Raw genomic sequence first — 72,089 nt, 5'->3', positions numbered from 1 at the left:
TTTATCAAGCTTTAGGCAAGTCTCCATGGATGAAACCCTTTATGGTGATTGTTTTGGCATTTTGAGGCCTAGATGCCATGCATGAACGTAAAGCTTGTAGCTTTATGTGATAAGTGAGCCTTAGAAGGCTAGATCCAAAGTATAAGACATTATATCTACCTAAAAATGTCCGAATGAGGATATGGACTGAAGGGACTCGATGATTCGGTGAGCTGACTCGATGAGTCGATTAGGATTTTCCCCGACGAGTCTAGACATGTGTAACTGGGGGAGTTGATGAGACAACTCAATGAGTTAAGTTGGATTTTCATGACATTTCTAAGGAACGAGGGAACTCGACGAGTCACATAGATGCACTTGACGAGTAGGGTCAATAGGGACTGTTGACTAGAGTGATGACTTATGTTGACTTTTAGGGTTTGGTTAAGAAATGGATTGAAGATCATGGAAGGGTAAATGGTCATTTACCCATCCGATGAGTCATAGAAAGAGGTTAGCTTAACTTACTTAGGTTGAGGTGATAAGTGTTAACTAGAGATGATTATGACGTGTAGGCGAGGATTAGACCGTTCGAGGGTTACGAGGATTACTTGCTTACTTACGAGGTAAGTCTTCTTACTATACTTACCATGATTGGTATCATCATGTGACTGATGGGTCTTGTATGATTATATTGAGAATTGGGGTATCATGCATTATGTGTTTGTGATTTATCTTGTGTATTATTTCAAGCTGTATTGAGTTAGGACCGGAAGGTCCAACCCGAGTTGTGGGACCGTAGGGTTCCCACTGAGACACATTGACTGAAGGGTCTTTATAGAGATATAGCCATGAGAAACTAATGTGATGCATTTGATATTTTGAGGAACTAGCTAAGCTTTGTGCTTACCGTGTTATGTGATATGTGTTTCGGGTAGTTCTCAAGATCACGGGAAGGCACTTACTTAATTGTACACAGGAGATGGAATTTATGTTTTGAGGATCCTGGATTTTATCAAACAATTTATGAATTTGTATTTGTGACAATTGAAACAATTGTAGTTTTGAAATGTGATATTGAGAATTATGTTGTTTTGAAAATGAAAATTTTGTTTGAAATTTTACAGTGTTACAAGTTGGTATCAGAGCCTTGGTTTAAGGGATTCAGATGTACTCTCGGGTATGTCTGGACTCAAAATGGGGAATACAGAAAATTTTTATAAAGAGAAATAATTTTTCTAAAATAGCTAAGAGTTTTAAAGAGAAAAGAAGAATAAGCAGTGTGTACAATCAGCCAGAGCCCAAACGGTGATTTTCCAAAATACCATTATTTGTTTATATAAGAGATATTTATGAGATATTAGAATGGCATGCTAGAGGATAGGCTAGGTACTTCAGAAATTAGGGCTAGAGTTTCCTGATTCATGATGCCTTAGTTAAGGGTATGCTATTGATTGATGTTATCTGTTATTTTCCATGAGTATGTGTTGAGTGGGAGTACCCATCAGGAATTTCTTAGAAAGAGTTTTGCAAGGGATTTTTGTATACGTGTTCATGCCCAGATCACCTGAGAGTTCGGTTTGCGTTGAACCAGTGTCGCTTGGCAGCGAAGGACTAGTGGAAGTTCGTGACTACTAGTTTTACTCCTGCAGACCAAGCTACAATAACATGGGAGAGGTTTACATAGTTGTTCAGAGATGAGTATGTTCCCCCAATAGAGAGGTAACGGTTAGCCCATGGGTTTCTGCCTCTCAAGCAGAAGACGGAAATTATGACCGATATCACAAGGATGTTCCATGAGAGGGTGTTGTTTTGCCATGAGCATAAGTCTACTGTGTAGGAATGTGTGAAATGATATATGAGAATACTAAGGAGGGATATAAGAGAGTTCGTGGAGAACTCGTGATACCGGACATTGATTGAGCTTCAGACCAATGCCAGGAGGAGGGAGATTGAGTTAGAGTTGCAGACTAAAGAGGAGGAGGGGTCTCGGGGTAGATACAGGAGACCAGTACTGTCGCAGCCGGCGACGCAACGGGCAATGCCCAATGATACGAGAGCGGGGGGGGGGGGGGGGGGAGGAAGGGATGAACTTGTTGCAAGTGCAGCAAGAGTCATGAGAGATCATGTCGGCAGGTATTTGCTACAACTGTCGCAAAGAGGGGCATATGGCGAAGGACTGTCCTAAGGGATTTGTAGTTTTCTTTCACTGCAACCAGACCGGCCATCGAAAGGCCGAGTTCCCTCATCTCACCCATGGATCAACCCAGACTTCCACTCCTACTGCCTTGCGCGCTACCAATAGTCGGCCGGTGAAGGCCGATGCTCCAAGGACTCGTGGGAGGCGCTTTCTAGTTAACCGCGAAGGAGGTCTGCACAACACCTGATGCCATGATTCGTACACAGTTTCTTATTCATGTTATTATGAGATTTTTTATGCTTATACCTGGTTGTATATAGTTACTTTTCTTGTGAGTTATGTGCCTACTTTGGTGTGATTTGACTCGGGTGCGAGTCGATCTTCTGTGTCCATATCCTTTAGCAATCACATTAGTATCAAACGTGAGGCGTTAAGTTAACCACTAAGGGTTCTTATAGCTAACGATCATGCGGTATTTTCCACTGAGGTATTCCGGGGGTGAGTATTAGAGATTTTTGGTGTCTAGTTCCCGATAGATCTGGTACCGATAACGATAGGTGCTGCCTGTGTCACAGTGAGCATGTACTGGTTGAGCCGATTTGGAGCTTTGATTGTCTATGAGCGTCAGATGGTGACCATACGTGATCCTAGTGGGGGAGTGATTATTATGTATGGCGAGGGGAACAGATCAGGATTATCTTTCTGTTCTGCCGCTAGAGCATGATAGAGTTTACAAAAGGGATGTTTGGGTTATCTAGCATATATGATGGATGTGAGGGTTTCCACTGAGATGCAGAGTTCTATCTCTGATGTTCCGATCGTGTGTCAGTTCCCAGATGTTTTCCCTGAGGAGTTACGCGGTGTGCCTCCCGAGAGGCAAGGGGGAATTCCACGTGGATTTTGTTTCGGGTGTAGTGCTTATTGCCAAGGAACCTTATCGCCTTTCGCAACCCGAGATGCAGTAGTTATCCTCGTAGCTCCAGGAGCTGTTGGGGAAGGGTTTTATTAGACTGAGTAGCTCACCATGGGGAGCGTTGTTCCTTTTTGTCAGAAAGAAGGATGGTTTACACTGGATGTGCATTGACTATCAGGAGTAGAACAAACGGACGATCAAGAACCGTTATCTACTACCAAGGATCAACAATTTATTCGATCAGTTGCAGAGGTGTCACGGTTTTCCAAGATTGATTTGAGATCTGGATATCATGATATTAGAGTTTGCGAGGAGAATATCCAAAAGAGAGCCTTTAAGACTCGTTATGGGACTACCAGTTTGTGGTGATGCCTTTCGGACTCACCGACGCACCGGCAGCGTTCATGGATCTTATACACCCATGTTGGATCAGTCGGTGATTGTGTCCATTGATGACATTCTGGTGTACTCGAGGTCTAGAGAGTAGCATGGGGAACATCTTACGAAGAATCTTGGAGTATTGAGGACGGAGACGCTTTACGCCAAATTCTCCGAGTTTGATTTCTTCTTACGAGTGGTCCAATTCCTACGACATGTCGTTAATTAGAATGGGATTTTGGTCAACTCGGCCAAGATTGAGGCAGTTATGCGATGGGAGGTATCGGAGTCCCCATCCAAGATCAGGAGTTTTGTTGGTCTGGATGGCTACTAACGGAGATTTATTAGAGTGTTCTCCAAGATTTTTGTCCCACTTACCAGATTGACCAGGAAGGGTGTTACTTTTTCCTAGGGGCCCGAGCAGCATGTAACGCCCGTAGATCCGGGCTAGTCAATTTAGAGGCAATAGGGGTCGAAAACGACTTTTCGACAAAATATTATTTAGAATAAATAATCTTAACCAAGTTGTAGAATATTTCACAAGGTTTCCGTACGTATAAAGAACGCCGAAATCCGAGTTATAACGAAGAAGTTATGGCCCGTCGAAGTTTTACGGAAAAACCGGCACGGCACCGGGAAGCGTAAATAGTGAATTTACGATGGAGGACTTTTTAGCCTTAGTGATCTAAATGAAATTCGTAGAATATGTTAAACTAAGAGAGTCGATAAAAATAACGCCCAAATCTGACTTCGTATGAGGAAGTTATGATTTTTCTAAGATTCGACTTAGCAGTGTACAGCCCGAAACTTGAATTTTAGTTCGAGCGGTTTTTGGATTATGCGACCTAAATGAGAGTAAAATATCTCATTAATAGGAACTCAACGGTAAAAAGACAGACGAAAACGGAGTCTGTATGAAGGAGTTATGAATTCTCCGCGGTCATTTAACAGTCTAAACGCCTCCTACTATTAAATTTGAGATCGGTCGAGAATTAGCCGACAGAGTCTAAATGAAAGTTGTAGATCTTGATTTTACCTACGCGTGGATATAAAGAACGTCGAAAACGGAGCTCGTATGCAAAAGTTATGATTTTTCTAAGTTTGAAGGCTGATACGCGATAGGGGGTGACGTGGCACAACCAGAATTGGACACGTGGCACCACCAGAAGGCCACCACATGGACCAACTCAGCGAGTAGGTCCCCCCTACTCGGCGAGTCCATCAGATTTTTGCACTATAAATAGAGGTTCCGGGTCTAGCCTCTTCTTCACACCTCCCAAACCTTCTTTCTCTCTCTAAACTCTCTCTCTAAGCCTCCCTAACCCTCTAAAGCCTAGGGTAACTTCCTAGCACGAGGCGGAAGCCCCAGAGCGCCCGACGGCTTCGAGAAAAGAGCCTTTTGGCTCAGGAAAAGCTGCTCCAGCGAAGCCCGGTTTTGCGAAAAACCCGATGTAAGTGAGCTACGCCTACGCTAGTTTTAATATAGCTTCTAATTAGTTATAGTAACATTATTAGGACCTGAAAATAATTATTTGGGCTATTATTATGAGTTATATTGAGTGTTATTTAACGCTAATATAATAATAATAATAGCTAGACTATTAATTAGTCACGATTATCGTTAGACTAAACCCTAGTGGAATTGGTACTAGGTTTTATCGAAGGAATTTGCTTTGAGAGTATCGAAGTGATGTCCGAGTGTTGAGTCACCGCCTATCAGGTGAGTGCATAGTCCCTTTCATCTTACATATAGATATGAAGTATTTTATATAAACTACGTGCTATGTGTGCATATTATCTGAATACTTGCTGTCTATGCTGGATGAACGTTTTATACATGTTTTAAAGGATTTAAACTGTATATGTATTTTATATATACGAATATGTTGGGTATGATGATGGGTAGATGAATGATGAGAGATAGAAGATGACGTGAGTATACATTGGCAGCTATAGACTTAGTACCTATGGGACAAACACCGGTAGCTATGGGCTTAGTACCTGTTAGACGTTGGTAGCTATGGATTTAGTACCTGTTGGGAATTGGTAGCTATGGACTTAGTACCTATTAGTTAGACGCTGGTAGCTTAGGATTTAGTACCTGTAGGAATTGGTAGCTATGGACTTAGTACCTGTTGAACATTGGTAGCTATGGACTTAGTACCTGTTGAACACTGGTAGCTATGGATTTAGTACCCGATGAATAGACTATAGCAGCTATGGAATTAGTGTTTTATGAACGAACATCAGCAGCTATGGATTTAGTGCCAGTCCTATAACCCTAGAAGTAAGGGACTTTGGAATAAACGAGTGCAGGATAGATGACTCTTAGGAGTAAAGAAGATAACGGGGATGGATAATTGGGTTAATTGTTTGATGATTGAACATAACAATTATATTATTGTGGGTTGAAAACCCTATGTACTCACCAGGTTTCCCAACCTGACCCACTCAGTTTATTTACATCACAGGTGGCGATATGAAGTGACATTACATTGAGAGATTTAAAGAGATGTAGATCACTAGTGTAAATAATTGTAAGTTCTGTTTATGCTTATGTTTCTGTATTAACGATGACATCCCAAACGTTTTAAGATGAATAAAAATACGTTTCTTCGAAAATGTTTTAATAACGTATTTATCGTGTTTTTCTGGGAACAAATTCCGCAACCTTTTTATAAAATGAAGTACTCTGATTTTTATAAAGCATAAACAAAATCGGTCTTTTCTGGCCGTGATTTTGGGGATGTCACAGTTGGTATCAGAGCATTAGTTTAAGTGAACTAGGAATATGTATTTATTTCTAGACTTAAACTTAGAATGCTAAGTGATGATTGTGAGGAGTGTGTCAAATAGATTTAGGTAATGCACCTGAATAGACACAAGCACTAGCTTAATTTAGGAATGATGCCTAAATTGCTTTTATGTGCTAAATGATTTGTTATGCTACAATTTGATCGGATCTATGGTCTGTTGCCGAACGGATCTGGAAACCTTATGTGTTTAGGATTCTAAACATACGAATACGATATTAGAACTAGCATATAAACGTTTCGGAGTGATAAGGATGATTTAAACGTCAATCCTAAGTAATGGTCTAGATTCACCTTATTCAGTGTAGAGATCAAGATGGCAAGAACCCGTAGCGGAAACGTCAATGCGAATGGGAACCGAAACCAACCCCCAGTGGTTCAGCAAATACCTGTTGTTGAAGAAGTTGCGCCTGAGCCAGTCACCATAGCTGGAGTTCAAGCCATGATTCGTGCTTTGTTAGCTGAACAAAGGGAAGAAATGAGACAGATGTTGAATAGGGAGGAACCTACCATACATGTTGAACCGACGGAGCCAGTTCCCGAGCAATCTGAGGAAGGGAACTACAGCCGCCAAGTGAGTCAAGTAGGGACTCAAGGTGAGCAAAGGGATGGCCCAGAAGGGAGAAACAACAAGGATGGGCGGATGTACAAGAATTTCTTGGGTGCGAAACCACCAAGCCTCTCAGGAAGCCCGAAGCCGGTTGAGATTATGGATTGGATCTCTGAAATGGAGATGGTATTTGAGAGCTACAGCTGTAATGAGAAACAGAAGACTGTCTTCGCAGTAAGACAGCTTAAAACTGGAGTCTTGAGTTGGTGGAAGCTATTGGCAGATATGATGCCACGAGGAGAAGCCTTAAGGATGTCATTGGAAGAGTTTTTGGAACAGTTGAAAATGCAATACTGCTCGGAGATAGATCTGATAGACCTAAACAACGAGTTTCAGAACCTGAAGAAAGGGAAGATGAGTGTTGATGAGTATGCCACCGCATTCACCGAAAGGATGAATCTATTCCCCTACTTGGTGCCTACTGAACTCTCTAAGATTGATAGGTTTGATAACGGACTGCCCACTGACTTTGGGCCAATGGTCAAAATGGCAACTACTTTGAAAGCAGCTGTTAGGGCAGCTAAGAACGTAGAGGCCCAGATAAGAGAAAAGGGTCTAGAAAAAGATAAGGTAGGAGAGAAGCGAAAGTTTGAAGGATCTTCGAGGCCGAACAAGGAAAGAAAATTCTCAAAGCTTGGAGGAGCAGATGGAGGTGAAGCAAGATGGTGTGATAGATGCAAGAAGAAGCATGGTGGAAAGTGCAACGAAGAAGTGACTTGTTACAAGTGTGGGAGGACTGGTCACTATTCCAAAGACTGCACGCATAATGACAAAGTATGCTATGGATGTAGAGGCAAGGGGCACATGTCCAGAGACTGCCCAAGGAAAAATAAAGCAGCAAGACAGAAACGCCACCAAGGCCGAGGGCATTTCACATGATCCTTGACGAGGCAGAGAACCATGCAAGGAATCAAGAATGAGGACTTCTTACCTGAAGATCGGATTATGCAGTAGCCATAGTTTCGTATGATGTAGCCTAGTAGAGGCATAGTCTAGGGTGAACTTGAACACCTATGTATTAGTTTCGAGAAATAATAAAATCTTCGTTTTGTTATCTGGTGTGTGAAATTGTTGTGTGATTTGCTGCATGGTGACTTGGGAAACTGCGAGACGATACTTGGGACGAGTATGAGTAGGTGTGAATGGTAGTAGAGGCCTATACTACCGGAAGCACAGGACTCACACTTGGATCAAGGAAAGTCACAAGGTTACCAAGAAGCCAGTAATTGATTTCTTTTTATTCAAGTATGTCGTTACCATTGTTTCGGTAATGACTGAAAAGATTGTTGTTATCCCGACCCTAGTGGTCATATCACATTGAGTCCGACTATGATGAGTAGGTTACGTGGTTCAGAGAACCAAGTTTGATGTAGCGTCCAACTTAAACCAAACAATTGAAATCAAAGTGATCAATAGAAGTATCACGCTCATTGTTAAAGAAGTTGGTAGCTAGAAATGCTACATGTTAAGGTGTGATTATATCACATTAGAACATGAAGGAAGGCATAGTCTGTTTTAGAATTTAACTCTAAAAGAAAAACCTGAGTCTAAAATTGCGACACATGATGATAGATCATAATTTGAAGTCTAACCTGACGTAGAGAACAGGTGCACGATCAAGTACTGCTTACAGTCAATAAGTCTAAGAGATAGACTTGAAGGAATAAAGAAGTTATAATTATTACCCAGGATGAAGAGATGACGTATGGAGTCATTATACGGGCCCTTTTTCGTTGATGATTCCGGGACGTAATCATCCTAAGGGGGAGATAATTGTAACGCCCGTAGATCTGGGCTAGTCAATTTAGAGGCAATAGGGGTTGAAAACGAATTTTCAACAAAAGATTATTTAGAATCAATAATCTTAACCAAGTTGTAGAATATGTCACAAGGTTTCCGTATACATAAAGAACGCCGAAATCCGAGTTATAACGAAGAAGTTATGGCCCATCGAAGTTTTACGGCAAAACCGGCACGGCACCGGGAAGCGTAAATAGTGAATTTATGATGGAGGACTTTTTAGCCTTAGTGATCTAAATGAAATTCGTAGAATATGTTAAACTAAGAGCGTCGATAAAAAGAACGCCCAAATCTGACTTCGTATGAGGAAGTTATGATTTTTCTAAGATTCGGCTTAGCAGTGTACAACCCGAAACTCGAATTTTAGTTCGAGCAGTTTTTGGCTTACGTGACCTAAATGAGAGTTAAAGATCTCATTAATAGGAACTCAACGGTAAAAAGACAGACGAAAACGGAGTCCGTATGAAGGAGTTATGAATTCTTCGCGGTCATTTAACAGTCTAAACGCCTCCTACTGTTAAATTTGAGATCGGTCAAGAATTAGCCGATGGAGTCTAAATGAAAGTTGTAGATCTTGATTTTACCTATGCGTGGATATAAAGAACGTCGAAAACAGAGCTCGTATGCGAAAGTTATGATTTTTCTAAGTTTGAAGGCTGATACGCGATAGGGGGTGATGTGGCACCACCAGAATTGGACACGTGGCACCACCAGAAGGCCACCACATGGACCAACTCAGCGAGTAGGTCCCCCTACTCGGCAAGTCCATCAGATTTTTGCACTATAAATAGAGGTGTCGGGTCTAGCCTCTTCTTCACACCTCCCAAACCTTCTTTCTCTCTCTAAACTCTCTCTCTAAGCCTCCCTAACCCCCTAAAGCCTAGGGTAACTCCCTAGCACAAGGCGGAAGCCGCGGAGCGCCCGATGGCTCCGAGAAAAGAGCCTTTCGGCTTGGGAAGCGCTGCTCCAGCGAAGCCCGGTTTTGCGAAAAGCCCGCTGTAAGTGAGCTACGCCTACGCTAGTTTTAATATAGCTTTTAATTAATTATAGCAACATTATTAGGACCTGAAAATAATTATTTGGACTATTATTATAAGTTATATTGAGTGCTATTTAACGCTTATATAAATATAATAATAGTTAGACTATTAATTAATCACGATTATCGTTAGACTAAACCCTAGTGGTATTGGTACTAGGTTTTATCGAAGGAATTTGCTTTGAGAGTATCGAAGTGCTGTCCGAGTGTTGAGTCACCGCCTATCAGGTGAGTGCATAGTCCCTTTCATCTTACACATAGATATGAAGTATTTTATATAAACTACGTGCTATGTGTGCATATTATCTAAATACTTGATGTTTATGCTGGCTGAACGTTTTATACATGTTTTAAAGGATTTAAACTGTATACGTATTTTATATATACGAATATGTTGGGTATGATGATGGGTAGATGAATGATGAGAGATAGAAGATGACGTGAGTATACATTGGCAGCTATAGACTTAGTACATATGGGACAAACACCGGTAGCTATGGACTTAGTACCTGTTAGACGTTGGTAGCTATGAATTTAGTACATGTTGGGAATTGGTAGCTATGGACTTAGTACCTATTAGTTAGATGCTGGTAGCTAAGGATTTAGTACCTATAGGAATTGGTAGCTATGGACTTAGTACCTATTGAACATTGGTAGCTATGCACTTAGTACCTATTAGATAAAGATTGGTAGCTATGGATTTAGTACCCGATGAATAGACTATAGCAGCTATGGAATTAGTGCTTTATGAACGAACATCGGCAGCTGTGGATTTAGTGCAAGTCCTATAACCCTGGAAGTAAGGCACTTTGGAATAAACGAATGCAGGATAGATGACTCTTAGGAGTAAAGAAGATAACGGGGATGGGTAATTGGGTTAATTGTTTGATGATTGAACATAACAATTATATTATTGTGGGTTGAAAACCCTATGTACTCACCAGGTTTCCCAACCTGACCCACTCAGTTTATTTACATCACAGGTGGCGATATGAAGTGACATTACACTGAGAGATTTAAAGAGATGTAGATCACTAGTGTAAATAATTGTAAGTTCTGTTTATGCTTATGTATCTGTATTAACGATGACATCCCAAACGTTTTAAGATGAATAAAAATACGTTTCTTCGAAAATGTTTTAATAATTTATTTATTGTGTTTTTCTGTGAACAAATTCCGCAACCTTTTTATAAAATGAAGTACTCTGATTTTTATAAAGCATAAACAAAATCGGTCTTTTCTGGCCGTGATTTTGGGGATGTCACACAGCAGGCCTTATTCAAGACTCTTCACCAAAGATTGTGTGAAGCGCTAATGTTAGCCCTTCCCGAGGGAGTGGAGTTCTTCGTAGTTTACTATGATGCATCTATATCAGGGATGGGTGTGGTGTTGATGCAGAGGGCACATGTGATAGCCTATGCATCGAAGGAGTTGAAGTCTTATGAGACGAGGTATCCCACCCATGATTTGGAGTTGAGGGCGGTGGTCTTCCCCATCAAGATATGGCGCCACTATCTCTATGGTGTCCGATGTACCATGTATATGGACCATAAGAGCCTGAAGTAACTTATGGGTCAGCCCAACCAGAATATGAGAAAAAGGAGGTGGTTGCATGTAGTGAAAAACTATAACTGTGAGATCTTGTATCACCCTGGGAAGGCTAATGTGGTAGTCGATTCCTTGAGTCATAGAGTGGTGAGTGATCCGATCTAAGAAGTACACATGAGGATAACGATGATGAATCCAGTCTTAGATACTATCCAAGAGGCCTAGGTTGTGGCAGTGAGACTATAAAATCGTAAGAGAGAGTGGGTGATCGAGAAGATTTTTGAGTTTGGGACAGATAGTCGGGGCTTATGACTTTCCATGGGTGGATTTAGGTGCCTTATGCAGGCGGAGCTCGATGTATTTTGATGGGGCAGGCTTATCGGTCGAGATTCTCGATTCATCTCGGGGCTACCAATATGTATTTGGATTTGAAGAGGGATTACCGGTGGCCCTGCATGAAGAGAGATGTGGGGTGGGTAGTTGAGAGGTGCTTCAACTGTCGTCAAGTTAAGGCGGAGCATCAACGTCTACATGGTCTGTTTTAGCCTCTAGATATTCCCTCGTGGAAGTTGGAACATATTTCTATGGATTTTTTGACAAAATTACCAAGGACTGTGCGAGGTGTTGACACGATATGGGTGATTGTGGACCGGTTGATGAAGAGTGCTCACTTTTTGGCTATTAGTGAGAGCTCTTATTTCGAGAAATTGGTTGACATCTATGTGACAGAGGTGGTGGCATGACATAGGATGCCGACATCGATAGTGTCAGATTGAGAAGTGTGCTTTACTTCCAGGTTCTAGAGGAAGTTTCATGAGGAGTTGGGTACCCGGTTATACTTCAGTCCCGGATATCACCCACAGACAGATAAGAAGAGCGAGCGGGCGACTCAGATGCTTGAGAACATGCTACGTACATGTGTTATGGACTTTGGCAGGAGCTGGGAAACTTATTTTCCCTTGCATGACTTTTCATACAACAACATGAATCAATCCAGTATTGGCATGCCTCCCTTTAGGGTCTTATATGGGAGGAGGTTCCGAACTCCCATCTGTTGGGGAGAGCTAGGGAAGAGAGTGGCGAGGGGGGGGGGGCACTGAGATAGTACTCAAGAAGACATAGCAAATCTAACTGCTTCTAAATAGGTTACCGACAACCCAGAATCATCAGAAGAGTTACACCGACACGCACTGTTCAGAGCTGGAGTTTTAGGTCGGAGATTTTGTCCACATAAAGGTATCGCCATGGAAGGGGGTGATTCGATTAGGGAAATAGGTCAAGCTGGGCCCTAGATACATTGATCCTTTCAGAGTGATTGCCCAGGTAAGTAAGATAGCTTATCGGTTGGAGCTACCTGCAAAGTTGAGTTATATTCATAACACCTTCCACGTGTCCTCGCTGAAGAAGTGTGTAGCCGATAAGATGTAAGTGATCCCTTTAGAGGACATTCAGGTAGATCCGAGCCTGAACTACATTGAGACGCCGATAGCAATCTTGGATAGGAAGGTGAAGGTCTTGACGAATAAAGAGGTGCCCTTGATTCAGGTTCAGTAACAACATTGGAAAGGATCTGAGTGGACTTGGGAGCCATAGTCCGAGATGTGTGAGCAGTAGCTTGAGTCATTTCTAGAAAATAACTTTAACGACAAAGTCTGATTCTAGTGTGGGAGAATTGTAACATCCCAATCCCCATGTATATTATTTAATTAATATGCATTCATTTTAGCAGGGTAACTCGACGAGTTGCGGGCACCAACTCGCCGACTAGAGAGTGTAATGGCTGCGGGATTTTAAAGTCTACTTGACGAGTCCGAGGACCCTGACTCCACGAGTAGGAATTGGGTGAGAAAACCCTAATTTTTTGGGTTTGTGTAAAATTTAATGGACCTCAAGTCCTTATTTCCGCCTCCCTTATCCTTCTAACCCTCTGTGAGAAACCCTAAATCGTGTGTATCCATTTGTGTGTGAGAGAAAGAGAGAGAGAGAGAGAGAGAGAGGAGTTAACTATTGGTGTTTTAGTGCATAATTGGAAGAAGAGTGAAGAGCATCAAGCTTTGGAACGAGAAGAGACTTGTGGATTAGGTGGTTCTTTGTGCTAGCTTCAGTTTGGAGGTAAAAAGCTACCACCTTGAGCATTTCTTTTGATAGATCTCTTTCTGGTGGGTTTTATAGCTTCCCCCCCCCCCCCCTTATCTTGTGGTTCCTGAGTTGCTGGAGCTTGTCATGGAATTAAGACTCCATATCTGGACAAAAGGAGGTCCCATGAACCCAAAGATCCAAGCTTTATTAATAGTTGGGCAAGTGTCCATGCATGAAACCCTTTATGGTGCTTGTTTTGGCATTTCGAGCCCTCTATGTCATGCATGAATGTAAATCTTGCAGCTTTATGTCATCAGTGAGCCTTATAAGGCTTGATCCATAGTATGAGACATCATTTCTATCTAAAAACGGCTAAATGAGGAAAAGGTCTGAAGGGACTCAACGATTCGGTGAGCTGACTCGATTAGACGGTTAAGGTTTTCCCCAACGAGTCTGGACATGTGTAACTCAGCGAGTTGGTGAGATAACTCGATGAGTTAAGTTGGATTCTCACGATATTTATGAGAAACAAGGGAACTCGACGAGTCACATAGATGCACTCGAAGAGTTGGGTCAACAGGGATTGTTGACTAGAGTGTTGACTTCTGTTGACTTTTATGGTTTGGTTAAGACATGGATTGGAGACCATGGAGGGGTAAAATGGTCTTTTACCCTTCCCAAGCGTTAGAGAAAGTGGTTAGCTTAACTTACTTAGGTTGAGGTGGTAAGTGTTAATTAGAGATGATTATGACGTGTAGGCGAATCAAGAAAAGATCGATACTATTGTTAAGTTACCTCTTAACTTGCTTACTTAAGAGGTGAATCTTGTCACTATACTTACCATGATTGGTATCATTGTGTGACCGATGGGTCTTCTATGCTTATATTGAGAATTGAGATATCGTGCATTATGTCTTTTGTGATATATGTTGTGTATTATTTCAAGCTTTATTGAGTTAGGACCAGAGGGTCCAACCTGAGTTGTAGGACCGGAGGGTTCCCACTGAGACACATTGACCAGAGGGTCTTTATAGAGATACATCCATGAGATGCTAATGTGATGTGTTTCATATTTTAGGGAACTCACTAAGCTTTGTTCTTACCGTGTTATGTGATAAGTATTTTTGATACTTCTTAATATCACGGGAAGGCACCAACTTGAATGTACACATGAGACGGAAATTATGTTTTGAGGATCCTGGATTTGATCAAACAATTTATTAAATTTTATTTTTGATAATTTAAACAATTGTGTTTTTGAAATGTGATATTGAGAATTATGTTGTTTTGAAAAAGAAATTTTTGTTTGAAAATTTACGGTGTTACAGAAAATGATCGAGGCATTAGTCGATTTTTCTTTATAAACCTCAAAAGTTTCTAAGGACTCTTTAGAAAAATTGAAAGGCGCATCTTTTAAGAGAGTTTGAGGAAAATGTCTCATTATTTTAGAAAATTCTTTCATAAAAAGGCGGTAAAAACCGGCATGACCAAAAAAACTCCTAACGCCCTTCACATTAGTTGGTGGGGGTAACTTAACAATAGTATCGATCTTTTCTTGATTCACCTCAAACCACAATTTCAACACTTGATGACCTAAGACGATTCCTTCCTTCACCATGAAATGACTTTTTTGCCCAATTTAAAACTAAATTGTTCTTTTTACACCTAGCAAGCATCAAATGAAGGTTAGTAATATAATCATCAAAAGAAGAGCCAGAAACAGAAAAGTTGTCGATAAAGACTTCCATAAACTTTTCCACCATGTTATGAAATATAGCTGTCATGCATCATTAAAAACTAGCATGTGCATTGCGAAGCCCAAAAGGCACGTGTCCATATGCAAATGTTCCACTCAAACAAGTGAATGTCGTATTCTCTTCAACATTGGGTCGATGTGAATTTGGAAATAGCCTAAAAATCCATCAAGAAAACAGTAATAGCAATGACCAAACAATTTCTCAAGCATTTGATCTATAAAAGGAAGACTGAAATGCTCTTTGCAAGTGGCATCATTCAACTTTTCGTAATCGATGCACACTCGCCAACCGGTTACCATTCGTGAAGGTATAAGCTCATTCTTCTTGTTCATTATGAATGTCATCCTTTCTTTCTTTAGAACTACTTGAACTGGACTTTCCTATTATCTATCAAAGATGGTGTATATTATCCCGGCAACTAAAAGCTTGACAACCACCTTCTTGATCACCTCTTGCATGTTTGGGTTTAGTCGTCTCTGATCTTGCACTACCGCTTTCGTGTCTTCTTCTAGGTTGATCTTGTGCGAGCAATAGGAAGGAATAATGACCTTGATGTTAGTTATTTTCCAAGCAAGGGAGTTCTTCCAGAAGAGTAATAATCACCGGCTTGGTGTGAGAACATAATCAATAATCACCGGCTTTTGGTCATCCTCTTCTAGAAAAGCATATTCCAAGTGTTATGGCAAAGTTTTTTGGTCTAATTGTGCTTTTTGAACTCTAAACACGACATATGTATCAACAGACCACGTCATTTTTTACACATTTCCCCTGTCTAATCATGTTTTTTCAACCTGACACACTGTATTGAGTTCCTCAACATGTCTTGTTTGGTTTTCTGAATGCCTGGTGAGATTTTCAAATTCGCTTTCTTCGGGTAACCATTCTATCTTCTTTTCATCTTTTTCAACTTCAAAGCCGTCTTCTGAAAGGAATGAGAATACTCCTACCTTGTCTTCTTTCCATTATGCCAATTCTTTTTCGAACAGTTCTTCAAACATATCCACCGAGAAAACTGTGTCGTCACTAGACCTTGAATGTTTCATCTTCCGATCAACTCCAACAGTGACTGCATCATCTCCTACCCAAAGAGTAAGTTTTGATTCCCTCACGTCCACTAGATCAAAATCAGTGATTAGGAAAGGTTTTCCAAGAATGATAGGCACTTGATGGTCCACCTCAATATCTAGCACTATTAAGTCTGCGGGAAACATGAATTTGTCAACTTATTCCAAGAGATCCTCTCATATTCCTATCGGGAACATCACTATCTTCTTAGCTAGGTGGATTTCCATAAGGATGGGTCTTCGTTCCGGTGGTCAATTTCTTGAATAATGAATTGTTGGATTAGTGTCTAAGTCCATAACTATTTTAGTATGTACTTGACCCGATTGTGCATGGTCCTTTTGGGTTGCCTTCACCAAAGCAACTTGATAGGATGATTTATAGAGAAAGAGGATTAATTATGATTTATTAACATATTATATGAATAATATATTAAAAGAGAAATCATATTGTTTAATTAATAATAGTCAAGAATTAATAAGAATTAATTATGTGGCTAAAAGACATTAATTAAAGAAAGGGGACCAGAATTGTCAATTGTGTGATAGTTGAATATTAGGCTAATGGACTCCGTATTAGAGGGGTGGATGAATTTTATGGGAAATCTATTAGAATTCGTCTAAGGCCTCTAAGAAGGGAGTCCATGGGCTGCTTAGGACCTAAGCAGTCAAATTAGGGCTTCCTTGTTTGATAACCCTAATAGGCTCACTATTTAAGGACCCCTAGAGCACCAAAAACGTGGCCAAGAGTTTCCTTAGGGTTTCTAGACGTTTTTGGGTGCCTCTCCACTTCTCCTAAGTCATCCATCTTGCTCTTGGTGTTTATGAGCCATTAGTGGTACTACAGTTGTGGTACTTGCTTTCAAAGCTAAGGAGATTCAAGGAACTAGTTGTTATTACTATATAACAACAAAAGCTATGTATTCTATTCTTCTATGTGGATTTCGAAAATAGTAGTAGCATTCCAGGTTTCTTTTTGTGTTCATAAAGTTGTATAAAACCTATCATGAATAGGGCATAATATTCACACTAGCTCCTGAATCAGCCAATGCGTAACTTGTAGCCAAATTTTCGAATTGACATGGTAAATTTAAACTCCCTGGGTCTCCCATTTTCTTCGGTAGTTTATTTAATATCGCGGCTAAGCAATTCTCGTTTCCGACCACCTTCGATGCTTCCTCCATCATCTTTCTATTTTTGTGAAGGTCTTTCAAGAACTTGGCATACTTGGGCATCTGAGCTACCACCTCAATAAATGGAAGGTTGATTTGGAGGGCCTTTATATGTTCCAAAAACATCTTGTAATCCTCATTATGCTTATCTTGTCTAGCTTGGCTCAGGAATGGCAATGTAGGCTAATATGGCTTGATTGGAGTGTTTTTATTTTCTTTAAGGGGAAAACATGTTGTGTTCTTCTCCTGAACACGACATGTTGAGTCGTCAGTTTTTGATTCTCGGTTTTCTTTTCCTGCTTCTTGCACCACTTTTGGATCTTCATTCGGGATCAGGGCTAAAGAAGTGATTATCGTACCACTTCTTGTTGTGACAACATTTATGTGTGCCCCTCTTGGATTTTTCTTGGTGTTTCTTGGAAGTCCGTCAGGTGACCGCTTATTGAATTTATTTGCAAGTTTCCCGATTTTCTTCTTGATGTTAAGGATCAAAGCTTGCTAATTTCTCATCAATGCTTGTTGACTTTCATCATACTTTGTTGCTCACGTATCGTTGTGTCGGTTTCGTCATGTCTTTTTTAGGATGCGGATGTAAAACATGCAAGCATAGCCTCAAAATTCAACTTCTTTTCTTATATTGGTTCTTCTTTTTATACAATCCTCTCGCCTTTTGTTTACATTTATCCTTCTTTGGCTTCTTGTATTCTTCATAATGTAGCCATTCCCTATTAGGTTTCCTCTAATCTTCATCATAGCTATCCCCGCTTGAATAACACGTTTGAGCTTTTCGGTTTCCGTTCTCGTCTAATTCACAATCTTTCATTAGGTGAGGCCTACTACATTATTGCACCCCACACAGATGGCATGGATGGATTGGTCCATCTTTCTCATCCTACGATCAATGTTATCCAACATAGCCATCATTTCAGCCATACCATCTGAAACTATGTTCACCGTTCCTCTAGTTGAGTCGTTTCTTGGGTTATGATATTCTCTTGAGTGTTTAGAAAATTCTTCAATCAAACTTGTTATGTCAGTTGGTGCTTTCTTCATGAGTTGTCCTTAAGAGTAAGGAGCTACCTGGTTGTAACGTTCACTCCATGATAGAAGATGGAAACCTCTTGTTGCATATTTAGTTCATTTTCGGGACAATTTCTTAGTAAACCCTCATACCTATCCCATGCTTCATAAAGTGACTCTCCTTTTTGCCATTCGAAATTTGTGATTGCTTTCTTTAATTTTGAGACCTTTGAGGGAGGGTAGAACTGCTGAATGATATCTTTGCACATCATGGCCCATGTTGGTATGCATCCCAGCGGTAGTGCCTTTAACGAATTCTTTGTGGCTCCCTTGAACAAAACTAGTAGCATTCTAAGTAAAACAATCTCGCGGGTCATTGGGGATTTTTAGGTACTCGGATATGTCGTTAAGCTTGTCAATGTGCTTATAGGCATCTTTGTGACCCTTCCCATTGAATGGGACTTCCTTCAGTTGAGTGGGGATGTGACCCTTCAATTCAAAGTTTGCAGTCACTGGAATGGCGTGTTGAGTAAGACCTGGTCCAGTATCCTTACGCATCTTCTTCTTCTAATCCTCCATGATTATATCTGCAATATTCGCCATCTCTACTTCTGGTTTGGGTGACTTGGGGGCCTGAGGCCTGTGATCTAGTTTCTTTTCTTCTTTAGTTTTCTAGTAGCTTTCACAACCACTTGATTCTATAATTATTTTGCCTTCCTTTTTGTGTAAGATTGATTCTAGATCTTCCAATGGTGGTACAACTATAGAATTAGAGCCCCAGGTCATAAACTAACTAAAACAAAAACAGAAAAGTTACGTGTAAAACGAACAAAAAAAATAAAAATGAAACTAGAAATACGTCAAACACATCGTGTTCAGATTTGACCACGGCATGTTATATCATAAAAACAGAAAAATAGAAACGAAAATTAAAGCAGAAAAATTGTAACTTTATATGAGATAATCTCACACAAAGGATCGACAACACTAGAAAATAAAATTAACTATTTAGAATTGTTCCCTGGCAACGGTGCCAAAAACTTGATATGTATGGAATGTACTAGTTTTAATCCTAACTAACCTAAACAAAAACAAACACATGGTAGGCAGTGTACATATCAATTAGGAATTTAGTGAACGTAAGTAGGGTATTGTACACAGGGAACGTTAAACAATTAAATTTACTACTAATATTATCTAATTTTAACAATGAATTAAAAAGGGGTTTTTTCTTTAGTTTTACAAGACTAGAAACTTAATCAATTACTTAAACACATATCAAGAACAATTAACAACTAAAAAGAGGAACAAAAGACAACTAGATTCAATAATATTAAAGAAACATCCATTTAGATTCAATTCACTTACTCATATGGTTGATTTCATAGCAACTGTAATGGATTAATATATCATCAATTACCGATTTATAATGTGATTAGGTTCATGTTCACTATTATTAATCCTTTAGAAAACAAATCAATTCAAGCAATGATCAAGTGATTAAATTAAAGAGTTTACTAGTGCTCAATTCGAATCAAGCAAGACTTGTAATTAATAGTAGCTATTAAATTGGTTGGTTCAGTTAACTTATATATTGTTGGTCATCATATATAGCTCACACATTAACCTACTTATTTTCTAGTTAACCCTAGGTTATGTTGACAACACTAGGCTTATAATATTGTTTTCACAAAATCATATGTGGTTAGAAATCAAGAAAGATGTTCATGCAATCTCAATAACTCATTAATCAATATAAAATAATTGTCATTAACACATAAGGTTCTTATTACAAGCTTAACATGATAAATAATCAAATCAATATAATCCAAACCCACTAAATCAAACAATAATCATAAGATCCTCTACTCTAAATGAAAGTAGGGTGTTTAGCCCATGACTTTAGTAGAAACAAGCATAAAAATGAAATTCATCAATGCAAACATAATGTAAGCAAAGGAATTAAGTAAGTTACTAATGATTTTTGCCTTAGATCTCTTCAATTCAAATCCTCTAGTCGGATTCTCTAAACCACAACTCCTAGGGATGTCTTTGGCCTCCAAAAGTTGGTAAAAACTCCAAGCATTCGTTAGGGTTTTGAACAGAAATGATCCTCAAATAGATTCTGAATATAGGCACAACACATCGTGTTTTTGGACTTAATACGCCGTGTTGCTCGTTAAATTTGTGTGTATTGCAAAGCACTATTATGCCGGGATTTTTCATACCAACATGTCGTGTTTCTGAGGGTAACACGCTGTGTTCTTCTGTATTTTCATCTTCTTTCTTCAAAATCCAAATTCATAGCTTCCTATCGCCAATTCTACGATTATAGACATCAGAGAGGTACATTGCTCTTTTAAAACAATCAAAACATATAGGTTTCGAAGTTAAATTGCTTTCGGACCGATAATATGTTTACCTCCACATATGTTAAGCACTATTCCTTTTGACTCACCTGATCTCAAACACCATCTTGAGACCTCCGTTGTGTTCAACCCAACACAACCTGTCCCAGTCTCGGATGAAACAGCCACGAAAGAGAATAGACCAGCCACTTCTGAAGGAAGAGTGAAATAGATTGTCAAGAAAAAGGCATCCTTTTCTAAATTCAAAGCTAGAAAGAGAAGCAAATCTAGTGAATCCTCTCAGAAGGATTAAAAAATCAACACCCGACCTGACTCTGGGTCTCAGTCTGCCCCACCTAGCCACTCTTCAACAGTACCCTTCAGAGTTCTAAAATCACAAAATACACATACACATATACACGCATACACGGGGAGGCTACATATAATCTACCCCCATCTTCCTAAAAGGTGATGATGGTATTGAACAATGTCCCTTGGAGCCCCATAGGACACATTCATGAGTCAACTTGAAGTTTCCCTTTTGTTCTATAAAAGCATAATCAGTGGCCCATATTAATGATTCAAACCTTTCCAAAACAAGAGTAGTCCCTCATATTTCGAAAGCTGCAACCGGTATGATACCTAGTTTAAGTAGAGGACGATCGGGTATATTTGACAAAAATTAGCTAGATTTTGTTAAAGGGCTAACACACTGCATCCGGAGCTATGAAGAGAACAAGTGGAATATATGCTCATTTCAATGCGTCAATGAGAAATCAGTAGTTACTTCCCCTTTGTGTATCGATCTAACAAAGAAATTCACCGAGAGCTTCAACCTTCCATTAAAAAAGTCAAGGCCCTACAAAGTTTAGAAGTTCATGTAGATGGAAATACTGTAAATGACCCTCTTTAAAGTAGTGTTGATGACAAAGGAGATGTATGCGAGTCAAACAATAGCATGGATGATCCACCTCTAAAGTTTGTAAGTGTTGTAAATGTTTCTTCTCTAGTTTTTCATTATGAAATCTTAGAAGAAATACTCTTTGAAGATGATAGCATAGTTGTCATAGGAATTCTTGTTCCCACCTCATTCAATATTTTTTAGAAGCTTCCTCATCCTCAGAAGCTTTGTGTGAAAATGTTGAACTAGAGAAAGATGAATTTGTTCCTCCTCCTCCATAAAACATATGAAAAGGTCTTCAAGACTCTCCTACTCAAAAAGCTTCACATGATGAGGAAAAGCGTAAAGATGATGACGATCACAAGTCTAAAAGTTCCATTTTAGACACGAGATCCTCTAATGAGAATATTGTAGATCTGTTTGCCTTGTTGGAACTCTAAGACAACTTTTCTACAATTAACTCCATGGTTGACAGGGTCACTTAGCAAGTAGCAGGTCTTGAGTCAAAACTTGACCTGGTACTCAAATCTCTTTCCAATATCAAGGTTGTCGCTCCTTCCAAATTTGATTGTGCCAATCAATTAGACCATCTTATCTTATTTTTCTTGAGTCGTACTCTAGAAGATGTCGAAGATGTTACAAGGACAACACCAATCATCACATCACTACCATCAACACCATGCTCAATGTTCATGATGATATTCTCTCTACTACAACCACCCTAATCAAGCAAACTCACATTCGTCATGAGAAATAGGCTCACAAATTAGAGGAAGAGATTCATCACAAAGATGCCATGAATATGGGCATGAAAGAAGTACTTATCTAGTTCGTCCGTGCATCTAAACATCATATGGATGTTCCAAACTACAATTTTAATGAAATTCTTCTCATTCTCAAGAAAACCTTTGCTCACCTCAAAGCACAAGCTCCAACTATCGAAGCTTATGATTCCCTTTCCATGAAAATCAATATGAGCTTTCAACATGTTTTTGAACGTTTAAGCGTGCTCGAGTCCGATCCATTGCTTTCATCGAAGGTAGGTCCATCCCATGCAAGAGGGGGAGAACAATAGAGAGAACTACAATAGACTGGTCAATGGAGATCAATTTTGGAATTTGCTCTCCGAGTTGAAATTTTAGATAAAGAAATTATAGATTTAGATACCTCTGAAATGGATGATGATGATGATGATTTTACAGATGATTTAATTCTTAGACTTCAAGCTATCAAGGAGCCACCTACCAAAGTCCTTTCGGAAGTAGAGAAGATAAAATGGTCCTTAGTTTCTTGGCCATCGCCTATGTTCAAAGCATTACAAAGGAGTCGAGACATGGTAAAGGACAAAACCAAGCTGGAAATTGATGCCTTCCAAGCCACTCAACGAATGCCTCCTCCAATTCCTGCTCCAAGGATTTTTCAAATCAATGTAGGTTCTCCTATCAGGAAACCTAATGAAATCCCTGAAGAGCCCTTGCTTCCTCCTCCATCCAAGCTATTCATTACTCAATCAGGCCAACAAATTATCTCACCCATCTCCTCTTTAGCTAATCAATCAATAGACAAAGGCCAAAAAATGCCTACTAGTTTGGATAGCCCTGTGAATTCATTTCAAAAATTTTGAGGGCTGGTCAAAATAACAATTACAGCAAGCACTAGAAGAAAGCATACGGATTCAAGTACTCAAACACAATCCCAATCCAATGTTGAGCTTTCTACTCTCTTCCAACAAGATATTCTTCATGACATACACAATGTGCCCTTTATGTACTTTGATATTCCAACACACAATGATGATCGACTTTACTTATGCATCCCTCTTCACGCATGCTACTACATCAACTTAGTACCCCTGCATCCATATGATGATCCACAAATATTAGTTAAACTGAGCGTGAGAGATTGAGAAAATTCTATTCCACCAATGCACAACCTCAAAAGGAAGTGTGGTCTTAGAAGACAATTACCAAGATTATTGGAAATGCTAATAAATTTCAAACTAAGTTTGATCTTGACTATCTTCTATAAATATATTTTATATCTCCGAACTAGGAATCCACCATCAACATCACTGATGCAGACTTTCCCTCAATGAATCCAAACGACAATCCCACTATAGTTGCCCATCTCCAAGATCGTCCATCAAATGAATCAAGCATTAGAGCTTACAACACACAATCAGTTTTCTCAAGGACTACATTTTTGAATTCTCTTGACCTGACGTAGAACTTGCTCACCTTTTCAAAACTAAACTCCCTGTAGCTCAGATCTTAGAAAAAGGACCAATTTATGAACCATAACTTGGTTATGTCTACCTCAAGATTAAGATCAATGAAAAAGAATTTTTCGGAGTGCTTGATAAACACCTCACTCCCACAAAGATTCTTTTTAAGTTCATTTCAAATGCTTACAGGAGTGATTCCTCTGAGCACCTCTATAAGAAATTTATTCAGCATCTCCAATGATACATCAAAGTCCAAAGCTTGCACCAAAGTGCTTATTTTTTTGTGTTTGATGTAGCTAAGTGATAAATTAGATGATTTCTAATGTTACTTAGGTGGAGGTTTTTATAACATGAAAGGTGATCCTTAAGCAATCCAAGGTGAAGCAATGATTTTTGAAGTGAAGACAATTTTGAAATCATAGTTCAGTCTGAGATGCATCTTAGTGTTAATGTGTTTTGCATCTGTAATGTGCATTAATTGTTACAAGTATTATTTTGTTATGTTCGCATTGTCTTATAGTGTAGTACATGAGAGAAGATCAACAACAATGGTTGTGTATGTCTATTGATCTTCAAAAGTCTAGCAGTCCATGCTTACTTTTTCTTATTTGACTTCAAGTTACTATATAACTATTTATGGAGTACTCACCTATGTATCGTGTGTGGAACATGCACCTTTTTCACATCTATCTAGAATTATTTGGTCAATAATTCTCTCTTACATTCTTCTTATTCTTGAACTACTATGCATTGTTCATACTTAACCATTTATACTTTTGAGCACTTTGTTGATTATCTAAATTTTAGGACAAGACAAGTTTACCAAACTTAAATGGATCTCCATTATTAGTAGACATTGATCTTAAGTTAACACAATTTTTGAGTTTTCAAAATTTTTATGTGCCCCTTTTAGCATTCATAAATCCTTGATCTTGGTTTCAGCAACCAAATCCTCCCGTCTACCTTGAGTACATTTCTGGTAGATATAGCTATTTTCTCTGCATATCTTCATGATGAAAGAAAGTGGAAGGTTGGATCTCATTAATTTAGCAACTTTATGGATCCATGTGATATTCTAGATATGAGGATCTATGCAGTTTTTGGTTCCTTGCTCATGTTTAAGTCTTTATTGCCATGTTTTTGACCTAATATGGAAGGGACATACGTTAGACATGCATGTCCATAAAGCCAAGATTTTTAGGGCTTGTTAGGAGTAACAAATCATTCTAGAAACTTTGGGTGAGAAACTCTATAGATTTGGTGCTTAATGGTGTCTTTATGCATTCGGTCACCCTTAACGTGTAAAACCTAAATCCAGCTATTTTATTTTTAAGTCCATGAACTAAATTATAATTGTGTGTTTGGATATAGGGTTCAGGCCCATGACTTCTGCTTATGAGCATAGTTGGGCCTTTTGGACCTTCGACCTATTATTTCGTTTCGACCAAGAATGGTTAGGCCTATTATCGGAGAGGAAAATGGGCCTTTATCTTAGGAGTATGGACATATGGTTTAGGAACATGATTTGGGATTATGACCTAATGTTGATTATGGCTATTTTTTTGTGATAGTGGGGGACTCTCCTATTCAACAATCGAGCATCTTGTTATTTCCAACAAACTGAGGTGACTTTTCTCACTGTATCAATCTAAGGCACCAAGGCCGGCCCATTATTTGTATTATAAGATACGAAATATTATGTGATATGTGTATGAAAGACTAGGGTTTGGCCCTTGGAAATTATATGAAACACCAGTATGTGACCCCTAACAATTATATGAAACACCAGGATGTGGCCCTTGACAGTTAAATGAAAGACCAAGATTTGGACCCTGGAAGTTAAATGAAAGACAAGGAGTTGGCCTCTGGAAATTATATGTAAGACCAAGATTTTGCCCTTGGTAAGAATAATATTTAAGACTATTTGGCTCATAGCATTAACTTGTATGTTGGTATTTGGTAATTTGGGATAAACTTAATAAGCATTTGCTTAGAGTTTGTGTTTATGGTTTCAGGTACTTCCGCTACTAAGGGGAAGGGCTCGACATGATGGCATAACATCCTCTCCTGTTATTTCCACATTTAGATATTGTACTCTGATGATGTGATATTTATATGTTGTGATGGTTTTGAAACAATTTTTATATCAATGATTTTTAAAAATTGAAAAAATTTTATTCTAGTTTTAGCCTATTACCAATTGGTATCAGAGCCTTGGTTTGAGGTATTCGAGCACACTCTTAGGTGTGTCAAAAGTCAAACTGAGGAAATGGTAATCTTTTCAGAAGAAAAATAATTGAATTTTTCTTAAAAAGAAAAAGTTTCTAAGTAAAAAGGGAGAGTGCAATGTGTGCGATTGGTGTTGATCAAGTAAGTGCTTCCCAAATTACCCATGTTTACGTACTATGATTACTATACTTGATGTATGAATTGCATGTTAGAGTATGGCTAAGGACACCTTTAGGAAAAATGTGATAGAATTGTCTGATTTGTGTAATGCATTATAGCCTAGGAAAATTAGATGCCATATATTATGTGGAATATGTTGACTTTGTTATTTGCTAAGTGTATGCTTTCAAAGTTATATATGATTAGGATTGCATAGCTCTAGAAAGATGGATTTTGCCTCATTTTATGTTCCTTGTTTGGTTGTGGACTTAGGGTATAGACTTTAATTGACGGTCTATGTGATTCTATTTGAGTATAACTTGCATGCATAACGCAACCATTAGTGTTGAGTAAGGTTCCTAGTTCTGTGAGGGTTGAGAAATCCTAGAAGAGTCTACGATATGTGTGTTGTGTTGTATGAGTTATGTTCCTAAGCATAATATGGTGAATTTGAGGAATCAGGTCTAACCTTGAGGAAGGTACAGGTAGTTGTGGAAGGTAGTATTGAGCCTGTACTAGTAGATGCACACGACCTATACCCAAGAGGAGTGAAGACCAGGAAACTCTAAGGAAACTGGTGATGAAGATTCCCCTCAAATTTCTTTATCGAATGTTTTCTATGTTGTACTTTTATTTTGAGGATGGTGATAACTACAAAAGGAGGTTTAGGTTCAGGACCGAGCTCTGGTTCGAGTTCAATTTCAGGCGCTGAGCCGATTGATGAAAGGCTACGTGAGCATATCGCAACCGAGGTTACTTATGGGATCCTTAATGCTACCCTGGTGATTTTTGATACCATCAAGGAAGCTTTTATGGAGATCATGGAAGAGTGGCTCAGGTCATTTCCAGCCAATATTGTCACGGGTCAGATTGAGGATCGAACTCCCTCATTCTGGGAGTTCAAGTCATGCGGAGCACCTAAGTTATTTGGGGTTAAGGACCCCTCGGTAGACATCATTGGGTCGCTAACATGGAGAATTCTCAGTGCACGAGCTTTTTCCCCAAGATGGAAAAAATGGGATTCATGTCCTATTTGCTGAGGGACAGAGCGTTGGACTAGTAGGAGGAGGTCACCCGAGCGGTTAGGACGGAGATTGTTACAATGATGACATGTTATGATTTTATATAGAGGATTTATCAGGATTTTCCACCATATATTGAGGTTCAACAGTTGGTGAAGGATTTTCATGACCTTCATGAGACTACAGAGACAGTAGCGTAGATCACCACCAAATTTAAGGATAAGGCATTTTTGGTTCCGCAGTACAATGTGGGTGAGGAGATGAGGAAGACGAGATATCATGCTATGCTGAGGGATGATATAAGGGAGTTCGTGAGCTTTCCGAGGTGCAAGACCCTGAATGATATGATTAAAAAGGTACGTGAGCAGGAAATTAAGTTGGAGCTCTAGACGCAGCGGAAGCTAGAGCAGGTGTAGACAATAGTGGGCAAGGCTAGAAATCTCAAGTCCTCTGATACTCTCGGTAGAGGACAACAGGGGTCTAGGTCGGTGTGCCAAGTGCGCCAAGCCTAATAGTGGAGCGTGGTCTGTAGGCTCTGGGTGTTTCAATTGTGGCCAGGCAGGTCACTTGAGCAGGGAGCGTCCCAAGAGGATAGTGATTTGGTTCCACTACAACCATACCGACCATAAAAAGGTTGATTATCTGAGATTGACTGGGGGCAGTGGTACCACCTACACCTGCGACCTTGAGGATTACCGATGGCTTCCAGGGCAAGGCGGAGGCTCCTACGGTGAAGATCAGGGCTATTTAGTTGCCCACCGATGAGGCCCGTGCAATGCTGGATGTACTTACTCGTATGTGACTTAACTCTATCTCTTTTGATTTTTTGTTATGCTTATATTTCCTATGATTTTATATAGGGACCTTTTTGGTGAATTGGTTGTCTAAACATGTTTTTTTATTTAGGAGCTACTCGATCCTTTATATCTTTTGTGCTCAGCAGGAAGTTTGAAGACACTTCGGGGACATTCGACTCCCCTCTGGAGGTAGATATCGCGGGTGATCATATTGTGAGTGTTGCAAGGGTTTTTCTATGGTATGTTCTGAATATTTTTCAGTGAGAGGTTTCCTATTGATTTTGTACCAATTTCCTCGAGGGAATTGAAGGTGGTCATTGGAATGGACTGGTTGGGGCTCAATGGGGTCGTGATTGATTGTGAGCGGTAATTGCGGAGATTTCAAACCCCTGGTGAGGGAGGACTAGTTATTCCTGGTGACAGAGCTTTGCATGGACCATCTCTCTGTTTAGCTGTGAGGGCTAGGAAGTTTTTACAACAGGGTTGTTCTGGGTTTTTGGCTTATGTTTTAGATACACGGGTTGAGGCCATGTCGGAGTTGACCAGGGTACCCACTGTCTGGTATTTTCCTAATGTTTTCCCTAGAGTTTACTGGATTGCCTTCCGATAGGCAGGTTGAGTTTTGAATTTATTTGATGCGTGGTTCGGTTCCAATAGTCAAGCCGTCGTATCGCCTAGCACCGCCTGCGATGCAAGAGTTGTCTATGCAGTTTCAGGAGCTGTTAAAAAAGGGGAATGTTGTAAAAATCGCCATGTTGGCCAATTACTTGGCCGAGTACTCCCTACTCGGCCTTTTACCGAGGCGAGTTATAGAATCTGAGTACTACCCTAATGGCCCCTTACAAAAGTGAGGATTATTGTAAAACTCGGCCCAATTGGTGACTAATATGTATAATATACTTAATTATTTATTATTTAACACACACATATGTGATTATTACTATATATATATATATATATATATATATATATATATATATATATATATGTATATCTTAAATTTCCAATAATTATTCACGAAGTTAGACGATTGTGTGTTTTTGAGTTTTTGTATATTCATATGTATATAATTTTGTTATATATTTCAATCAACATATCATTTTTTACTTGTGATTTTGACATATATAATTTCCATAAAAATATTTCTACATGAATTACTGAATCCGAGTACTCCCCGAGTACATGATACTCGGTTGTCGACCGAACAGGTACCGAGTAGCGAGTTCTACAACCATGGACAAGGGTTTTATCCATCCGAGCAATTTCTTGTGGGTATAATCGATCATGTTTGTGAAAAAAAGGATGGGTCGCACATGATATGTATCAATTATCGGGAACTGAACAAGCTAACAGTGAAGAACCATTACCCACTTTCGAAGATCGCGATCTATTTGATCAGCTTCAAGGTGTAGCTTGGTTTTGCCAAGATTGATCTCCGGTCATGATACCATTAGATGTGCATTAAGGATGAGGATATATAGAATAAAACCTTTAGAACTCATTATAGTCATTACGAGTTTGTGGTGATGCCTTTCTGGCTCACCAATGCCCCAACAACATTCATGGATCTCATGAATCGGGTCTTCAGGTCGATGTTGGATCGATCGATGATTGTTTCTATTGATGATATTATGGTCTACGCCATGAACGAGGAGTAGCATGAGAAGCATTATCAAGAGGTTGTGGAGACCTTGAGGAGGGAGAGGTAGTGTGACAAATTCTCCAAATGCAAGTCTTGGTTGCATGAGGTGCAACTTTTGGGGCACATCATCAACCAAGATGGAATCTTGGTGGACCTGGCCATGATCGAGGTTGTGATACATTAGGAAGTTCCCAAAGATGCATTAGAGATTCAAAGTTTCTTAGGTATTGCAGGGTATTATTGGAGATTTTTTAAGGACTTCTCTAAGGTTGCAGTGCCCCTAACCCGTTTGACCAAGAAGAATGTAACCTTTAGGTGAGGTCTGTAGACTTTGGGACATTAAGGCAAAGGTTGTATGAGGCCCCGATTCTCGTGTTACCTAAGAGATTAGATGATTTTGTGGTTTACTTTGATGCTTCTATTTCCGGATTAGAAGTCATTTTTATGCAGAGAGGGCATGTGATTGCTTATGCCTCGATGCAGCAACTGAAGACTCATGAGGCGAATTACCCCATGTATGATTTGGAATTGGGGGCGGTGGTGTTTGACCTCAAGATTTGGAAGAATTATTTGTATGAATTTTGGTTTATTATCCTCACCGATCATAATAATTTGAAGTACTTGATCTATAAGCCGAAATTGAATATGCGGAAGCAAAGGTAGTTGGATATGGTAAAACACGATGAATATAAGATTCTATACCACCTCGAGAAGGCTAATGTGGTGGTCAATGCTTTGATCTGTAAGGCAATATGCTCATAGATCCGAGATATTTATTTAAGGATGATTGTCACTTCACCTTTGATGGATTTGATAAAGGAGGCTCAGGTGGATGGATTGAAAAAAGGAAAATTGGAAGACTGAGCAGATTAGAGAAAATATTCTATTATTTGTTAGAGACAATCGGGGTTTATTGACATGGTGTGGTAAGGTCAGGGTGCCAACATCAGGCGGGGTGAGATAGACGATTTTGGATGAGGCGCATAAATCAACATTTTATATCCATTCGGGGGCCAGAAAGACATATTGAGACTTGAGATTGAGTTACTGGTGGTCCTGTATGAAGAGGGAAGTTGCTTGCTTTTTTGAGCTATGTTTTATTTGTAGGAAGGTCAAAGCCAAACATCAGATACCTCACGACAAGGTTTAATCGTTACCCATCCGTATGTGGAAGTTAGTGGAGATGACTATGGATTTCATCACAAATTTCCCAAGAACGGCACAGGGAGTTGATTTGATCTAGGTTCTCATGGACAGGTTGAACAAGAGTGCACATTTTATCACGATTGTCGAGAGTATAGCTTCAGAGAAGCTAGTTGACAAATATGTCTGGGAGGTGGTAGTTAGGCATGGGGTGCCAGTGTTAGTGATCTCGGATTGAGATGTTCATTTCACCTATCATTTTTGGTGGAAGTTCCATGAGGAGTTGGGAGCTCAACTGCATTTCAATACAAAATACTACCCCTAGACCGATGGGAAGAGCGAGCGAACGATCCAGATGCTCGAGGATATGCTTCGGGCTTGTGTGCTAGACTTTAGAGGGATTTGGGATACTTACCTTCCATTGGCAGAGTTCTTCTATAACAACAATTATCATGCTAGTATTGATCGACCACCATTCTAGATGTTGTATTGATGGAGGTGTAGGACCCCAGTTTGTTGGGGGGTGGTTGAACATCGGGTTATGGGAAGCACCAATGTGGTGCTTAAGATCATTGAGTTAATCCAGCCGGCATGTGACAGGTTGCGAGTTACACAACGTCATCAAAAGAGTTATGCTGACTGACACCGCTTGGACCTTGAGTTTTAGATAGGAGACTTTGTGTTTCTATAAGTGTCACATTGGAAAGGTCCCCAATTTATTGGTCCATTCAAGATTACTACCCATGTGTGCAGGGTTGCATACCGGCTGGATGTTCCTAATCACCTCAGTCAGATCCATAACACTTTCCATGTGTCTCAGTTGTGGAAATATGCAGTTGATGATTCCACAGTGATATTGTTGGTTGATATTCAGGTATATGAGTGCCTAAATTATGTGGAGAAGCCTATTACGATTCTTGGCAGGAAAAAGAAAAACTATGTTACAAGTTGGTGAATCTAGTGAAGTTGCAATGGAAACACTGTAATGTTGGGTTTTGAGCATTCTAACACTCCTAAGTGTACATGAAACCCTAAATACCTTGGATTTGTGTTTTCTCTATTATACATGCAAATATGAATATTCCAAGGTATTACCCTAACTAGCATACAATCTTTTGATACTTGGGTAATATAACTAGTTAGAATACATACCTCTTGATGTAGCTTGACTCCATGATGCTCGAGAGCCTAGTGCCCCAAGTGTGACACCTCAAATGGTTCACACAGCATCATCAACACTTGGAATAACCATGAGAAGAAGACACTTCATGCCCAAATCAGCTAGCCCTCATATATGTATCACTAGTGCCAATTTCTTGAGCTAAATGGGTCTTTATATTGTGTGGCTCATTAGGGTTACACCATGTAACCCATGACTTTACCCATTCCTTATGCTCCATGGATTTTAACCTCCATGGAGTATCCATGGGTCACCACATGGGTTAAACAAACCATAAGGAATCTTGGATCATAAGCCTACATATATAAGAATGAATGATTTACACAATCAATCCCCATATATTTAATTAGTCTCTTTTGATCACTAAATTAAGTCCAAATTAATTATTGATCAATACTAATTAAATAACATGATTTCATATTAATATATTAGAACTTATAATATATTAATATTTCACAAATGTCCTCTTCTCACAAACGGTCTATCCAAATGTTCCGATGCCATGCAACCCAAATGGACAATGCCAAGTCGGGTCAAGTACATACTAATTATAGTTATGGACTTAGACACTAATCCAATAGTCTCCCACTTGGATAAGTCTAAAACTATTATTGAGTATGACTTCAAACCTAACTGGCAATCGTAGCTATCAAAAGCCGTTGTCGAACTTTGACCTTGTCGATGAACTCTCACCTTAGTCAATGACTTGTCCATTAGATAATGGATCATATATTCCTCCATTCTAGATATCATATGGACTAAGATATGGATTACAAATCATTCTCTCTGTCCATTTGTTGTTTCCAGATTTCCGATTCATGAAGACTGACTGATTGAACATATTAAATCAGTCCTGGCTTGGCCAAGCACTCACATGTGTCATCATTAAATCATCGAGGGGCTCACATATATCGCTTTTATCCCGAAGGTAAAAGGAATGGATAAACTTCGACTCGTATGGATTGTTCTACTACTTGTTGAATCATACACAAAGGCATGTTTTATGACATCGAGTTACCAATGCGGTTTCGTGAAATAAATGCATAACCAAATCATAGTAACAACTCATATCTCTAGATTTGAAGAATATAAGATATTATCGTCTCATGATCACTCGTGATAAAATCCATGAAGTGATTCCAATGAGTGTGCGTTGAATCCAATACTTAGAACTTATGAGCACTCATGAGTGTTGTAGCACCACTTTGTCCAACATCTTATACCTCTACAAGCCAACCCATGACATTGTTGATTCATATCTAATTCCAACATATGACCGACTGTGGATGGTTTGAATAACTTAGTCATTTGGGAAGAATGACCTAGTTTATTCTAGAAGTCAAAACATGCAAAATGAAACACAAGAATAATTAAATCTGATATGGTATCAAAACCTATGAATATAAATAAAACACTTTTTATTTATCACCATACTGATTACTCATTATTCATTGTTTCGGTTTTATCAATTTTATACTTGAATTAAAAACACTAGTTGTCCCATGCTCCAAGCATGTACACTATGTTTTTCTAAACAATAGCTTTGCCATACATTAAGTATGCACTCTATGTTTGTCTATGATCCTTACTTTGTGACATAAACCAATTGAACATAATTTCAATGATCTACTTTCACACTCCTAAATCCTTATCGAAAATGTAAGAATTTCAAATTCCTATCATTTATTGAAATCTGTTAGATTTTAAACTTATATGCACAGATCCTCTTGTAATGACTTTGTACAAAGTCACAAAGACTTGTTAAAACACATTACAGAGTATTCCAATGGACATCAATTCCATGGGAAATATCCTTCTTGCATTAATTTTTCTAATCTTAGACAAATTGAATAACTTCCACATTTGGAATGATTTCCATATTCCTATTTTGACGATCAATTCTAAATAAGAGTTTCCTCTTTTTAGAATATGTCAATATGGTCCTTCCAAAAATTATCACTATACTTCCAACTGTCCCTGAGCAACCAATCTTTGGTAAACCTTAGATTGTCCTCAACAATTGCTTAATCATTTTAGTCATATCCATTCTAGACCTTTTCCCTCTTAATGCCCCAGGCATTTGGAAAATTTAGAAAGGATGAATATTATAGCACATGGAATCGATCCTGTACCCAAAGCAAATGGGACACGATTCATGATTTCTCACATAAAGACATGATTCTAGACCAGTCTTTTGCTACAATATTTTTTTTATTTGCCATGTTCTCAAAATTTGACTATGAAGAGGGATGTCGTAATCATAATCGAATTTTAAGAACACAATATATATAATTTTCTTAAGTTGAACCAAACCAACATAAATTTCATATGTATTCTTGACTAAAGATGATTAAAATCTCATTCTAAACTTTTAGAATTGAAAATAAGTATAATTTCCTCTCTATTAGTTATAGCAAAATAACTTTTCAACCCCTACAACTCCACGAATTGAAACTTTTGTTTTCTATAATTAACATTTCTAACTTGCAACCTTTATAATGATTATCATGCTCCTACTAACATGATGATTATTAGCATAACACATATGCTCCCACTAGCTTTGACATGTAGTCAGAAATCAGTTGGACTTGTAGAAGTCAATACTTTACTGAATTTCTTACCAAAGTTCAGATTTCTGAGACGATATTGCCTTGATAAGACTTTATCAAAATCATACACCTTATTTTAGATAGATCATTGGTGTGTCTAAATAGTTTAGAACTATGAAAAAGGATGTCGTAATCATAGTCTCGGTTGTTTAGATCTTTGCTATCTGATTCAAATATACTTGGTGGAAGTGTTTCCTCACCATCATTTTCATGAATCGGAGAGAAACTTTATGACCCTTAGAATTTATGGTGTATGTATTCTTATCCATGTGAATTTGTCAAACCCATAATCACAAGACACGATTAATGACAAATCCAAACCCATATGGATTGAACTTGTGTTGTCTTAACTTCTTGCCACGTGGCACCACAAGGGCCTACCATTGCTTCCAACTTATTATTCAACCAATTGAGAACTCTAAGAACTCATATGCAAAGCCAACTTTATCTGGAATGGGCACAGAAATAGAAATATGTCAACACGATATGTTATAAACCTCACATCGTGTGCTACTGTTAAACTATAGGTTTTTATTCTTGATTAGATCTTGAAATTCTTCCAGGATTTTTAAGACTCCCACTATCCTCTTGACACATAAGACTCACTTTACAAATATTCAAGATATTGTTTAGATTCTTTATCAAGACAAACAGTTCACACAACTGGTCTTAGGTTGTCTTTGTTTTATTTAAAACATCACAACTTACCAATTTCAAATGTACAAGAGTAGGATACTTGTACTCTTACATTTGACTAGTGTTAACAAACCTTCCATTAAGATATGTCACTCAAGTTACAATCTTGGAGCATGACTCTAAGAATTGTTTTTGGAATGAAGCATGACTCATCTTCTTGATTTAATCATTTCAACAATTCAAGATTCCTCTTCTTAGTCATAAGAATACACTAAGATGACTCTAGAGGACTAATTGTGACATGATTTCTAAATCATTAAGATGATCACAAAACATGATGCTAAAGTACTCTCCCATCTTTTCAGATTTGAGAAACTTTTATCTTTCTGCCTAAGTTGATTCTTCTATTTCGTTCTACCTTACATCGAAACGTTTCCAATGTTTCAGAATTATACTTTAAACTTCTAAGTATAACCATATTTACTAAGCATGTGAACAAGGAATTAGGCTTAATTTTCCAAAGATGAAAATTCTCATTCATCATATAACTTGCATGATTCCAATTTTTTATCCAACATCAACTTGGGTGATGAAAATCTTCCCTTGTTTGGTAAACTTAGACACTACCATAAATGAAAGAATCAAATCCACTTTCCAATATTGCTATCAATGGAATCATATAAACAACAATTTTTCACAAATGCCATTGTAAGAATACCTAAAATAAATAAAACCAAAAATTTTATTTTAAAACTTTGAGGAAAACTTATCCTTAAAATGCAAAATCATATGAAAAACTTATTGTTATCTATTCGTAAGCAATATTACATAACTCCTAAGTAACAGCTCAAAATTCTGATCAGCGAACCATGCGATCGAAATCCATCTTCGCGATCAGAATCAACATATACTTCCTTCTTCACTTTTTCTTTGATTCTTAAAACATCGATATGTGGCCCAATCACATCATGTAATAAGAATCTCAAAATAGAAACTCAACTGAGTTTGATAGTGGACTTTACCTGAAGATCTTTCTGGTAAATTTGGCAGCTTCGCAACTAATTCCATTTCCTTTTGGCAATAGAACCATATAGACCCTTTGGGAATGGTACATGAGAAAATCTCAGACTTAGCCTTTCTCTTTACCATTTGGTCAACTGAGTTGACTATGGCCAACCCTTTCAATTGGGAAGACAAAGCTTTTACTAGGTATCCAACGCAACCAATGTCAATGTCCATCGAAGGTTTGGAAAGTTTATGTACTAATCAAATTTACTTTACCAAAGCTCCAAATCATTGTTGATTCAGCAGTACTAAACAACTAGATAAGATCATTAAGGTTCATGTCATAGTTTATTTCATAATAGTCCCAAAGGTAACTCTCTATGTGACTTGGAAAGTGATTGAACATCCAACTTTCTCAAGACTTTGACACCCAACTCTCCCAGCTTGTCAATATGTGCCTTCATCTCCAAGATCCGATCACACATAGACCTTACTTTCCATTAGGGCTTGAGTTACCTTGAACTTGTGGGTAAGGGAGAATAATTGGAGGAGGTGGAGGAAGTGAAGTTCCAAGAGATTTGGGAAAATCATAGATGTCTGAACTAGACATCTTTTGGGAAATATTCAAGATAGTTGATCTAAAGTCCTTAATATAACACCCAATATGAAATATTAAGGCTAGGACCCGACACAATATTTTTATAACTTGGAAAAGTGATGCTCTAATCCAAGCTATAGAATACTTGAAGGTAGATGAATGACGATTCACCAATTTCCACCATGAAAAAACGAAATAACTAATTAGGTTTTTTAATTGGTTTTGAAACTCCTAGATTCTTTTGAGATTCATTGAACTTTTCAATGGCATGTTTCAATCTCGAGTGTGCCCTTCAGGTTTTGTGACTGGGATGCCGAGGATCATAAAACAAGGTATGAAGTAACCATGCAAATTACTTGGTACCCTTAAGTGTTTAACCCTCAATCGACGTGCCGGTTAATCACACACGCTCCACCGATACTATGATAAACATTAAGTTACCCTTTGCCTAACTTGTTAAATATGATTTAGTATGCTGGTTAACCATACACGCTCCACTAACCGGCTTAAACAAAGTGCAAAGTGTAATTTCATGGATTAGCACCAAAATCACATTTTCCTATGTAACTAAGATTGGGTATTACTGAGAGTTTAGTTACATAGTATTTATCATTAATACTTTTAATAAATGGAGAATTATAGTCTTTGACCTACCCGTTTGGCTAACGACCCTCCACCAATCAAGGAAGCGGTGGGTGAGAATGGATACCCATTTAACTACCATTTATAGGCAGTAACGTTATACCCCCGTTTTAGATCGGCTTCGTGAATGAGGCCTACTAATGGTAAGACAACTTGCTCTTATACATATATATAAATATTATTAACTTATAATATTATAAAGTATAAGGGTTGAATTTTAACTTTTAAAATTCTAAGGGCATAACTTGGAATTAAAGTATTCATGGGAAAAATTTACAAATTCCAAAACTTGAGGGCCAGTTTTGAAACTATTCAAAACTTTTCATTTCATAATTTTAGAGTTTAATGGTTCATTAAAATGAACATTCTTCATTTTTTCTATGTAACCTCTTATTATTTAATAACACTTTTAAAGGAGTGACTCTTAAACATCCATAACTTGAGGATAAGTTATGGAGTCATAATACTATTTAATGAAAAAGACTTTTCATTTTTTATGTAACCTATGACACTTTTATGACATTTAACATTCATAAATGAGACCTTTTATGTAACTTGAGGACAAGTTACAAAAACACATTTTATTAACTACCTCTAGATTAATTAGGATTGAAAACAACTAAAACACAATTTTTTTTTCATTAATCTAAACTAACTCATAAATCAAGGAAACATAAAACTTTTGGTAATCCATAACTTATAGAGTTAAATGCTTGTTTTATGATGAAACTTTTCATGTTCCACAACTTAAGAATAAGTTATGGAATTCTTTAAAACATTAACACCAAATTTTTGAACTCCATAAAAACTTTGAATCAATTTTTTTTAAAACCTTTTCATATCCATAACTTATGGACGTTTAAAAAAAAACCCTTTAAATCAAACTTTTAAAACTAATAAAATAATCAAATCATTTTATTTTTTTACTAAATTTGACCTAATTCAACTCATATAGCAAATGATTCAAATTTTACAAATAATTAGTTTTTCACAAAAACAAGTAATTATCTTAAAATTTAACAAACGTCATATTTTTTTTCAACTTTAAAAATAAAACATTTGCATCATTATAACAGAAAACAACCCATGGCTCTGATACCACTATTGGGTTTTGAGCATTCTAACACTCCTAAGTGTACATGCAACCCTAAATACCTTATGTTTTCTCTATTATATATGCAAATATGAATATTCCAAGGTATTACCCTAACTAGCATACAATCTTTTGATACTTGGGTAATATAACTTGTTAAAATACATACCTCTTGATGTAGCTTGACTCCATGATGCTCGAGAGCCTAGTCCCCCAAGTGTGACACCTCAAATGGTTCATACAACATCATCAACACTTGGAATAACCATGAGAAGAAGACACTTCATGCTCAAATTGACTAGCCCTCATACATGTATCACTAGTGCCAATTTCTTGAGCTAAAGGAGTCTCTATATTGTGTGGCTCATTAGGGTTACACCATGTAACCAATGACTTTACCTATTCCTTATGCTCCATGGGTTTTAACCTCCATGGAGTATCCATGGGTCACCACATGGGTTAAACACATCATAACGAATCTTGGATTATAAGCCCACATATATAAGAATGAATGATTTACACAATCAATCCCCATATATTTAATTAGTCTCATTTGATCACTAAATTAAGTCCAAATTAATTCTTGATCAATACTAATTAAATAACATGATTTAATATTAATATATTATAGCTTATAATATATTAATATTTCACGAATGTCCTCTTCTCAGAAACGGTCTATCCAAATGTTCCAATGTCATGCAACCCAAATGGACAATGCTAAGTCGGGTCAAGTACATACCAATTATAGCTATGGATTTAGACACTAATCCAACACGTAAGGGCTTTAAGTGGATGTGGGAGTCGAAGGAACACTACCTAGATTTTCTTAGAGCAGCAGAGTTCGAGGATGAAGTCTAAATCAAGTGGGAGAGATTTGTAACACTTGAATCTAGGTATTTTCTTTTTAGGTCCTTGAAATAAACTATAACTGCAAAAAAGGGCCCTTGGTATGATGGGCTTACGTCTATGTACACTTAGCGTACATGGGCATGTTGGATTGGGAATCTTAGCCACGTACATAGCACGTACGAAGAGTACATAAGTAGCCACAAGTTAAATCCTTGATTCTAGGGCATGATCCCCATTTAAATACATTTATGACCTTTGGACCCTCACCCTTAATATCCTCCACTGCCTTTAACATCCCTAAAACCATAAATTGCCTTTGAGTATGATATTTGAGCTTGGAAGTAAGTTTAGTGGTCCTTTTGGTGTCTTGCAAGAAGAAGAACTTGGTGATCAAGCTTTGGCCGTGGTTGAGCTTTAAGATCCCGAGTCCACATCATCTTAGGAAGCTTTTGAAGGAAAAAAACTCATACCTTGTTGATCGTTTTGATATTTAGAGTTAGGGTTATTTTATAAGCTTTATTTTGGGTCCATGGATTCACTCTTTGGAGTTTGGGCAACGCCAGAAGTTATAAATGATAGATCTTAGTCACTATGATGTGTTAGAAGCATAAAAATGTTATCTTGGAGGTTGATATGAAACCATGCATGCATATAGGTCCTTATTATGAGCTTTGATGAACAAAAATGGATGTTGGACTCCCATAAGACATGCTAAGGCATAAACTTGCCAACTTGAATCCCTAGGACCCCTTAATGACTGAGATCTGGAAGTTGGATTAAGTAGTTGTATGGATTAAGCACCAAATGGATAAAGCTGTTGACTAACTCACTTTGTTGAGCGTACCAAGATGTACGCAATGTGTACTGCATGCTGATCGAGTACGTCAAGCGTACTGGAATTACACTATGCATACACCCCAAATGGGCTTATATACTTTGTTGGGCCTTAGTTAGTTTTGGGCTTTGACCTGTTTAGAGTAGGTGGGCATTTGACTTATGTTAATGGGCCTTAAGCGGTATAGTTGGGCCTTGGAGCCTATTTTTTTTTTGTTTGGTTCAAGAATGGTTAGACCGATTATGGGAAAGGAAAATGGGCCTTTATATTAGGAGTTTGGTCTTAAGTTTCATGCCTATGATTTAGGATTATGACCTAATTCCGATTAGGGCTATTTCTTTGTGATAGTGTGGGACTTACTGTTCAGCAGTACGCAATGTGTACTGCATGCCGATCGAGTACGTCGAACATACTGGAATTACAATGTGAATACACCCCGAGTGGGCTTATATATTTCGTTGGGCCTTAATTGGTTTTGGGCTTTGACCTGTTTAGGGTACGTGGGTGTTTGACTTCTGCTAATGAGCCTTAAGCGGTATAGTTGGGCCTTGGAGCCTGTTTTTTTTGGGCCAAGAATGGTTAGACCGATTATAAGAAGGGCAAATGGGCCTTTATATTAGGAGTTTGGACTTAAGTTTCATGCCCATGATTTGGGATCATGACCTAATTCCGATTAAGGCTATTTGTTTGTAATTGTGCGGAACTCTCCTATTCATCAGTTGAGCGTCTTGTTTTTTCCAACATACTGAGGTGAATTTTCTCACTATATCAATGGGTCGACGGCACAAAGGGGTTGTATGATATATATATATATATATATATATATATATATATACACACACACACACACACACACATGAAAGACCACGGTTTAATCCCTGGAAATTATATGAAAGACCAGGATGTGGCCCTTAGGAATTATATGAAACACTAGGATGTGGCCCCCGACAGTTGCATGAAAGACCAGGATTTGTCCCCTGACAGTTTCGTGAAAGACAAGGATTTGGCCCCTTGTAATTGTATGGAAGACCAATATTTAGCCCTCGGCAAGAATTATATGGAGAACTATGATTTGGCCCATAAAATTAACTTTTATGTTGGTATGTGGTACTTTGGGGGAAATTTACTAAGCGTTTGCTTACAACATGTGTATAAGGTTTCAGGTGCTTCTAGTACTAAGGGGAAGGGCGTGGCATGATGGCACAACCTTCTTTCATGTTATTTCTGCATTTTAGATATTGTACTTTGATGATGTTACATTTACACATTGTGATGGTTTTCGTAACAATTTTTATACATATGGTATTTGTTCTAATAATTCAAAAAAATTTATTCTATTTCTGGTCTGTTACATAAGGAAGTAGGGTTTAGGATCTTGACTTGTTGAGGAGTCTTAATGGATAAAGTTGGAAACTTTTTCCGTAAAGGATATAGCAAGGACCATATCTAAGATTTGGAGCTCTGGAAGTTACTGAAAAATCGCTTAATGGATTAAGTTGTCTAGACCAGTCAGCACGACTTAGCCTTAGATTGCCACGATGTGGCAACTGTGTAGAAACCCATTTGTCTTGTCGTTTAGCAGCCACGACATGCCCAAGGATGGCGATGATGTAGCGACCAACTGGAATTTGACTTTTGACTTAACATTGACCGCTAACTTTGACCAAGTTTGACTTTAGGATATTTGGGATATTTTGAGTAGTAGATTGAGGCTTGGTCCTTGTGTATTGTACAGGTGACCTGTAGAGCTGATATTTGGAGTAGCATTCTAGTAATTCATCTTTCAGACATTTAGGTGATTTTTCCACCCTGTACTTGTGAGTCGGAGGCACTAATGTCGGCTCACTATGTTCTATTATGTATCTTGGTATATAGGATGTTGCCATGCCGTAGCGAACTATTATATTGGTTGATATGTATGATTACCTGTACTTGCAAGTTATATGTTTATGGTTATCTGTTGCATATTTCGACATGTTATGGTTGGGTTAATGCGGCCCTGCTTTGTGCTGAAGGGAAAGATACTTGGGGTGGTCCAGATAGGTTGTAAGCCCTGTAAGACAGTCCAATCAGGTGAATGGCCCAGAGAGCGGTCCAGATAGCTTGTAAGGCTCTATGAGGCGATCAAGTCATGTTGAAGGCTCATGTGTGCATGATGTTATCTATTTGGCGTTGTGGGAAATTTGGGGGGAACTCACTAAGCTTTGGCTTACAAGTTTGATGTTTTTGTTTTAGGTACTTTAGAGGACATGAGCAAGGTGAATGCTTGATGGTGCACACATTCCCAAATCTTTATATGATTTATGATTTTGCGATACTTTGATTCATGTTTATTCTTTTGAGATACAATGTTTTTATGTAACCTATGGATTATGAAATGGTTGGAAATGAATATTTTTGTTATGATTTTGGGATGTTACAGTACTACTAGGTATTAATCATCTAGTAGGATATAAACGATGGGCCACAAACTACTCTAGAGAAGTCTGGTGAAACATGGATATGCTTGCAAGTTGTAGGTGTTTATAAGTCATACACGGGCAAGTTTACAACCTACACGTGTTAATCGATCGTACATGGGCAGGAAGCAATACTAAGGTACACGGATAGTGGTGTTTGGATATGATAAGATATTCGAATATATATAAGTCGTACTATAATATTATGTTGTAAGGCCTGTAGTGACTACATTTATACTTTTGTTTCTTTTATCAGTTATGAAATCCCAAGTTTTTAATAATCAATTAAAAACATTTCTGTAGAAATAATTTTTATGTGATAAATCCCGCAATATAAAGAATACTCTATTTTTAAATAAGCATTAAGAAAAGGTCTTTTCGGGACATAAAAATAGGGATGTCATAAATGAGACATAAAATACATGAAGAGTATATATAATAAGGTGTTGGGACCTAAATCATCCATCTACATTTAGATTCAACTTCCATAGACTTGATAGAAGCTCAACACTATTAACACACTAAATAGAACATTAGATGCATATATAGCAACACAAATCATCATCGGATGTTAGAATAAGTTTTATACCAAATGACATGAAACCTCACCATGAGTCATGATTTGTCGAATACATCATGGATTTGAAGTGAAATACATAATCTAATCATAAACACAAGCTCATGTCATTTCTTGGAACATGAATTTGGATTTAGTACACTGAACTACTGAAGGTTTGAAAACCCGTCAAATAACCCAAAATATTCCAAATCGACCAACTATTTGTTAATAGTAGATTGAAGATGGATCGTCATATAAAATTATATAAACTCTATTATTAAGTGAGTAAATTTGGTTTTGGAGAACCTACATGAACCCCAACAAATTTGAAAAAGAAAAGGAGAAGATAATTACCTTCCAAGAAAATAAATGAAGAGAGTTGTTATAGATTTCAACAATTGGACTTCAAGCATCAATTTCCATGGAATTTGACAAGGAAAATCACCATGGAGGTGGATGATTTGGCTTATAAGTTATAAAGAAGAAGACAGGATAAGTTGGGTTCATGTATCACTCATCTTATGCAATATTGGCAACTATGACCACTCATAGCAATATTCCCTTTAAAATTGCTCCCACATTAACTACAACCTTAATTGTTTCACATAAGGTTCCTCCCTGTAATATATTATACAAATTTAGTCCTAACCATTTAGTTGTCCAAATTCATAGTCAAACACTAGTTTCACCATTTTGTCATATTAAACCCCATATCACAAAAAGTATTATTTTTTACAATAAAATTCTTCAATATCAACTAATGACATGGTTTATTATTATCATTTTCTCAACTTTTAACATAATATATTATTAATTATTATTTATTTAAGTTAATTTATTTTGAATAAAAAAATAATTAACTCAAAATTTTAGCCCCCAAAATCGGTTGTTATAGTATCAATGCTATATAATCCTACTGTGCAAGTCCTACTTTGTGAATTATTTGCATCAAAGGGGAATTAAAGCAAACACTTGGATTGAAAATGCATTGAATAATATTTCGAATATAAGACCATAATGTCGTACAAAAATAGGCTTTGTGGCCATATTTTATGAAAACTGTGAAAGATGTATTAGCGTTGTCAAAATTAAAGATAGTATAATATTCCAAGTCTAACTTTTACTTGAACAACACACTATTCGATTATTTGATGGCATAGTATAATGGAATATATATATATATATATATATATATATATATATATATATATATATATATATATATATATATATATATATATATAAGTTGAAAGAAATGGTTTAAGAGATGAGAATCTAATTAATGGTTAATTTACCTACTTTCAAGCTTAATATTTAGGTATACACTTGAACAACTAAGATGTACAAATGAAAAGTCACTTTTAGACCCAAATTGACAAGGTAGATCAAGTGACAATGACTCATACATAGACGAATAGCCTAAACTAGTTTCTATTATTGTAACATCCCAATTTTCGAGAAAAAAAATTTTGTTTTTAATTATGTTACTCATAAAACAGTTTACTTAAAAACATCATTGCTATCGTATCAATCCATAAAACCATAATCACAAGTCTAAAAAATCATAGCATCAATAGTAAATAATGTCATAGTACAATCCAATGGATCTTAAAATGCGGAATCATGTGTGTGCGATGTGCTTCTACCGTGTCGGCTCCTTGCCCTTCAATGAAGAGGTATCTGAAACCAAAACTTAAAATTATAAGCACAAAGCTTAGTGAGTTCCCCCATCATACCACATACCACATAATGCCTATTCCTCGGTATCTTTTAACCAGTAACCAGGAGCTAACTTCGCCTTCGGTATCTTTCAATCGGTAACCAGGAGCTAACCTCCCCTTCGGTATATTTCAACTGGTAACCGGGAGCAAACCTCCCCTTCAGTATCTTTCAACTGGTAATTGGAGCTAACCTCCCCTTTGGTATCTTTCAACTGGTAATCGGGGACTATTTCACCCCTACCACTATCACCTAATAATATATTATGATCATACTGCTAGGCATGCATGGGTACTATCTACCCTTTTGGTATCTTTCAACCGGTAACCAGGGACTATTTCGCCTCTACCACTACTAACACATATATCATAGCATCCTAGCACATAAATATAATAGATATCAACATACTAGATGATTATCACAAATACAATCATCTTTACTACAATCACTTACTAATGGGTCGGCCTTGGTGCCTCAGACCCACTTCTATTGGAAAGTAACTCACCTCAATGTCGTGTAATTTTTGAACTGTCCTCGCTGTCGGGAACAAATCCTCTCAATTCCTACACGTAACAACTTTCCTTAATTTACCATTACATACTCTTAACCCCTACAAGGGTTACTCAGGTCAAAACCAAATCAAAGTCAACTCTAGGTCAAAGTCAACGTCTAGTTGACTCAACTCGCCGAGCTGACCCAACAACTCGTCGAGTCCCCGAATCTTCAAAACACTAAGACCTTGATCCTACTCGCCGAGTCTTGCATGCACTCGTCGAGTTCTACTTCATACAAAGTCGGGACCCTCAACAACTGACTCAATGAGTTCATCCTAGAACTTGTCTAGTCCTTCTACACGCAAGAAGACACTTTTAGCCCTGGACTCCCCGAGTTCCTTTTGAACTCATTAAGTATGCCTTCATGCAGTTGGAACTTGCCTTGAACTCATGGAGTTATGTTCTTGGACTCACCGAGTTCCATGATTTCTAGGTCCAGTTTCATATCTATCTTGTTGAGTCCTCTTCTAAACTCAACTAGTTTGATCAAAGCAGAAAAGGGTTGGGGAACCATACCCCAACTCGTCGAGTCCCATGAATGACTCGCCGAGTCCCCCAAAGTCCATGTCCAAAATAGATCTAGCCTCTTATGGTCCAAAATACACATAAAGTTACAAACTTAACGTTCATGCATTGGGTATTTGGCTCAAATGGCCCTAAAATGGAGTCTACAAGATGCATGGGGCTCTTATGGCAATAAAGTTTGCACCTTTATGCCATAGGAACCCTCAATGGTTTCAGATCTGAAGCCACACCCCTTTATAACCACAAAATCCCGAATATGACACTTCTAAGGTTAGAAAAGGTAGAAATGAACCCTAACTAGAGATCTAAGAGATAGATGGTCAAGGTTTCAACTTTATACCTCAAATGAGTTGGAAAGGTGCCAAAACCTACATATCTTCTTGCTTCTTCTTGATCTCTCAAGCTTCCTTCGCCTTCTTAAACTTCAAATACACACAAATAGCACCAAAAAGCTCAAGAACACTCAATAAATTATTAGGGTTTCACATTAGGGCTTTTCTGGACTGGGAGGGACGATGGAGGTTGGGTTGGGACAAGATAAGGTGTTTAAATAGGGTACAAACCCTAGATATTAGGGTTTCATCCAGACAATACTACTCGCCAAGTCGGGCTCTGCGACTCGTCGAGTATGTTACTTAAAACCCGCATGCAGGAGTCTAGTTTACTCGAAGAGTTGAGCCTCCAACTCGCCGAGTCCCAGTGTAAAAACATACAATTCATTAAATTTAAATACGTACCGGGAACCGGGTGTTACAACTATTATTTGTTTCCATTGGTTGTATGGTAATTTATCATTTATTTATCATGTCATTCTAATGACTTTCACCTCTATGAGTTACTTTCCGGATTCTAAAAAGCTCGTAACGACGCGCAATGGCTACAAGACTTGTACTTGACGTTAAACTTTAACAAAATGACGCCTTAAGTTATATATATATATATATATATATATATATATATATATATACACACACACACACACACATAAAGAGAGAGAGAGAGAGAGAGAGAGAGAGAGAGAGAAAGAGTGTGTGTGTGTATGTGACATAGGATTAATAAAGAACCAATATAAATTTATAGGACCATATAATTATATTTCTAATCATATTATTATTTTATTAATGGATTAGATTAATAGAGTGCATAGTAAAAATATATATATCCTTATGTATAGGATTAAATAGATACATGGGTATAACACCAAAAAATTAGCCATTCTACATACTCATTCCACTGTTACCGTTGACAATCTCTTTCTGCCATCACTTTTCGACTTTCAATATCTCTTCAGAGACTATTGGCGATGTCTTTGCAACACCATTACCAAAACCATTCATCACTCTCCATATGCATCCTTTCTTAGTGAGTAATCCACATTTTCTATTTTCTCGAGTTGGGTGTTGGATTGAAGCAAATAGAGTGGTTGTTTTTGTTGGATTAATGTCTAAGTCCATAACTATAATTGGTAAAACTTGACCCGACCCGGCATGGTCCATTTGGGTTGCATGGCATCATGCACTTGGATAGACTAAAATGAGAGAAATAACACTTAAGGTTATTAATATATTATATGTTCTAATATATTAATAAGGTTATTTAATTAGTATTGATCAAGAATTAATTTGGAATTAATTAAGTGATCAAAAGGAGACTAATTAAATATATGGGTTGATTGTGTAAATCATTCATTATTATATATGTAGGCTTGTGGTCCAAGATTCCTTATGTTGGACTAAGTCCATGGGGTGACCCATGGATGCTCTATGGAGGTTAGAATCTATGGAGCATAAGGAACGGGTAAAGTCATCAGTTACATGGTGTAACCCTAATAACCACCATATAAAAGAATCCCATGGCTCAAGAAATGGTACACTATGTATGAGGGTGAGGGCAAAACGATTTCATGAAGTATTCTAATTTCTCTCTAAGTTATTCCAAGTGCTTATGGTGTTGTTTGAACCATTTGAGGTGTCACACTTAGGGCACTAGGCACTCAAGCTTCATGAAGACAAGCACCAACAAAAGGTATGTTATTCTAACTTGTGTTATTCAAAGTTTTGTATGCTAGAATAGTACAATACCTTGGAAAGTTGATATTTGCATGTATAATAGAGAAAACATAGATCCAAAGTATTTAGGGTTGCATGTACACTTAGGAGTGTTAGATTGCTCAAAACCCAACAGTGGTATCAAAGCCAAGTTTGTTTTCTTGTTGTACTTGCTTAAAATGCTTAAAAAATCGACTTTTGGTGCTGTCTGCCCAGCAGACTCGCCGAGTCCATGAAGGGACTCGACGAGTCCAAGGCAAAATGCATCCAGCTTGCCGAGTTTGTTCATGCACTCGACGAGTTGGACCCCCAGACAACATATTTTCGAGTTTTGGTGCTGGAATTGGTCTAGAATCATCACCATTGACTTTTTTGGGCTTATAAAACTTGTTTTGAATGTGGTAATGATTATGTTAAACCAATTTCAATGCAATAATAAAAGTTTCAAGTTTATATGTGTTCATGTTATTCTTGAAAATTGTTGATTATGAATAATCATGCTTATGAGTTTTGCTAGATCATAGGAATTGTGTGCAAATTGTTTGTTGATATAGTTCATGATCTTGTTGAAAGTTGTATGGAGTTCATAACTTGTCCTCAAGTTATGAATTTTCAAGAATTTTATGTTTCCTTGATTTATGAGTTAGTTTAGATTGATAATGAAAAATTATGTTTTAGTTGTTTTCAATCCATATTAGTCTAAAAGAAGTTCATAAAATATGTTTTCGTAACTTGTCTTCAAGTTATGTGAAAAGTCATATTTATGAATATTAAAAACTCATAAAAGTTTTGTAGGTTACATAAAATGTAAGAGTTTTTTCCATTAAATAGTTTAATGACTCCATAACTTGTCCTCAAGTTATGGATGTTGAAGAGACACTTCTTTAAAGTGTTTTTAAAGAATAAGGGGTTACATTAAAATGAAGAGTCTTCATTTTAATGAACCATTAAACTCATAAGTTATGATTTAAAAAGTCTTGAAATAGTTTCAAAACTTGCCCTCAAGTTTTGGAATTTGAAAAGTTACTCCTCATGTATACTTTAATTCCAAATTGAACATTAGAATTTTTAAAAAGTTTAAAATTCAACCCTTATACTATTATTATAATTTTAATTATATAGATATGTATAAGAGGAAGTCAATCTTACCGTTAGTAGGCCTCATTCACGAAGCCGGTCTATAAGGGGGTATAAGGTTATTGCCTATAAAATGGCAGTTTAATGGGTGTCCACTCTCACCCACCGCTTCCTTGACTGGTGGAGGGTCGTTAGCCGAACGGGTAGGATACGACTTTAAATATTCATTAAAAGTATAATGCAAAAATACTAAGTAACTAAACACTTATAAATTCCCAATCTTAGTTACTTAGGAAAATGTGAAAAGGTGCTAGCCCATAAAATTACACTTTGTACCTTACCAAGTCGTTAATGGAGCGTGTGTGGTTAACCGACACACTAATATGGACTAGTAAGAGTGGAAAAGGGTAACTTGACTTTATTATAAATCGGTGGAGCGTGTGTGGTTAACCGGCACGTCGATTAGGTAATATTGTTAAGGGTACGAAGTCAATTTGTATGGTTATTCACACCTTGTTTGTGATCCTCGGCATCCCAGTCACAAATTTGAAAGGGCACAATCGAGATTCAAACATGCCATTGAAAAGTTCAATGTATCTTAGAAGATCTAGGAGTTTCAAAACCAATAAAACCTAATAATAAAATATTTCGTTTTCATGGTGGAAATTGGTAAATCGTCAGTTCCCTAACTTTAACTATTTTATAACTTGGATTACGGCATCCCTCTTACAGTTATAAATAGGTTATTGGGTCCTAGCCTTAATACTTCATATTGGGTGTTGTATTAAGGACTTTAAATCAACTAACTTGAATTTCTCCCATTATAGATGTCTAGTTTAGATAGCTATGGTCTTCCCAAATCTTTAGGAACAAGCTTCCTAATGAAGATGATATCCCAAATGGCAATGAAGGTGAAAGATCAATCCCTTTGTTGGGAATTTGTGGGACCAGAAATCATACTTCACTTAATCCACCTCCTCCAATAAATCTCCCTATCCCACAAGTTTTAAGACTTGATAAGTTCTAAGTTACTCAATCCCTATTGGCAAGCAAAGTTTATATGTGCTTAGATCTTGGGGATTAAGCCACATATTGACAAGTCGGGAGAGTCGGGTGTCGAAGTCTCGAGGTAGCTGGCTGCTGACTTGGTTCTTCAGTCATTCCCTGATGACAGGTCGCGACAAGACCCTTAATGATCTTACCTATTTGCTTGATGATGCTAAATCAGCAATGATTTGGAGCGTTAGTAAAGCAAATTGGATTGGAAGATCTACTTTTCAAACCTATTTGGACATTGAAAATGGTGACATTGGAGGTCCAGGAAAAACTTTCTCTTCCCAATGGAAAGGAATCGGCCATAGTCAACTCAGTTGACCAAATGGTAAAGAGAAAGGTTAAGTTTGTGATAGTCCCATGTACCGTTTCCAAAGAGTCTATAAGATTCTATTGCCAAAGGAAAGACATTGGTTGCGAAGCTGCTAAATTTACCTGAAACATCTTAAGGATGGTAAAGTCAATAGGTTTGACTCTACTTCAGGTAAAGTCCATTGTCTAACTCTATTAAGTTTCTATTATGAGATTCTTATTGCATAATGTGACGAGGTCACATGTTGATGTTTTAAGAATCAAAGAAAAAGTAAAGAAACTTAAAGGAAGTATATGCTGATTCTGATCGCGAAGATGGATTTCGATCGCATGGTTCGGTGATCAGAATTTTGAGCTATTACTTAAGAGTTATGATATATTGCTTAGGAATAGATAACAACAAGTTTTCCATATGGATTGCAAGGATTAATTTTTCCGCAAAGTTTTAAAATAAAAGAAAAATGGTTTTGATTTTATTTATTTTAAGTATTCTTACAATGGCATTTGTGAAAAATTGTTGATTATATGTTTCCATTGATAAGCAATATAGGAAATGGATTTGATTCTTTCATTTGTGGTAGTGTCATAGTTTACCAAATAAGGAAAGATTCTCATCACCCAAGTTTCAGTTGGATAGAAACTTGGAATCATGCAAGTTGTATTGTGTGATGAATGAGAATTTTCATCTTTGGTAAATTAAGACTAATTCCTTGTTCACATTCGCATGTGAGTCAAGTGAAGGACTAAAGGATTGGGTACACTTGGTTGTGTGCTGGTCAGGTCCACCACAAAGGTTGATAAGTTTTACTAAAGTTTAGTAGATATGATTATGCTTACAAGTTTAAGTGTAATTCTGAAACATTGGAAAAGTTTCAATGTATTGCAGAATGAAAAAGAAGAATCAAATAAGGCAGAAAGATAAAAGTTTCTCCAATCTGAAGAGATGGGAGAGTACTTGTGTGTTTTGTGTTATGATTATCTTAGTGATTATGAAACCATATCACAATTGATCCTCTGAGGACACCTTAGTTCATTTTGTTTGACTAAGGAGAGGAATCGTGAATTGTTGAAATGGTTAGATCAAAAGATAAATTATACTTCGTTCCAAAATTAAATCTTAGAGTCATACTCCAAGATTAAGCCTTCAGTGACATAATCTTAAGAAAGGTTTATAACACTTGTTAAATGTAGAGTAAAACGTGTTCTTACTCTTGTACATTTGAAATTGGTAAGTTGTGATGTTTTGGATAAAACAAAGACCAACTAAGACCAATTGTGAGAAGTGTTTAACTTGATAAGAATCTACACTAACTCTTGAATATTCATTTTTGTCAAGGAATGGTTCTTGACAAAGAGAATCTTATATGTCAAGAGTTCAGTGGGAGCCTTAAAAGGATCTTAAGATAGATTCAAGAACTAATCAAGAGTTTTGTTAATCACTAGACCACGACTTGAGGTTTGTAACCTATCGTGTTGACATATTCTGTGCCCATTCCAGTTAAAGTTGGTTTTGCATTGGAGTTCTAAGAGTTCTCAACTAGTTGCATAACAACTTAGAAGCAATGGCAGGCCCTTGTGCTACCAGGTGGCAAGAAATTAAGACTGCACAAGTTCAATCCATATGAATTTGGATTTGTCATTAACCTTGCCGTGTGATTATGGTTATGTCAAATTTACATGGATAGGAACACATACACCATCAAAATCTAAGTGTCAAAGGTTTCTCTCCGATTCATGAAAATGATAGTGAGGAAACTCTTTCACTAAGTAGATTTAAGTGGATAGCAAGTGTGAAGTTTTCATTCTCATGTCGTTAGTGGAGCGTGTGTGGTTAACCGGCACACTAACTAATGAGAATGGCAAAGGTTTTGACTCACATGTGAGCTATCTAAGGAAAGGGTTAGACTCCAGGTGTATGATTTGATAAAGTCTTATCAAGGCAATCTAGTATCTGAAATCCGACTGATTTCTAGGTACATGTCAAAGCTAGTGGGAGCATAAAGTGTTATGCTAGTTAGATAATAATCATTATGCTAGTGGGAGCATGATGATTATGTTGCAAGTTAGCAATGTTAATTATAGAAAAAAAATTATACTTCATTCCAATTCTACAAGCTTAGATTGAGATTTTAATCAACTTTAGTCAAGATTATATATGAATGTTATGTTGGAATGGTTCAACATAAGGAATTTCTATATATGTTGCTTTCTCAAAATTCGATTATGATTACGGCATCCCTCTTCATAGTTCGAATTATGAGAACATGGCAAATAAAAATATTATAGCATGAATCGTATCCCATATGCTTCGGATATAGGATCGATTGCATGTGTTATAATATTCATCCATTCTAAATTTTCCTAATGCTTAGGGCGTTAAGAAGGGAAAAGGGATTAGAACTGGATATGACTAAGATGATTAAGCAATTGTCGAGAACAATTTGAGGTTTTCCAAAGTTTTGTTACTCATGGACAATTGGAAGTATAGAGTAAGGATCTTATTGACATATTTTGGAAAGAGGCAACTCTTGTTCAAAAGTGATGGTCAAGATGGGAATATGGAATTGTTTCCATAGGTGGAAGTTATTCTTTGAATCTATGCAAAGAAGGACGTTCAAAGGAATGTACTTTGCATTTGAGACTTCATCTCCATGGAATTGCTTTCCATTGGAATACTTTGTAATGTTTGTTGCCAAGTCTTTGTGACTTGTGTGAATATCATTACAAGAGGATCATTGCATAGATTACGGTAAATGACAAGAACTTGGTATTCTTACATTTACAATAAGGATTGGGATTGTGAAATGAGAATCATAGAAGTCATGTTCAATTGATATACATTTCACAAAGAGATGACCATATGTAAACATAGTGTGCATACTTGGAGTATGGCATAGCTATTGTTTAGAGAAACATAGTATGCATGCTTGGAGCATGGCATCACTACTGTTTCAATTCAAGTATTAAGTTGATTAATCGAAACATGAATAATGAGTGATCAATATGGTGCTTAGATAAAAGGTGTTTTATTTACACTCAAAGTGTTGAGGCCATAGAGGACTAGTATTATTTTGTATTTCACTTTGCATGTTTTGACTTCCAGAATAACTAGGTCATTCTCTCGAATGACCAAGTTATTCAAACCATCCACAGTCGGTCATATGTTGGAAGTAGATATGAATCAAGACTGACGTGAATTTGGCTTGTATGATTTGTCTAAAGTGCTTTAGACAATGCAATAGTTGCTACAACATTAATGAGTACTCATAAGGGCTGAGTATTGGATTCAACCCACGCTCATTTGGATTCACTTCATGGATTTTATCACGAGTGAATCATGAGATGATAATATCTTATATTCTTCAAACCTAGAGATATGAGTTGTTGACTATGAGTTGGTTATACATTGATTGCACGTAAACGCATTGGTAACTCGATGTTATAAAACGTGCCTTTGTGTATGATTCAACAAATAGTTAGTACAAGCATATGAGTCAAAGTTTATCCATTCCTTTTACCTTCGGGATAAAAGTGATATCTGTGGGCCCCTCGATGATTTGATGATGACAAATGGAAGTGCTCGGCCGGGCCAGGACTGATTTGATTTTTTCAATTAGTCAGTCGCCATAAATCAGAAATCGGGAAACAACAAATGGAAAGAGAATGATTATAATCCATGTCTCAGTCCATATGATATCTATAATGGAGGAATATATGATCCCTTATCTAATGGACAAGTCATTGACAAAGGTCAGAGTTCGACAGAAGATTTTGAGAGCTACGATTGCTAGTTTGGTTTTAAAGTCATACTTGCAATAATAGTTTTAGACTTATCCAAGTGGGAGACTGTTGGATTAATGTCTAAGTCCATAACTATAATTGGTAAAACTTGACCCGACCCGGCATGGTCCATTTGGGTTACATGGCATCATGCACTTGGATAGACTAAAATGAGAGAAATAACACTTAAGGTTTATTAATATATTATAAGTTCTAATATATTAATAAGGTTATTTAATTAGTATTGATCAAGAATTAATTTGGAATTAATTAAGTGATCAAAAGGAGACTAATTAAATATATGGGTTGATTGTGTAAATCATTCATTCTTATGTATGTAGGCTTGTGGTCCAAGATTCCTTATGTTGGACTAAGTCCATGGGGTGACCCATGGATGCTCCATGGAGGTTAAAATCCATGGAGCATAAGGAATGGGTAAAGTCATGAGTTACATGGTGTAACCCTAATAGCCACCATATAAAAGAATCCCATGGCTCAAGAAATCGTACACTATGTATGAGGGTGAGGGCAAAACGATTTCATGAAGTATTCTAATTTCTCTCGAAGTTATTCCAAGTGCTTATGGTGTTGTGTGAACCATTTGAGGTGTCACACTTGGGGCACTAGGCACTCAAGCTTCATGAAGACAAGCACCAACAAAAGGTATGTTATTCTAACTTGTGTTATTCAAAGTTTTGTATGCTAGAATAGTACAATACCTTGGAAAGTTGATATTTGCATGTATAATAGAGAAAACATAGATCCAAGGTATTTAGGGTTGCATGTACACTTAGGAGTGTTAGATTGTTCAAAACCCAACAGTTTTAGCAAAGGTGCAATCATTTTAACTTAATATTTCGATGAACTAGAAATCTAAAGTTATGTGTTTCAGTCTTCACGAGTTTGAACCACAATTCAGGAACCATACCCATTTGCTCTCTTGCAAGATTTCCAGAAAACAAGAGTAGATCTTAATAAGGATTTCCATTTTTCTTACCATACTTCGACTTCTATAGAACTTAATAAGCATGGCAGATAAAAAGAACCTTTTTGAACACCATTTAGGATTTGAAGAAAAAACCCAGATTAATTTCTTCAGCTCCACCTCTTCATTTGTTCTAAAACTGGCAACTTCATAGAATGAACTTTACAACTTGCACTTCTTAGGGAAAAACACACACATAAGCAATCGATGCTATTCAATCTAAGCTAAAACCGATGAATGATTTGGTTGTTCAATCGAAATAGTAAGTGTTATCTTCCACATGTCAAAAACCAGCAAAACCAACTTCAAGTAATTAGCTTTTGAAACCTTCAAAAACTCCATTGATGTAAAAAACTTCAAAAACTCCATTGATGAAAACAGGAGACCCACTTGCTCCAATCTGATTCATTTAAATCTCAAATTTTTTTTGCAATACCCACATTGAGATCTTGTTCAACATATGTGTCGACAGTGATGGTGGCAATACCCTGTATCATGTGAATGGAATGACAAATTCGCCCAATGGATGTATCTTGTGAATGGAGTCACAAACTCGTTGATTCTTAGACTTCTCAAACTACCCAATACTTGCTGAATCTTGAAGGGAATTGATTGAATTCATTACCGTATTCCTCCTCTTGCTTCATCAACAACTGCCTAAACACAATATAACAGGCACCAACACTCTCTAATTTTCAGGTAGTGATGAGGTAGACCTAGATACAGTATATGAGCAAACTCCAACAACGGATGTAGATCCAAATGCAGCTATCCGTTGGGACGATTTTAAACCCAAAATAAACTCGATTTTGGTTAATTTTTGGATGGAATTAGAAGAAGATGATGGAATTAAAACTTCATATCTACTTTGTTCTCTACCACCAAGTACGAAGAATTTTTGGATGAAATCAGAAGAAGATGAAGAATTTCTACAATAATTTGGTTATGAACTGGAAATTATTTGTTTCTACAATTGAAGAATCTGGGGATGATCAACGATCCTTAACAGGTGGGCCTTTGACCCCCAACGTGTTTGAGATCTTTGATTTTTTAGCAAGCCCGATCCTTCCTAGTATATCTGATAATTATAGTTTTCTGATCAATGATTTATTATGCATATAGATGAACACATAAATTGTTCCACTTTATTTTCCTTTCCACTGGTAAATCTATTTGATAAGAGAGAGTTCTTTGATCATCGATTTTTTTTATGTATATAGATAAACACATAAATTGTTCCACTTGATTTTCCTTTCCACTGGTAAATCTATTTGATAAGAGAGAGAGAGAGAGAGAGAGAGAGAGAGAGAGAGAGATCATCTATTTTTTTAATTGTTAAAATAAATAAATAAATATCAAATTTTTTAAAAACTGAAAGAAAAATGAAAAATAAATGCTCCAAGGGTATTATAGTTATTTGAATTTTTGAAAGGACTATTTTCAAATACAAATCAATCTAAAAGGACCATGAATCCAAAAAACTCTAGGTTTGGGTTAAAACCCCAAAATTTTGCATACCACAGGAACCATTTTGCAATTTTGTCATATATATATATATATATATATATATATATATATATATATATATATATATATATACATACGGAAAAGTTCAATAAAATCCATAACTATTGGTTTTTCAAAGAACCAAATATTTGTTTTTTTTAATTTCTAGAGTTTATTTTTTATCGAAAAAAAAAATTCTAAAAATATCTAAATTCATATATTAACATTGTGAATGTGAAAAGTATTTTTCGGATTCAGCGTGTGAATCCGGATTCACGTTGTGAATTTGACGTAAAATATATATATATATATATATATATATATATATATATATATATATATATATATATATATATTATATATATATATATATATATATATATATATATATATATATATATATATATATATATATATCATTGGAAAAATGATAAAAAGTTATAAATTTCTGTTTTTTTTTTTTTTTTGATAAAAAAAAAGTTTTAAAAGTTGAAAAAAAGATTGGTTCCTTGGTTTATTAGTTAATTATGGTTGTGTATTGAACCTTTTATATATATATATATATATATATATATATATATATATATATATATATATATATATATATATATATATATATATATATATATATATATATATATATATATATATTACCATTTCATTATATATTTATTTATATCTTTATCGTCTTTTTTTTTTTCTACTTTCAGTATAACATGAACAATGGAACTGTAACCCAATGTTTTTTGGATTGTTGTATTAGCCCTTATTTTGCGTTTTATATTACTTTTTGCAACTATTGTTTAATTGACCGAAATAAAATTTTATGAGTTCACTGAAGGTATTACTTTCACAAGTACCTTTTAGATTGATGATGTATGTGATATTTGGTTTCACACCAACTATTTATGAAATATCTTCAAACAAGTGGTTTCCATCCAGCTTGATATAACACAGTCTCGTGCAATTCCTTAATCAATTTAGTAATATCCTCATGAAATTGTTTACATTCATAGTGAATTGATCAAAACTAAATGCCATTAAACAATTTTGCCGGTAATTCTTTGGTGAAACCGTTTGAAAAAGTTGAAATTTGTCAACACAAGATTTGTTTGCCTAATTCTCCAAAAATACCTTTAGAAAAAGCATTGTTAAAAAAGCTAAAGAACCATCAAATTAGAAAGTTTAGAGAGAGTGCTAAGTTTCCAATATCCTTTAGATTTATGTTCGGAGTCATCATGAAAGTAATTCCTAACCCATGTTCACTTGTGAACATTTGATATTCAAGTATAAACATGACTAGTTTTTTGGTTTTTGTAAAAATGTTCAACTCTAAATAAATGTTTTAACAGGTTTAATACATGTTAACCTATGAACATATAGGAACATGATTAATTTTTGATTTCCGAATAATTGTTCATATGTGATAGTTATAACATTGCTACATGTTCACCTATGAACATGTATAAACATGATTAATTTTTGGGTTATAAAATATATTGTTCATATATGTTGAGGATTACTGATGTCCTAAATTATAGCATTTATATATAATCAATCTCAATAAAATAGTTACGAAAATTTAAGCATTAGTGATAAAGAAAATCAATTCTATGAATCAACAAAACACCAAGCATTAAACATTAAAAGTTTATTACGATCAATGTTCATAAGTGAATATTATCGATTACTATTCATAGATGAACATTCCGACTACTATTTATAATTGAACATTGGAAAATATATAAACATTCATACTTGTTCATAACTGAACATATTGCCACCTTATGTGTGTGTCTGTGTGGTGACATTTTGTTAAAGTTTGGCGCTAAGTACAAGCTTTGGAGCCATGACATGCTATTACGAGCTTATATACAAAATTGTCATCTTATGTGACACCTAACGAACAACGTGTCTTAGCACCACTTATAAAAGTTTGAGTTTTGAAATTATCGTCAAGTCACAGCTAACGTTATTCAGAACCGTAAAATTACTATACCATTTATGAACTTAGATTCATACCTTAAAGGATAATATATGCTCATTGGTCATTATAGATGATGTCTATTTAAAGAAGTACTTAGGAACCATGTACCAATGGGTCAATGGTTTAGCGGTATAGAGTGATCATTTCATATGAAATGTCAAGGGTTAAAGTCTCTATGGAAACATAGGTGGTTATTTAGTAATAGATTAGTTAGTTTGCCGTTTCAAAAAAAAAAACTTAGAACCATGTTTTTCGCAATTAATACGGATATAAATAAATCTATTACTCATGTTAGCCTCCAAAGTTGGAAAGACTGAGTCTAGGGATTCTTGTATGTGGTTTTTAAGTAGGTTCTCGACATGCATCAATGATATTGAAAATATGATCATAAATCTCATTAGAGTTGCTTGCATTGATCTCGTTATCAAAACAATATTCTCACATGCCTTCCACAAGCTTTAGTTCCACCGTTTTACCATGAATTTATGACTGAAGTTGGAATAAAGAGTAAGACAACTTATAATCTATAATGTAAAAATGCAAAAAGTATATGAAATTATTAATACGGATATAAATAAATCCATTACTCATGTTAGCCTCCAGAGTTGGAAAGACTGAGTCTAGGGATTCTTGTATGTGGTTTTTAAGTAGGTTATCGACATCCATCAATGATATTGAAAATATGATCATAAATCTCATTAGAGTTGCTTGCATTGATCTCGTTATCAAAACAATATTCCCACATGCCTTCCACAAGCTTTAGTTCCACCGTCTTACCATGAATTTATGACTAAAGTTGGAATAAAGAGTAAGACAACTTATAATCTATAATGTAAAACATGCAAAAAGTATATGAAATTATCAAATTAAACTTGAAAATTTGGTGGTGTTGTGCCATTTAGTACCTAGCACATGCAAGAACCTAGATGAAATCAGATACAAAAATAGGAAAGGACATACTTTACAAGGTATGTTATAGTGTAATGACGTCTAATATTTTCGATTTCATAAACACGTTAATTACTAGACATGCACATAAAAGGCCACTTATTATGCTAGTTGAATTTTTCCAGAGCACAATGCAGGAGTGGTACTATAAACACTATCAATCGGGTGGTAAATGTAAAACATATATACACGAATGATTTGATTAACTTGTATGAACAAAATATTTTTTTTCATTAAATGCACTAGAGCATAAAAGTCATCAAATGGGCAAAAGATAATTTAGAGGGGAGGTTAAATGTGTGATAACATGGACTTCTTTTCCTATGGTCAACCACATGTTTTAAGTAATTGACTATGGAAAAAATATCTCTGTGGATTATACCTACATACATATCTCTATACTGATAAAAGAGAAGTTCTTTTGGCATGTGTCATCATATTATACCACTTAATTAATGTATTGTCACTTGTCGATCTATTAGTTCTCCACTTTAAATTTATTAGACCTCGTCATTAATGTGATGTTATTTGTCAATGTATTGATTTCTCTTTTTTAAATTTTAAATTTTAAATTTTATATTATTGTTTTCATTAGTTCACAAATAAAAAATGTCTAATATATATTGAAAATTAATTTTACATATTTATTTGAATTAACGATTATAATTTACATAACCAATAAAAATATCTTTTAATTAGTAATTTATTTAAAATAATTGATTAATCAATTTGAGTTTTATTATAAAAGTTTAATTAATTTTATAATCGTGATTACGATTCCCACGGGTTATAAACTAGTTTTTTTTAATAAAGTGATACTGTTCTAGTATACTTTATAGTCAATTGATCATTGTTAAGTTTAAATTATATTGAATTCAGTAATTTGACATGGTTGCATTTGAGTGTTGATGTATATTGGAAGGCGTACGAGTATTCAAATGGAGGTTTCAGGAGATGGTCGTGACGTGAAACCACCATTGATGGACAAAAGTCAATTCGGTTTAATAGATTGTTCATTTTAAATAAAAGTACCAATAACTTAACTTTTTATAATAATTTTTTACTTTAAAGCAATTCTGGTTTAGATAGTTCATTGCTTTTTTTTTTCAATATGAAGTATATCACCTAATCAGTAAATAATTTTTAAGTTACTACGAAAGCCACATGATTGTTGTAATTGAAATGAATTATGAGCCAACTTAATCTTGATTTCAGAAAAAGTCAACACCACCATACGTCCTCTTTTATATTAATTGTGATTCCATGGACCACGGGACTACATAAAATAGGCTATAATATTAAAGCAAATTAACGTATAATTTTATATATATCATATTTTTCGGAGAAACCAGAGTAATAAATGTTACTTGTTACCAATAAATGAATATCAATCATTAGCAAAATTATATATATATATATATATATATATATATATATATATATATATATATATATATATATATATATATATATATGTTTCGAGATTGTGGGAATGACAAAAGAACTAACCGACCATCTCACCGTATTTTCCCTCTCACACATCTCATATGTAACAGAATCGGGCATGGTCACTAATTGCATGATCCTTAAACATGTGACCAAACACATGCATGTTAAATAATCTGTTTCACATAATTATCGCTTTTGTCACACGTAATCCTTCAATTAAATGTTTGGTATATGACATAATTCATACCGAAGCTCCTAATTAATCCAAGGTTGTTTAATTTTTATGTCCGGTTAAACTGATTTTTTTTTAAAATATTTAGAATAAATTGTCATAATTAGTTAATTTGACTTTTAAAATCGGAGAAACATCAAATATGGCCATGGGTTTTGTTGGAAAATGAAAGCGTTCGATTCGATGTTGCTTAAATTTGTTCATGGCTTCGGTCTTGATTAATGGCTCTCCAACAAGTGAATTCCAAATTAAAATGATCTTATGTCAAAGAGATCTTATTTCTCCATTTTGACATATTATTAGGGTCTTTATCTTTATGTATATAAGAGGCGACTAAAAATAAAAGATCATGAGTTCAAGTATTATTATGAGATATAAGTAATGTTTAGGAGTATATTAAAAATAGTTTAATTTGCTTTAAAAAAAATACTAAAAATAATAATGATTTAACCCTGAGCAAATTGGAACAAGGGTGTGGTTCCATCTCAATTATTATTATTATTATTATTATTATTATTATTGTTGTTGTTTATGATATTGTTATTATTATTATTCATTTCGTCCCAGAATTTACTGTTTATAGAAAAAAACAAAGATTAAAAAAATATTAATTGTCATTAATTTTATTGAATGAAATGATAATTATACTTTGTTGTATTAATTCCATGACATTTTAACTAATAATGAATGTATTTTGGTAAAATAAATATTTATTTTTAATAATATTGAGTCAAACAAAAAAAACATGGACTATTAATATGAGACGAGGGGGGTACTATTAATATGAGACGAGTGGAGTATTATTTTATAAACAATGTCAATTTATCATTGAAAACATGATGAATATAATATGGATTAAAGAGGCTTTCATCTTGCTTCTGGATTGAAAAGGAATTGCACAAAAGCATTTTAATTGGGGTAGGGTGAGCTTCGGACATGTTCAAGAATTAGCAATTTTGTGCTTTCTTGTTCGGATAAATTAGCTTCTACTTATCTTGGTTTACCAATTAGGAATAATATGACAATGATAGAAGGCTGGAAGCTAATCATTTGTTGTTTTGGAAAGACTTTATAATATGAAAATTAAGACTTACTATATAGGGTGGGAGGGGAAAGTGTGTGTGTGTGGGGGGGGGGGGTGGGGGTGGGGGTGGGGGGCTGTTGTGCTCAAATTGGTGTTGAGGAGCATTGAAATTTACTACATGTCTATTTTAGGAGCTCGAGAAGGAGTTAAAAGCTTTTGAGATCTTCGAAGTCTTGATTCCTTTGGGGTGGTTAAGTGGGTGAAAAAAAGGATGTGTTTGGTTAAATAGAATAAACTAATTTGCTTTTAAAAAAACTAAAATGGGATGGGCATTCCAAGTCTATTTTCTTTTGGTCATGCGTTTCCTTACAAATGATAGTGGAGATTTTGAACCATCAACTTTGTTTGAAATCTTTTCAGAGTGAATAATCAAGTAGGGTGGTTTAACATCATACGAGTCTTTAACTCACCTAATCCTAAATAGTGTTGACTTGAACGTCACTTTTACTTTTAAAAATTAAAGTAGGCAATGAATTGAACACTAAGTTTTGGGAGGATAATTAAGTTGGCACTTGGACGTTTGACTTGTGTATGCAACCATGCGGAGGGTATGACGAATCCCAATCTATCACTGTAACACCCATAATCAGAAAGACCAAGAAAGGAAAGGAAAACCATAAGTTAAAGAGGTCAACTCGTCGAGTCTAAGGTAAAACTCGACGAGTCCGAGCAGGATCCGGGTTGAAGAGTAAGTGACCGTCTCGACGATTCAGAAAGTGGACTCAGCGAGTCCGGTCTGGATTGGGAAACCCTAAGTTCGGGACTTGGTGCCCTATTTAAAGGACCTTAAGTCCTCTCCTTTGTTCCCTTGTCGGCCAGAAGCTGCTACACACGATTCCAAACCCTAGTTGAGTAAGAGAAGGAAGGAAGTGGGTTTGGGGCTTTTGCAAGTGGAAGTTTTGAAGGATTTGACCACTAAGGAGCTGGAGGATCAAACCCTTTTGTTGTGAGCATCAGTTTGAAGGTAACAATCTGTTACTTTGCCTTTGTTGCTTCTAGATCTTCTCATGGATGATATTTTTGGCCATTTTGCTTTGATAAGGAGCCTTTTTGAGTTAGAAGTCCAGATCTGAGGTTGCTACTTCAGATCTAGGTGTATCTTGGCCCAGAGATCCATAAAGTATCAGTTTTTGGTGTATTGGTTAAGCATGTTTGCCCCAAACCCTAGCCCTAGAGTGTTTTAAGCCCATATCTCTTTGGTTTCACGTAAAGTTTGCAACTTTACGTGAGGAATAGACTTGGGAAGAGTGGATCTATGAGTTGGAGCCCCTACATGGCTCGAAAAGCCACTATATGGATTAAGAACTGAAGCGACTCGGTGAGTCACATGGGTGGACTCGGCGACTTGGATGAAGGTGGGCATGGACTCGACGAGTTGGAAGAACAACTCGGCGAGTCTGTTGAAGATTGTCATGGACTCGGCGAGTCTGTTCTTTGACTCGGCGAGTCAGGTCGCGAAACATTAACCCCTTCTGGTTAAGGCTCAGATCAGTGAGTTGAATGGTGACCCAGTGAGTTGGACAGGATGGGACTCAGAGATCGTTGAACTCGACGAGTCTTGGGGTGACTCAGCGAGTTGCATCGCATTATGAGAGTTCTGAGTATATGTAGTCGATGAGTCAAAAGACTGACTCGGCGAGTAGAGTCAGCTAGAAAGATTGACTTTGACCAGAGTTGACTTAGTTTGGCTTTTAGAGTTCAGTTGGAACTAAGTGATGTATGTATTGATATTGGTAGCTCGGGGAGCTAGTGGAGCAGCGGTTCAGAGAATTGTCGGTCAGCAGCAAGAGGGTTACCAGCAAGTTCAGCAGTGCAGGTGAGTTTCCCTTTGTGTGAATGGGTCTACGGCCACAATGCCGGCCCATGTACTTATGAGTAGGAAGACCCGGGGGTTAGCCCTGGGCGTTGTTTGCTAGTATGATAATCCGAACCAAGGTTAGATGTCGGGCGGGTACCCAAGGAATGTTTTGCATGATAGAGTATACTTGTTGTCTGTGTGATGCATGTATGTACCTGGTAGGAAGGTGAGTGTGGGCGAGGTCCCATATCTCACCAATAGTAGAGTATGGACGGTGTTCCATATCTCATTTGTAGCAGAGCATGGGCGAGGCCCGAGATAGGCATGGAGTGAGTATAGGCGTGGGCCCGTATCTCACTTATCGTAGGAGCTTGGATGGGGTTCCATGACTCACTAGTTACAGGACAGGGGCGAGGCCCAAGACAGGCAAGGCCTAAGGACAAGAATGCAGTAGATTATGTTCAGTTATGTGTTATATGTTATTCTGTACTATATGTGGTTAGTGGGCGGGGCCTAGAGACAAGCGGGGGGTAAAAGAAACAGATATGTATCCGAGTGGGGCTCGAAGCCAGGCGGGGCTTGCAGCGGTGGGGCCGTTGTAGCGGGTGGGGCCTGAGGTAGTGGGTGAGGCCCGAAATAGCAGGCGTGGCCCAATATATGTTGTATGTGTTTGTGCAGGGTATGTGGTAGGTTGGAGAACTCACTAAGCTTCATGCTTACAGTTTTCAGTTTTGGTTTCAGGTACTTCTGGTAGCGGAGGGAAGATCTTGGGGTGATCGCATGGCACACACCATTGATTAGTCAGTCTGGGATGTTTTACTTTGATAATGAATTATATTTTGGAATTCATACTCTGAATTTATGTTATGAATTATGATATGTTTTTATGAATATGGCTTTGATAATGATTTAAAGAAAAAAATTTGGTACGGATTTTTGGGATGTTACAAGTTGGCATCAGAGCCTTGGTTTGAGGGATGCGGACGTACTCTCGGGTGTGTCTGAACTCAAACTAAGGGATTGGTCTAAAAGTTTTCAAAATGAAAATACAATTTTGTAAAAAGAGTTTTTTTAATGGAAACAGTTTTAGAAAAGCGAAAAGAATTCAGAAAGAAAAACAACTTTAATAAGAGAAAAGGATGTGGTGCATGCAATCAGTCGAGCTCAAGTAAGTACCCCAAAATACTCATACAAGTTTATGTTATGTTAATCAGTTAGTAGAGCAGCATGCTAGATTAGGACTAAGGATCTAGGGAGGATGCCTTATCTGCCTGTTATATGTGCTTGAGCTGCATGATAGTGATCATTAGACAGTAGTAGGATAGCATGTTTAGGTTATGCCTGAGTTTATGAGCTTATGTCGTATGCTAGTGCAGATTCTTGATATGAGACTATGATTGTTGAGTATGTTATGGTTAGATTTTTCACTTGTCCGAATGTTGCTTCCTTTGTGCATTGTGGTATTCTGAGTGATGGGAGTTAGCCATTAGGTGAATACGTCATGTCACATGTAATCAGGGTTGAGTAATCTCAGAGTGCTGGATTTAGCCCTGTTGCGCAACTCTTTTTTGAGTCCAACCCTTGTAGGGATGAGTCTTCTACTCGAAGGATTATCTAAGCCTTGTCACATGTGATGGTACTTAGGTGATGGCTAATTGGCATCACAAGGAGGCCTTCTGCAACTGAGGACTGGTTTAAGTTGAGTCAGAGGTTTCCTTAGGGTAAGCCTAGGATGAGATAGTGCTGGGAGCAGTAGTAGTAGAAAAAGGCACCTGGTGGAGTCAAAGCCATTCTTGAGGAAAGTACGGATAGATGTGGAAGGTAGTATGGGCCCGTACTTCTGAAAGGAGAGGATCCATACTCGATTCAAGGAAGGCCGACATGAGACCGGGAAACTTGTAGTGTTTGCGTATGATCCCTCAGCAGTGATGAGTATTCTGATAATTATTGCGATATCTTTTCAGCATGGTGGCATTGCGAGAGAGACAAGTGGCCAGATCAGGCACCAGAGAGGGATCAGGCTCAGGTTCAGGGGCCGAGTAGCTCGAGGAGCGGATGAGGGAGTTGATATCAGCTGAGGTTATGCACAGTATCCTAGATCAGACCCATGTGATCTTTGGCATGGTCAAGGAGGGTATACTGGAGATCTTGGATGAAAGGCTAGGAGCCTTTCGTCCTGACATAATGGCTTTGATGGGAGCGTGTACTATGACATTCCAAGAGTTTAGAGCTTACGAAGTGCCAGATTATCATGGGGCTAGGGACCCCATCGCTAGCAGCAGGTGGTTGGCAATGTTGCTAACGCATTCCATACGATCCGGTGTCCCGAGGGGGACAAGGTCAGACTCACCTCCTGTATTATGAAGGACAGAGCGAGGGATTGGTGGGAGGAGGTTGGTCATGCCATTGGTGATGATTCCGCGTTGGACACGATGACATGGAGCGATTTCTCGGCCATGTTTAGGGATGAGTTTTCACCGATTATAGAGGTGCAGTAGTTGGCACGAGAGTTTCAGTATTTGACGCAAACTACTGAGACTGTGGCGGAGATCACCGCCAAGTTCATGGAGAGTGCCCTCCTTGTTCCGCAGTATGTCGTGGATGAGGAGATGAAGAAGGCCCGATATCACGAGATGTTGAGGGCTGACATCAAGGAGTTCGTGAGCAGGTTCGGCTATAATACGTTGGAAGATATGATTTCTCGAGCTAGAGAGAGGGAGATTGATTTGGAGCAGATCCGGAAGAGGAAGCCGGATGAGGTTCAGGTAGCCATAGGTTTGGGCAAAAGGCCCAAGGGGTCAGATTCGAGATCGAAGGATTACCAGAGCCGCAGCCAATGTAGGAGGTGTGGCAGGATACACGAGGGTGCGTGTCGGAGTGGTAGTGGTGGAGATTCGGGCTGCTTCAAGTGCAGCCGGACTAGTCATCTTAGCAGGGATTGTACTGCTACCACCACACACGGATCAGACTTGATATGTTTCCACTGCAGTCAGCGGGGCCAAATGACGACCCAGTGCCCTAGTTTGTTTTTGGCAGGACGGGTGATAGCACCTGCCCCTGCAACTCTGAGGATCATACACGATCGCCAGGGCCGAGCAGAGGCGCCTGCGGTAGGAGGTAGGGCTTTTCAGATGACTACCATGGAGACGCAAGCAACGTCGTACGTAGCAGGTGTGTGTCTTTCGTTTCTCTATTAACTTTGTTCATGATTATAGTGTTAAGGTCCTACATCATTATTGGTATAAGTATTTTAGAATTGTGTGGCTTGCTTGTGATTTAGTTATATGCCATATGCATACCTTGGGTATTAGAATGGTAGTTAGGGGTCGCGCCCTATGGAAGCAGGTTACTTAGGATGCAGTAACTATAGCATGCTTATGTGGGACTCAGTAGTGTCCAACTAGATTCAGGAAGATGTCATCGAGTAATGGATCGGTTAGACCCCTAGGTATGGCAAGCTTGGTTCTTCAGTAGATTGATTGCGGTATAGCAGAGAAGATTGCGAATTCTTCTCAAGAATTGAGTAGTGAGGTATAAGCAGGATCAAAGTGGGGGAGAACCCTCCGAGTGTAAAAGGGTAAGAGCGCACAGATCCAAAATGACTACACGACCTCTGAGAAGGAAAAGAAGTAGCACAACGATTAATGGGTTGAGGAGTTCAACGTTGGGAGTTTAGGAGACTTCCCAACAGTTAGTTCATGTATTCGAGATGGTTAGTATCTGGTTGGAAATTAGGGTTGGAGGGTCGCCTGTAGGGCTCGAGAAAGTTGGAAGGAGGATTTTAAGAATGGTTATCATGGGATGCTTTCGTGTTTGTAGTCAGTGGCAGAGACAACATGTAGAGCATGGTAGAGCGGCGGGAGAGCCGCAGCTTTCTCCAACAGCAGTGAGAGGTGGAAAGTGTTGTAAGACTACGGGGTAGCCATGGCATTCACTAGCAGTCAGTGAGTGTGGAAGGTATTGTAAGACTACGGGTAAGTCGTAGCATTCCCTAGCAGCTTAGTTAGCGGAGTGATGGCGGAGGCCTGTATCTCTTATTAGTGAAGTTGGGGTGAGGCCCTTACCTCCTAGTGATCCATGTAGGAATCTGGAATGGGTAGTGGATGAGAATTGTATGGAGCTTGCCTGCATAGCCTTAGAGAGGTGAGACCTTAGGATAGGCCGCTCCAGGATGTAGTTGGGTGAGACCCGTGGGCGAGGCCCTTATGAGAGTAGAAGTATAGGTGACACCTGAGAGCAGGGTTGCTCAATAGTGTAGTCTAGTGAGAACCATGGGCGAGGCCCGTATGAGAGTAGCAGTATAGGCGAGACCTGAGAGTAGGGTTGCTCAATAGTGTAGTCGGGTGAGACCTGTGGGCGAGGCCCCTATAAGAGTAGCAGTATAGGTGAGACCTGAGAGCAGGGTTGCTCAGTAGTGTACTCGGGTGAGACCCGTGGGCGAGGCCCGTATGAGAGTAGCAGTATAGGTGAGACCTGAGAGCAGGGTTGCTCAGTAGTGTAGTCGGGTGAGACACATGGGCAAGGCCCGTGAGTTTTAGTAGCACAGGTGGGACCTGGTAAGGACCTTAAGGTCAAGTTAGGGGGATCAAGGATCCCACAACTTGTAGCGCCAGAGTGGTAGAGTAGATGGGTTAGTATTAGGTAGCCTAAGTTTCCTCGAAAGTCGCTGGGAGCCACCAGAAGTTTGTGTTGGGGCTAGCGACCGGTGGGAACCGGTAATACATATAATGGTAGATCAGTAGGGACCAGGGTGGTCTCGGTTCATCTGGAAGGAGGATAAGGGACAACATAAATTTTCAGTCAGTGCCAGTGATGATAAGCAGACTATGGTGGAATACAGTTAGTTGATCGAGAGGTTTTATGCACATCACAGCATGTTGGATGTCTCAGAGGGAAGGGTTTGAACCTGTTGCACAGCTCTCATCTGAGTCTAACCGTTGTGGGGATGAATCTTTTACTCGAAGGGTTATCCGAACCATTTGCTAGGAGGGGTGCTCAGCACTAAGTTATAGTAGTGAGAAGTGTCCAGTGGATACTGGCGGTAATGACCCGTACTAGAAGTAGTGAGAGTAATGGAGTTGGTGAAGGATAGGACCTTCACAGTGACAGAGAAAATAGTTGGTTATGGAACATTGCCGTGGGGAGGCCAGAAAACGCACAAGGAAAAGGGGGTGAACCGCTAGGGTGTCCAGCATAAGTACTCGGGGAGTACTAGAAGGTTTATCAGTTGAGTAAGCTGTGTTCCCAGGATGGTCAGGGTTAGGGTTAACTCAAGAATATTATCTGCAAGGATTAATGTTAGTCAGAATGACCGGGCGGGAAGCCAGCGGAGGTAGTCAGCGGGTGTTAGGTTTTCTCAAGCAAAGTATTGATTGCAGAGCGATTGGCCGTAGAGAAACTTCGAGGATGATGTTTAGTTTAAGTGGGGGAGAGTTGTAACACCCATAATCAGAAAGACCAAGAAAGGAAAGGAAAACACTAAGTCAAAGGGGTCAACTTGTCGAGTCCATGGTGGAAGTCAACGCGTCCGAGCGGGATCCGGGTCGAAGAGTAAGTGACCGAATGAACGAGTCGGAAAGTGGACTTGGTGAGTCTGGTCTGGATTTGGAAACCCTAAGTTCGAGACTTGGTGACCTATTTAAAAGACCTTAAGTCCTCTTCTTAGTTCCCTTGTCGGCCATAAATTACTATACACGATTCCAAACCCTAGTTGAGTGAGAGAAGGAAGGAAGTGGGTTTGGGGCTTTTCCAAGAGGAAGGTTTGGAAGATTTGACCACTAAGGAGCTAGAGGATCCAACCCTTTTGTTGTGAGCATCAGTTTGAAGGTAACAATCTGTCACTTTGCCTTTCTTGCATCTAGAACTTCTCATGGATGATGTTTTGGGGCCATTTTGGTATGATAAGGAGCCTTTTTGAGTTAGAATTCCAGATCTGAGGTTGCTACTTCAGATCTAGGTGTGTCTTGGCCCAAAGATCCATAAAGTATCAGTTTTTAGTGTGTTGGTTAAGCATGTTTTCCCCAAAACCTAGCCCTAGAGTGTTTTAAGCCCATATCTCTTTGGTTTCACGTAAAGTTTGCAACTTTACATGAGGAATAGATTTGGGAAGAGTGGATCTATGATTTGAAGCCCCTACATGGCTTGAAAAGCCACTATATGGATTAAGAACTGAAGCGACTCGGCGAGTCACATAGGTGGACTCGGCGAGTTGCATGAAGGTGGGCATGGACTTGACGAGTTGGAAGACCAACTCGGCGAGTCTGTTGAAGATTGTCATGGACTCGGCGAGTCTGTTCTTGGACTCGGCGATTCAGGTCGCGAAACATTAACCCCTTCTGGTTAAGGCTCAGATTAGTGGGTTGAATGGTGACCCAATGAGTTGGACAGGAGGGGACTCAGAGATCATTGAACTCGACGAGCTTTGCATGATAGATTACACTTGTTGTCTGTGTGAACAGGTCTACAGCCACAATGTCGGCCCATGTACTTATGAGTAGGAAGACCCAGGGGTTAGCCCTCGACACTGTTTACTAGTATGATATTTCGGACCAAGGTTCGATGTCAGGCAGGTGCCCAAGAAATGTTTTAGATGATAGAGTATACTTGTTGTCTGTGTGATGCATGTATGTGCCTGGTAGGAAGGTGAGTGTGGGCGAGGTCCCGTATCTCACCAATAGCAGAGTATGGACGGTGTTCCATATCTCATTAGTAGCAGAGCATGGGCAAGCCCTGAGATAGGCATGGAGTAAGTGTAGGCGTGGGCCCATATCTCACTTATCGTAGGAGCTTGGATGGGGTTCCATGACTCACTAGTGACAGGACAGGGGCGAAGCCCAATACAGGCAAGGCCTAAGGACAAGAATGCAATAGGGTGTGTTCAGTTATGTGTTATATGCTATTTTGTACTATATGTGGTTAGCGGGTGGGGCCCAGAGACCGAATGGGCCTAAAAGAAACAGATATGTATCTGAGCGGGGTTCGAAGCTAGGCGGGGACATTGTGGTGGGTGGTACCCGAGGTAGGGGCGAGGCCCGAAATAGCGGGCGTGGCCCAGTATATGTTGTATGTGTTTGTGCAGGGTATGTGGTAGGTTGGGGAACTCACTAAGCTCCGTGCTTAGGGTTTTCAGTTTTGGTTTCAGGTACTTCTGGTTGCGGAGGGAAGAGATCGGGGTGATCGCACGACACACACCATTGATTAGTCAGTTTGGGATTTTTTAGTCTGATAATGAATTATGTTTTTGAGTTAATACTCTAAACTTATGTTATGACTTATGATATGTTTTTATGAATATGGATTTGATAATGATTTAAAGAAAAAATTTTGGTATGGATTTTTGGGATGTTACAATCACAAATCATTTCTAGCGATAATTGAATTGTTAAGGATTTATGGGAAAATTTTGACGAATTCTTATTCTAAATTACAAGATGTCTAGAATGCTTCACATTTAATATTAGTTTTGGAATACCAAGAAAGGCACAAAATACATCATTGTATTTTGTCATACCCTTATATTTTTGGTTGATTCATTAACCGATGTTGATTTCCTGATCAACAAAGTGGTACTCATCCTCCCTTTAAGTAAAAATATATATTTTTACATCATGAATGATGTGAAAAAAAAAACTTTGATCCCACCATTGAATCACTCATTAATGAAGCCTCGATCTTTACTCTATTAAGACTACTTTTGGAAAATCGAAGAATTAGTGGAATAACAACCACAACAAGTCTAGAAATGCTTCAAGAGGAAGGGATAAGAATTACATAAATAATCCAAATTATTT

Source organism: Lactuca saligna, chromosome 7 (genome assembly GCF_052625555.1).
Source record: "Lactuca saligna cultivar CGN05327 chromosome 7, ASM5262555v1, whole genome shotgun sequence".
NCBI classification, from domain to species: Eukaryota; Viridiplantae; Streptophyta; class Magnoliopsida; order Asterales; family Asteraceae; genus Lactuca; species Lactuca saligna.
The sequence above is the reverse complement of the archived record's forward strand: the minus strand, read 5'-3'. Positions refer to the sequence as shown.